Genomic DNA, 72,089 nt, shown 5'->3' on the forward strand with positions numbered 1-72,089 from the left:
TGGCTTGAAGTTCTTTTTTTTCCACATTGAATATGATGATACACACATGTGTAGAGGAAGGGCCTGTTTTCTTTCTTCTGGATTGGACTTTGTTCCACAGTGGATGCTGTTCTTTGGGCCTTTCTTGTTCCATATTTGATGTAGAGGATGGTAGTCCCATTACATTGTCTGGAGGAGGTTCCAAAGGAATAGTATTTTTTTTTGCCAGATCGTCCAGGTCATTGTAGTTTTTATCCCATTACATTGTCTGGAGGAGGTTCCAAAGGGATAGTTAATTTTTTTGCCAGATCGTCCAGGTCATTGTAGTTTTTGTAAACTATGTCAGATCTGTTGTGTGTGACTATCAAGCTGAATGGAAATCACCAGCAGTATCTGATGTTATGTTCTTGCAGCGTCTTAGTGATAAATCAGACCTCCTTTCATCTTTGGACTGTTTGTGGGCTACGATCTTGATATATTTGTATATTGTGACCTTGGAATGAGATAGATTTTCTTGATCTTGCAGCCTGCCATAATTCATCTTTGGTGGTATATTTCAGAAATCTCATAACAACATCTCTTGGGGGAGCGGGTGGCTTGGGAAAAGGTTGTACTGCTCTGTGTGCTCTCTCAATGTCCATGTGTTGTAAAGGAGGTGTTCTCAGGGATAAAGTGTGAAAAACATCCTTTATGTAAGATTTTAATTGATCTTGAGTGACGTCTTCTGGGATACCTCTTATCCAGAGGTTATTTCTTCTCCCTCGATTAACCAAGTGGGGGGGAGGGGAGCGCTCAAGGATGAGCTGTGAGTTGGACTGGAGTTAGTGATGTGAACCAATCTTTGATTGGTATATGTGTATTAATAAATGTAAATGTGTATATTAATAAATGTAATAATATTCTCTAATATGGAAACAGTCTCTAAATTGTAAATTATAAATATGTCGCTCTTATTCTGTGAAAAACTTCAAAAGCGTGATTATAAATATATTGTATTGTGAGACAGGATGAAAATAAAATTTAATTACATTTTAAACAAATAAACAGAATGCGGAGAATTGGAATGTTGTATACATAAAATATTTACTAGAAAATGATGTTGTACAAACATATAATAAAAACACATTAAGAGTATCTAAAAAAGCACTTGCAATCAATTATTGTGCAGATATGAATGATTCAATGTAAACTTCAATTGATCACCAAAATGAATTACAAACTCCAAGTTGCTACATTTAGTACATATTCTCAAAAAAGGCAACACATGTAACTGTTACAGATGACAGAACATATTCAATGAATATCTGTGAGGTTAAATGGAGCGGTGTATCTAAGCAGAGGCTTTAAAATGTATTATCAATACAGAGACGATGATGAATATCACATAAAGGAGGATTGCCTATTTTTACATAAATAGGTGATGGTATGAAGTTTGTTGTACCAAAAGGTGGCAATAGGTGCTTGTGTGATATTAATGTTCCCAATCTCTGATGGGTTATGTATGTACGTTGGTCGTCTGATGATAAGATAAAAGTTAAAAATATGAGTTGTGGCCACAACTGTTATATCCAAGGGTGGTATGTCCCTGTTTAAAAATGCTGATATCAGCTGAGCGGTTTTTCGTTATAAAGTAACTGTTTTTTTAAAAAAGGGGCTCAATGCTGAGCGGTAGATCAAAACGGAGTAAATCGGTGATCCCCCTATCCGTACTACTGATATCCCTTACCTCCTCTCCAATTGCATGGGTGTTTGGAAGGTTGCCTCAAAGGTTCCTGCGACTGGTTGTAAAATCGCTTTGTTTTTCGGCGTCTCGCCGTTTAAGGCTTCCCGGCAATCCCTTCTGGGTAATGGATTCACGTCTGGTCCTCGGAGGTCCAATCAGGTAGTCGGGTCGTGGGGGGAGTGGTTCCTGTACTACTGATATCTCTTACCTCCTCTCCAATTGCACGGCTGTTTGGAAGGTTGCCTCAAAGGTTCCTGCGACTGGTTGTAAAATCGCTTTGTTTTTCGGCGTCTCGCCGTTTAAGGCTTCCCGGCAATCCCTTCTGGGTAATGGATTCACGTCTGGTCCTCGGAGGTCCAATCAGGTAGTCGGGTCGTGGGGGGAGTGGTTCCTGTACTACTGATATCCCTTACCTCCTCTCCAATTGCACGGGTGTTTGGAAGGTTGCCTCAAAGGTTCCTGCGACTGGTTGTAAAATCGCTTTGTTTTTCGGCGTCTCGCCGTTTAAGGCTTCCCGGCAATCCCTCCCCCCACGACCCGACTACCTGATTGGACCTCCGAGGACCAGACGTGAATCCATTACCCAGAAGGGATTGCCGGGAAGCCTTAAACGGCGAGACGCCGAAAAACAAAGCGATTTTACAACCAGTCGCAGGAACCTTTGAGGCAACCTTCCAAACACCCGTGCAATTGGAGAGGAGGTAAGGGATATCAGTAGTACGGATAGGGGGATCACCGATTTACTCCGTTTTGATCTACCGCTCAGCATTGAGCCCCTTTTTTAAAAAAACAGTTACTTTATAACGAAAAACCGCTCAGCTGATATCAGCATTTTTAAACAGGGACATACCACCCTTGGATATAACAGTTGTGGCCACAACTCATATTTTTAACTTTTATCTTATCATCAGACGACCAACGTACATACATAACCCATCAGAGATTGGGAACATTAATATCACACAAGCACCTATTGCCACCTTTTGGTACAACAAACTTCATACCATCACCTATTTATGTAAAAATAGGCAATCCTCCTTTATGTGATATTCATCATCGTCTCTGTATTGATAATACATTTTAAAGCCTCTGCTTAGATACACCGCTCCATTTAACCTCACAGATATTCATTGAATATGTTCTGTCATCTGTAACAGTTACATGTGTTGCCTTTTTTGAGAATATGTACTAAATGTAGCAACTTGGAGTTTGTAATTCATTTTGGTGATCAATTGAAGTTTACATTGAATCATTCATATCTGCACAATAATTGATTGCAAGTGCTTTTTTAGATACTCTTAATGTGTTTTTATTATATGTTTGTACAACATCATTTTCTAGTAAATATTTTATGTATACAACATTCCAATTCTCCGCATTCTGTTTATTTGTTTAAAATGTAATTAAATTTTATTTTCATCCTGTCTCACAATACAATATATTTATAATCACGCTTTTGAAGTTTTTCACAGAATAAGAGCGACATATTTATAATTCACAATTTAGAGACTGTTTCCATATTAGAGAATATTATTACATTTATTAATATACACATTTACATTTATTAATACACATATACCAATCAAAGATTGGTTCACATCACTAACTCCAGTCCAACTCACAGCTCATCCTTGAGCGCTCCCCTCCCCCCCACTTGGTTCATCCTTTCACACATCTGATTTTGGGAGAGATCAGATTCAGGGGTAGCAAACTGAGTCTGACACAGTATCACCACACACCTTTTGCAGTATCTTCTCCCTCGATTGTCAAGGTTCTCTATCTTTTCTTGCATAGATTGTATCATTGAGTCTTGTATAGAAATGTGGTGGGTTTTTGAGCTTACTAAGTTGTTCAGTGAGTCTTGCCCTTCTTCTAGGTAGTCAATTCTGGACCCCATGTCGTTAAGATCTTTTTTGAGGTCCCCTATTTCCTCTTTAATAAAGGATTTCAGATACTCCAAGTCTGATTTAGAAGGTAGTTCTGCGATTTGAGATTGTTTAACAGCTGATTTGAATGAGAGCTTGCTTGTGAGCTTAATGACAGCATCTCCTGAGATTTTGAAGTCTCCTCCACAGAGCTTTATGTTTGGAAGAATGTTGACACTGAAGGAGTTGTTTTTAGAGGTTAATTATGTTTATCCATTTTCAGACCTTTCCTTGCTGCCATTTTTGCTATCTCTTTGGGGTATAAGCCTTAGAGAATAAAAGTGTGAGAATTCTGGTTTAAAGTTGCAGGGAATAAACCAGGTATAAACTGGTTTTGGCTGTGGCAATTCAATATATAGGCTCATATAGGGGCTCTGTTATCTGGTCAATGTTAGCTGGGTTGTTTAGGTCTCTCTGTTAAGATGGCTGGTTGTAATACTAATTAGTTTGTGCTTGTGTTTGAAATTTGCCCCTAGTTTGTTAGCTCTGAGTTATGCTTTTTAAGGCGTATTTGTGTGATTATCCAGTAAGCCTAAGGATGGGCTAGAAATAGGGCCCAGAGCCACCCCTTCCAGAAAAAAAATAGAAGTCAACTTTATTGTTTTTAGCCCTGTGTTATAACTCGATATTCAAGGAGCTCTCTTTAGTTTGTGTTTTAATAGCGAATGATTGTCTATAGAAGGAGGTACTCACTGTTTTTTTAGTTTAATCTTTTCTTTATTTAGATATGTCAAAGGTGTACATAATATAAAAAAACAAATACAAATACAAAAGGTTTCTCCACAGAAAGAGAAATAATATACAAAGAGCAAGGAATATAATCCTGTTCAAGTCCATCAGAGTTACTGCTTCGTATTTCAGTCTTTCTCGTGAATCCCTATATCATTTGAAAACTGTATCAAAGGATCGTATTTTAAAACAGTTAGGGGGTATTATACCTAGATGTTCAAGACAGCGAGGTGCTTTCAAAGCTAATCATTTATGCGGTTAACAACTTAACAATTAAACATACAGACGGTTATTTCTGAAACATTTGTTTGAATTGCAACAATATGCGGTTGGGCCTACTAACTTCAGAAAGGCAGATAAGGTAGGTAAGGGGGGCTGCTGCCTCTGTGCATGTGGACCTCTAGTTCTGTTGTGTTCTAGGGTGATAATATGACTCCCAAAAAAAATCATTTCTGCAAAATAGTCTAGTTTTCTCACTGTGTAATAATAAAACCTCTCTAGTGCTAAATTAATTCTCATCTGTGCTAGCCACATCGATAACGTTGGTTCGGATTCTGATTTCCAAAGTCTAGGGATAACATGTTTTGCACTACATATAGCCAATTGGAAGAGTGATGTGTATTGTTTGAAGGGGAATTTAGGAATAACATGAAATAAATACACCATAGGGTCTAATGGAATATCACAATTCAGCAACTTACATAACTCATCATTGATACTTTTCCAGAAGTTTTCTATTTTAGGTCATTCCCACCATATATGGAAGGGGGTCCCCTTTCCTGTACATTTTCTCCAGCATCTGTCTGATGCCTCAGGGAAGATGAATTTTAACCTATGTGGAGTAAGGTACCAGCGTAGTAAAAATTTATAGTTTGTTTCCAGTAAGGTTGCTGAGTGTGCAGATTTCACTGTATTTTGGAATATTAGTAGCCATTCCTGTTCTGTGAGAGTGTATGGGAGTTCTTTGTGCCATGAGCTAATTGTTGGTGATTGTAAAGTCTCTAGAGGTGTGAGTAAAAGTTGGTATATGGTGGAAATCATATGTGCCTGTGCAAAGTCTTGAGTGCAAAATTTCTCCAGTTTAGTACGGTCTCTTATGATCAAATGTTTGTGTCTGTGAGAGTCAATGAAGTGCTTAAGCTGTAGGTATCCTAATCAGTGTGTAAAATGTGTGGCAGTCAGTTCTTCTAGGTGTTGCTTTGAGACCAGTTTTCCCTCATCAATTAGAGTATATAGTGGAAGTAGACAGTCTAAACCACTCGGTACTTTCGGCGTTAAGGATATCCCTATTGGAAAGTCAGCATTAGACAGTGCAGTTGTCAATGGAGAGGGGATCGTAGATACGTGTTTATGTATGTGGAGCACATATAGCCATACATCGAATGTTTCTTTTATTATTGGGTAATCTTTGGTTAATAATGGTTGGTTTCCCTTAGGTTGCCAGCAGTGCGACCCTAGTTGTACGGATTTAGTGAGATCATGTTCCATTGTAACCCAGAGTCTATTATAATTTGAGGGGAGTGTGCACCAATCTACTATTCTTCTCAGAAATACCGCGTTCCGATATTTAGATAAGTCCGGTACCCCCAGTCCCCCAAATTTTTTCGGTAAGTAAAGGGTAGATCTGGCAACTCTGGGTGGGTGTTTTCTCCAGATATACGAGTTCAGCACTGTCTGAAGCCTAGAAATATATACGCTTCCGGGAGCGGAATAGGGAGGGTCTGGAACAGATAAAGTATCTTTGGGAGAATGGTCATTTTAGTTACTCCAATTCTGCCTAGCCATGATATTTGTTTGTGTAGCCATAAGGATGTGTCTTTGCTGATACTGGCCATTAAAGCTTTATAATTCAGATCAACTAAATTCTGTTTGTCGCTGGTAAGGTGAATACCTAAATATTTTAGTGCGGTCTGTTGCATCTGATAGGGTACTTGGGACTTAAGTTTTTGAATGTCTGTGCTATTTAGGTTAATGGGGAGAATTTCTGACTTATTATGATTGACCAAATAATTGGAGCAGATGCCAAACTCCGCTTGGGAGCTCTGTAACGCAGAGAGAGATGTGAATGGGCGCATTAGAGTTAACAGTAAATCGTCGGCGTAGAGCGCAAGCTTATGGTGGGTAGCATTTATGGTAAATCCGTGGATGTCAGAGTTATTTCGTAGTTTTGTGGCCAGAATTTCCATTGAAAGGACAAATAGCAGGGGGGATAATGGGCAACCTTGTCTGGTGCCGTTCGAAATTGAAAATGAGGTAGACAGGATCCCATTTACTTTAATTTTGGCCATCGGGTTAGAGTAGAGGGCAAATATTCTGGAGATGAAACTGTCAGGGAAGCCGAAAGTTTTTAAAGTCAAAATCAGAAAAGTCCAGTCCAGTTTGTCAAAAGCCTTTTCTGGGTCAGTTGAGAGTAGAATGGAAGGTATATCATGATTTGTAGCGTATTGCATTAATCGGAGTACCTTTACGGTATTGTCCTTTGCCTCTCTCTGCGGCACAAAGCCCACCTGGTCTGGATGGATAAGCAGGGGTAGGAGTTTATTGATTCTGGTGGCTAGGATCTTCGCGTAGATCTTCACATCTACGTTTAGAAGTTAGATCGGACGGTAGTTTGAGGGGATTGTGGGATCTTTACCTGGTACCTTTACCTATAGCTTCAAGCATGGAAGGCGGAAGTATAGGCTCCTGGTCAATCTGATTAAAGACAGAGAGTAGATGTGGTATTAACAGGTGTTTAAACTTTTTGTAATAGGCGTTTGTGAGTCCATCAGGACCTTGACTCTTCCCCGCCTTTAAGGAATGTATTGCTGCACTAATCTCCTCTGGTGTGATTGGGGAGGTGAGGGATTCTAGGTCGTCAGGTGGAATAGTAGGTATGGTTACCCGGTCTAGGTACTCGAGACAGTGTGTCCTATGGTTCTCCTTATTTCTATTGGGGACCAAATTATAAAGGGCCGCATAATAGCCTCTAAATATCTCAGCCATTTTGTAAGAGTCTACCGTGGTGTCCCTGTTCTCGTCTTGTAGTGTGGCGATAAAGTGTGTGGCTTGCCTAGCTTTAAGCGCTCTCCCCAGAAATTTGCCAGGCTTATTGCCTTCAACAATTTCTGTCTTAATTTTAAAGCTTGTGTGTGTGCTGTGTGTTCTAAGAATGTTGTAAGGTTGTTTTTAGCTTGATCCCTTTGGGATTTCAATGATTCATCTTGGGGGTTCAGTGTATGGGACCTATCAAGTTGTTGAAATTTGTCGGTGAGATCTTGATGGTGTATTCTAAAATGTTTACTTTGTGTGGCCTTAATTTTTATTATCTCGCCCCTTAGAAAGCATTTATTGGCCTCCCACAGAGTATTTGGGGCAATATCCAGTGTGTTGTTTGAAAAATATTCAGTCAATGCGGCATCTATTTGTTGTAAAGTGGAGGTGTCATTGAGTAAAGCGTCATCAAAACACCATTGGAAGGGTTTAAAAGGAAGGAATGCCCATTGTGTGGTACAGATGACTGCTGAGTGGTCTGACCAAGTGGTGGGGGAGATATCGGTGTATGTGACTGAAGATATAGTTAGGTGGTCTATGAGTATATAGTCAATACGTGAGTGGGAGCGCTTAGATGCTGAATAAAAAGGGAAACTTTTACTAGTAGGGTTTTGAATACGCCATGGATCGTGTACTCCTAGCAACATTAGGTCATCTTTAATGGATTTAAGCGTTCTTTTCGATAATTGAGATTGAGCGGTTGAACTATCTAATAGTGGGTTTAATGGTATATTAAAATCACCCCCTATGATTAATGAGCCTTTGTGAAAAGCTAAAATTTTGTTAAAAATCTTGCGGAGAAAAGTTGCCTGGCGGGTGTTGGGGGCGTAGACATTGACTAACGTGATTGGTTTGCCATATAGCAGGCCCAGTAGGGCCACATATCTCCCTTCGTTGTCCCTTTCCACTTGCTGTATATGAAATGGTAACGACTTGTGAATTACGATACTAACCGCTGAGATTTTTTTGTCTGGATGACTACTATGATAATGGATGGGATACAAGGTTAAGAAGAACTTGGGTTCCTGTTCTTTCAAATAATGCGTTTCTTGTAAAAATAGAATATCAATTTGCTTATGTGTGATGTCAGCAAAAGCAACCCGTCTCTTGTGGGGATTATTAAACCCTCTAACATTCTGTGACATGAATCTAACCTGCTTTCTGCCTGTCATTGCTCAACTAAAACCCGGGGCTGACGTATGGGAAGATGTAGTAGGGAACAATATAATTCTAGTCCTATCATATATATAAGGAGATGCTCTCGGCAATGTGATAGTGTGGACAAACCTCATGTTGAACAGTATAGCATATTTCTGTGGTCTGTGAAAAGAAACAACAAACAAACAACAAAATTACAATATAAACATAAACAAAACAAGTAAATTGACATAAAGTGTCATTCAATAGGGAAAGAATAGCCTATCCCATTTTGTATTAATAAACAGTTAGAGAACTAAACATTCTTATTTGAGTTAGCAGTCAATAAGTGTCTTCCATTCAGATTTTTAACAAGTAAACCATTTTTGGAACCTAAACAGTCCTGTCTAAAATGAAAAGAGAGGGCTAAATGTTCATCTTGGTTGACCCCTGTTTAAAGTATGAAACTATCTCACCCAGTGGTAGAGCTGGATCTTCAGGTGTTGTCAGTACTTAGTTCCTCCTGCGCCTTCCCAGTCTTCTTTGGTCTTTGCTGTTGCCATGGCGGCTTCAGTGGTCTCGTGGTGTTCGCTGGACCATCATATTCAGGATTTCCACTGGCTGCCATAGAGGGTGGAGAGTCCAACCCCATTGCTGCACATATTTCTGGGATTCCTTCTGGCGTTTTGCAAATGTGTTTCACTCCTTTATGGGAAATATTGAGAAAGCAAGGAAATCCCCATTGATACGGAATAGCTTTGGCTCTAAGCAGGGATGTTAGTGGTTGGAATTCCCTGCATCTCTGTAAAGTGCGAGGGGCCAGATCAGCAAATATTTGCTGATGGAAATTTTGAAAAGTTATGTCCTTAATCTGCCTAGCCGCTTTAAGGATTTCTTCCTTCGTTTAATAACTTTTAAGTTTAAGGACCACGTTGCGTGGCGGTGCTTGATCTGCAGGCTTAGGCCTGAGCGCTCTGTGGGCCCTGTCTATATCCATGTCCACCTCAGTTGTGGGACTCAGTAGTGACACAAAAAGGCCTTTCAGGAACTCAGGGATGGTGTTTGGTAGTACAGACTCTGGAATCCCTCAGATACGTAGGTTCTGGCGGCGTTCTCTGTTCTCCAGGTCTTCCAGTTTGTCCTGTAACTGCATAATTAGTAAGTCGTGTGCCTGGGTGGTGGTTTGTAATGTGGATATCTCAGATTGGTTATATTCTACATCTTCCTCCAGTGCCTCTACCCTATTTCCCACTTCTATGATATCTTTTCTCAAGACAGCCATCTCCTCTTTGATACACTCCCTGACTTTTACCACAATATTGTCAAGGTCACTTTTGGAAGGTATGGTGGCCAGGGATGTTTTAGAAAGCTGAACTGGCGTGTCCGTGTCGCTGTCTTCACTACTTGATGCGGACATGGTGGATTTTTGCGGTGGTTCTGCTGTTAGACTAGGTTGCTGGGTGTCTGGCATTTTAAAAAAGGAGCTCACTGAGCTGCGTGCTGCAGCAGGTTTTTTAATGTCTTTGCCTATTTTTATGCTCTCTTTGGTGACATCTTTATACCTCTTTATTAAGTGTCTGTGGATTTAGTAATATTTCAAAAAGTCTGCAGAGGAATTAAGGGTATTTATGTAGGATCCTTTCAATATCTAATACTGGTGGGTGCTATAGAATCTCCCTCACAGTGTGGGCTGTGATCAGGTTAAGAAATGTCAGTTACATCTCTGTAGCTTTTAGTGTAAAATTATCATTGTTGATCACCATACGGCCGTAAGCAAATTGGAGTAATAGAGATTTCTAAATCTTAGCCTCCCGTGTTGTATTACCCCACAGTGTGCTTTTTCAAACAGTCCCCAAACGTATCACTTGTGTTATTTTAAACACCCATCGGCTGTAGCCTCAATTACCTCTGATCAGGTATCCGTCCAGCAAAGTCTGTGATCGGGTCTTATCCCTTACTGCTGCTGTTTTTACTTCATGCGCATCCTAAGATTCACAGGCGCGTGGGGAAAGATGGCTGCTGCCGGTTAGGCCTTACTGCGAAGCGTGATTGAGGTCAGCACATTTATGCCTCTTGGTTCCTCTGTGTCACCCGGACTTGTCCGGTATCTGGTCTACACCGGTTTACGGGTAGCTGTGAGGCTGCTGTTGGTGTTCTGTCCTGTGTCTCATGCAGATATGGGCATCGGCTCCCGGAGCTCACACTAGTGTGCGGCCATTACTCTCGACGGCCGGCTCCGGCCCCCCGTACTCACTGTTTTTTTTTCCTTTTTTGCTGTGCTCTGTGTTAGGCCTCTATGCCAACGTGGCTGTGCCGTAGCTTAGATACTGGCTAAAATGTTAGGCCTCTCCTCTGCCTGGGAGCCTTGCCGGGCCCACTGAGCTTGGTTTTAGGCAGAGGTAAGTCTTCCGTAAAGGCCGAAGTAAGGCTCTTGCTAAGTTAAGAGTGTTCCGGTGGCTCCGTGCCGCTGCATGTGAGACTCCTGTGTCTCCAACTAAAAATGGCGCCAACGATCCCTGGTGTTCTCGGAGCAGGTCCATTATTACCTCGCTAGGACCAATCTTCTTCACATCATTTGTAGAGTAGTGTAAAGCAGGGTATAGAGGTCTGAGGTGGCTAGTTTTAAGGCTCTGTTTGCCCGGTGGCTATGCTTAGAGCTATGACAACAGTGTAGCTCTGCTAAGATGCGGCCATGTTCCAGCACGGCTTGGCTCCACCCCCAAATGTAAGCATTTTTACAATATACTTCCATTAGCAAAAAAGCTTCTTGTAAAAGTTATCACTATATTTCTGCAGCATATGCACATATCCTGTGAGGGCCTGTGCACCAGTATTCAAACACCACACCTTCCCAGAGAGTGAGCAGTGGTGTGCATTGCTTCTGAAGATGTAATTTGTGCCATACAAGCTACTGCTGACTCTCTGAGCAGGAATGGTGTTTGAATACTGGTGCACAGGCCCTCACAGGATATGTGCATATGCTGCAGAAAAACTGTAATAACTTTTACTAGAAGCATTTTTGCTAATGGGAGTATATTGCAAAAAAGGATTTCAAATTGAAATACATCATTGCACAGCTCATTTTTGACCTTTCAATCCTTTAAAAAATCTCTAGTCACTGCTTATTTCAAATGTTTTTCTATGAATTTTGTTATTTATAAAATTAAAAAAAACTTTATTTACTAACTTTACCAGTTAAAAAGTAAGAAATAAGTCTTGTGGTTTGAAAAAGTTACATACTACTAATTAGACGTGTGCATTCATTTCAGAACAAAAGCATTTTTGTTCCAAAACTGGGATATTCTTTTAGAGAAAGAATGCACAGGGAGATTTGCAGAAAACGGATGAATATCACTTACTGGAGGCTGCCAGGCCGAGAGTGCTAAATCTCCAGTTAGCGCGGGCCGGGCTCTAGAGTGAAAACGAGCAGGTTATCGAGCTCTCCAGGATGTGTAAGTATTTTAGGTTCAGGTCATTTTCACCTATTCTTTTTAACATTTACTTTCATTTAACGAAAACAAATGTAAATGTTTAATCAAAATTCGATATTCATTTAATTTTAAACAACACTACAGAATAGGAATATCATTTCTACTCAAAGCATTAAATAGCTCTAGATTTGGTTGTAAGGTATATTTTGATCTGAACCCTCATTACCCTAAAATCTATTTGCTTCTTTAAGTGATTCAAATGTTTGTACTTTGATATATAATATAAGCTAGCTAACCCATTGGTTATTTGACACATTGCTGTAAGTCCATCCCACTATAAAGCTGGTAAAAAATAAGAACAGTAATATCATCTTCTCTAATGTATAAATGTTAGGTAGTCACTGTAATATCATTCTACCAATTAGGTATGGAGACTTAGAAGAGACAAATAAATGATGTTTGCACATTTGGGGCTAGATTACGAGTGGAGCGTTATTTAGCACTCACTCTCACGCATTAGCTTTGCTAGACAGAGGGTTTTTTGCGTGCATCGGGTTGTGCTCATATTACAAGTTGAAAGTAAAAAGTTTGCACGCGAGCATAAACACAATGCGTGCAAACAAATATTGTGACCGCAGTAACTTCTTCTCCCATAGAAGTCAGTGCAGCATGAAAACATGAAAAACAATGACAAAAATTGTCAGGATTTGTCTACTCCAGTACCAAGTGTAGATCAGCTCCTCCAAATACCACAAGTGTTGGAGGAAGGAAGGCCACTGAAAAACAATTGTAGCAAACAAGGTGCGTTATGAACGTTTCCACACTTCAATATCGGTATTGTAATTTATTGCAAGTTTTCAGAAAAAAACAAGGAGTTTTATATCTCTAATGTCCCTGTGAGTTTCTTGTTTGTATTAATTAAACTTGTGTAAGCCCCCTATAGTCTTACAAAGGATTTATTGTAAATGTTTAATTAAAAACACTATGCTTAAATTAGTTGTAATATGTTCTGTTTATAAAATGTATTGTTGAAGGTTATAGGTCATTACTAATGGAATCTCTTGGTTTTTCTGCCTTCAGAAATAATATGTTCAAGACATGAGGTCTTGATCTTTGCTTCATTAGCACCATCTCTATGCTTTTAACATTACAGTAAATGGTATTATCATTAATTCTGTCCCAGATCTATGCTGCATTCAGCTATTTATCTTACTGCTGTAACTATTCTATATACAAAAACTCTTATATATTATTATAGAATACTAATAAAATATCTTCAGAACCTGCTATCACTGTATACACAATTTAACATATGTATAAATATATATATGTGTGTGTGTGTGTTCAGATGTGTTTACGTATTTATGTGTATATATGTATTTACAGACACATATAAACACATAAATACATAGACGTCTATATAAGTGCATTGGATCCCTTTGCTGTCAAGAAGATGAAAACATGTAAAAACATATTTATGTAATATTCATTTTTAATAGTGTCATACTGTGTATTTACTGTAAATATTTCACATCCCAATGCTCTGCGCATAACAGAATATGTTCTAAGTATTTCTAAATAGATATTCCTAAATATATATCTGTATGTATCTCTACCTATATATAATCATATATATATATTTATGTATAATATATATATATATATATATATATATATATATATATTGTACCAAATACCATGAGATATATGTAGAAATATGTATTTATGACTAAATAGAACATATTCTGTTATTTGATGTACATTGGAATGTGAATATTGATATTTTATATTGGGTCACTGCAGTTGAGAATATGCAACAGGGTTTGCATATAAGTAGGGTGTTTTTTTGCGCTATCGACTTCTATGAGGAATACGTTAACGCAATATTCTAAGTACTACTTTTTGCACTTTTCCGATAAGCGTGCAAGAGAAACCATTTTACTTTCAACTTCTAATACGAGCACTACTTGACGCTCAAAAAGCTTACTAGCACGTTAGAGTGTGAGCGGGAGTGTTAAATACCGCTCCACTTGTAATCTGGTTCTTATGTGTTTAGCTAGCTCCCTGTAGTGCATTGATGAAACAATCAGATAAAAGCAGTGAATTCAAAAGCTGTTTAAAATAGTGTTTTCAGTCTGAATCATGAAAAAAAGGGCTTTCCTTTTTAAATCTTCTATTGTATCTTTTTCCTGCAATTTAAATTTAAAAATTGTGGGTTTTCCAGTTCCCAGTAGAAATGGAAGCACATATTCAAACCTTTACAATCCAGTCATTGTCCCAGATTCATTAAAACTAATTTCTGAACATAAAACATTGGTGAAATAAACTTACAGCACTATTGCAACTCAAAAATTGTGTAATTCAAAGAGATTTGTACCCACTGCTTGAAGAACCTTTCTCCCAAAAGAAGTATCAGCCAAGCTAAAAGTATCAAATTTATCAAATTTGGAAAAAGCATGCAAAGAAGACCAAGTTGCAGCCTTGCAAATCTGTTCTACAGAAGCATCAGAAGTCTGAAAACACAAAAAGCTTATGTTCGATGCTGCAAGAGAATGAAGTATATTACATAATAAAAGTAAATTAGAAACTCTATTAAAATTGTATACCCTTTCTATATCAAACAAAATTATTGCTCCACATTTGATGTACTAGTAGATAAAGGGATACAAATGAAAAATGCATTACGATTTATGGATTATGCTACAGATTTGTCTCTCATTACAAAGCAAGGGGACAATATTATTTCTACAAATTTGTTGAATGGTTTTGCCCTGAACTTGCCGCACTAATATATATAGAGATAAAAATCAAATATACAACATAATATAGCTAACTTCCTTTTTATTTTTTTGTGAAAAATCTATGTGCACCATGTTTAAGCCATGTAATACAAATCCCACTCTCCACTTCGCACCAATTTTGACTCAACACTTTTCACACTAATTATGACGCAAACTCCTAAACAACCCACACACTAGTGAATTTTTAAACCACTTTTGATTGGAATATGCATAATTACATGGTTTATGACATCAGCCAATCTGATTCAAATATTCATTTTAAACTATCACTAATGCTCGATACTTGTGTCATTAATCCCTCATCAGAACTTGTAAGTGCCATTTGTTACATTGTGTATTATACTTTGAAAGTATGTATATGTGAATTTAGAATTAAAGATAAACATTGATGCTGACATTAGGACACACAGTGTAATATTTTAGACTAGGATTTTAAAATTCGAATTGATGTTTGATTCAATATAATCTTAAACTGATAGCTCAAAGGGATAGCCCACCTAACATTGAACTGTCATGATTCAGATACAGCAGAAATTAAAATCACCTCTTTACTGTCATGGTATTTTCAGTGTATTTCTTCCATCTCTTGAATTTCTTTTTCAGTAAGAAATGGCATCTTATATGCCAGCCCATTGTATAACACCTGTGAAGGGGTGGTTTTTAAAACTATATTGCAATCAGGATTACATGTTATATTTGCAATTATTCCTGCTCAGAATAATAAAAAAATTACACTATATACATATAGTGGTATAAATAAACACAGAGATATGAAAGACAACATTGTTTAGAAAAAAAAAAAAGGAATTTAAGGACATGTAAATATGTTTGCAAAAGATTTCTGACATGATGGTATAAATAAAGTTGGGAAAAACCCGAATAACTGCAACATCGATGACTGTTAGTTAACACCTGTCCGATGCTCTTCGCATTGTACTTGACGCGCTTGTTTTTGACAGCTTTTTTGATAAATAAGGGTATCGTATTCAGATCCGCGTCAGTGATATCTATGAGCGTCTTGACGCCGGCGAATACACTGAGATTGACGCTTTGATAAATTGACCCCTGGTCTCAATGACCGACTCGGGAAAATCCACGCTTAGATTAAATTAAGCAATCAATCTCCAAGCAGTCAGCTTCAGAGAAATGAGGTTTGGATTAAGAAAATGACCCTGAAGTAGAAGGTCCTTCCTTAGAGGAAGTCTCCATGGAGGTAGAGATGACATTTTCACTAGGTCTGCATACCATATCCTGCGAGGCCACGCAGGAGCTATTAGAATCACTGAAGCTCTCTCCTGCTTGATCCGAGCAATGACTCATGGAAGGAGAGCAAAAGGAGGAAAAAGGTATGCCAACCTGAAGTTCCAAGGAGCTGCCAGAGCATCTATCAGGAAAGCCTGAGGAACCCTCGCCCTCGATATGTACTTTGGAAGCTTGGCGTTCTGGCGAGACGCCATCAGATCCAATTCTGGTAGCCCCCATTTGGTGGTTAACCTGGAGAACACCTCCGGATAGAGTTCCCACTCCCCGGGATGGAAAGTCTGTCTGCTTAGGAAATCTGCTTCCCAATTGTCCACTCCTGGAATGTGGATGGCAGATAGACAGCAATTGTGAGCTTCTGCCCACTGAATGATCCGAGCCACCTGCTTCATGGCTAAGGAACTCTGAGTTCCCCCCCTGGTGGGCCACTGAGGTTATGTTGTCTGACTGGAACCTGATAAACCAGGCTAAGGCCAGCTGAGGCCAAGCCATCAAGGCATTGAATATAGCTCTCAACTCCAGAATGTTTATGGGGAGAGCAGATTCCTCCTGAGACCACAGTCCCTGTGCCTTCAAAGAGTCCCAAACCACTCCCCAGCCCATCAGACTGGTGTCCGTGGTCACAATCACCCATGAGCACATTCCCTGAGACAGATGTTCTTGAGAAAGTCACCATGGAAGAGAGTCTTTTGCCGCTTGATCTAGAACTATCATCTGAGATAGGTCTGAATATTTCCCGTTCCATTGTCTGAGCATACATAACTGTAGAGCTCTCAAATGGAATCAAGCAAAGGGAACTATGTCCATGGAAGCCACCATCAGACCAATTACTTCCATACATAGGCCACTGAAGGTTGTACAGCCGACTGAAGAGAAAGGCAAGAAGACAGAATCTTGGCTCTTCTGACATCCGTCAGAAAAATTTTCATCGATAGGGAATCTATAATGGTTCCTAAGAAGACCACCCTGGTAGCCTGAACCAGGGAATTTTTTTCTAAATTCACCTTACATCCGTCGGAACGAAAAAAAATACAACAAGATCTCTGTGTGAGACTTTGCTAGTTGAAAAGATGGCACCTTAACCAAGGTATCGTCAAGGTAAGGTGCCACTGCAATTCCCTGAGACTGAGTTACTGCCAGCAAAGCTCCCAGAACCTTTGAGGAAATCCCGGGAGCTGTGCCAAGGCCAAATGGAAGTGCCACAAACTGAAAATGTTTGTCCAGATAGGCGAATCTCAGAAAACTGTAATGATACCTCTGAATGGGAACATGGAGGTACACAACCTTCAGATCTATGGTCGTCATGAACTGACCCTCTTGCACTAGAGGAAGAATGGAACAGATAGTCTCAATTTTGAAGGACGGCACTCTGAGAATCTTGTTGAGGAATTTTAGGTCTAAAATTTGCCTGAAAGTTCCCTCTTTTTTGTGAACCACAAATAGGTTGGAGTAGAACCCTAGACCCTGCTCCTGTACTGGGACTGGAGCTATCACTCACAGGAGGGAAAGGTCCTGTACACATTTTAAGAACACCTCTCTTTTGTCTGGGCTACAGATAATCTTTAAAGGTGGAATCTGGGAGGAAAGGTCTTGAATTCTAATTTGTAACCCTGGGATACTATGTCCACAGCCCAAGGATCTGGGACATCTCGTATCCAAGCTTGAGAGAACTGAGAGAGTCTGCCCCCCACTAGATCCGATCCAGGATCGGGGGCAAACCCTTCATGCTGACTTGAAGTCAGCTGCAAAAGCCACGCTTAGATTAAATCCAGGCTTAGATTAAATTAAGCCTTTTTCAAATGCTTCCCCTTGTTCAAAGACTGACTGGGTTTCCAAGAAGGCTTGACCTGATCTTGTTTGGCAGAAGTCAGGAAGACTTTCCTCAGAAATTACTTTGTGAAATTACGAAAGGAACGAAAATTACTTTGACAACCTTTCAATCTATTCTTTCTATCCTGAGGTAGAAAAGACCCTTTTCCACCCGTAATATCAGAAATAATTTCTGCTAACCCTGGACCAAACAATGTCTTACCCTTATAAGGAAGAGCCAAAAGCTTGACCTTAGAGGAGACATCTGCTGACCAAGATTTCAGCCACAAGGGTCTGCTACCTAACACTATGAAACCAGATGACTTGGCACTCAGCCTAATCACCTGCAAGATAGCATCCAAAATAAAGGAATTAGCCAACTTAAGAGCTTTAATTCTGTCTTGAATCTCATCTAAAGGAGTTTCTACCTGAAGAGAATCAGACAAAGCATTAAACCAGTAAGATGCAGCACTTGTCACGGTGGCAATGCAAACTGCAGGTTGCCATAAAAGACCAAGATGAACGTAAATTCTTTTTAAGTAAACCTCCATCTTTTTATCCATAGGATCTTTGAAAGAACAATTATCCTCAATAGGAATAGTTGCCCTCTTGGCTTGAGTAGAAATAGCCCCTTCTACTTTAGGAACAGAGTGCCATGTTTCCGTAATGGAGTCCGCAACTGTAAACATTTTTTTCAAAATAGGAGACAGTAAAAAAGATACCCCCAGCTTCTCCCACTCCTGGGTAATAATATTTGAAGCTACAGGTATTTGGCGCTGACATAAAATACATAAGAAATCTTACTATGAAGAGATATTTTATAAAAAGTGCACGTAAGGTGAATCCCCCCTCCCCCACTAAGCTCGATCATTTGGACTATCAGGGAGTACTCAATAACCTAGATAATCATTTGGATAGTTCAGCTACACCCACATCCGACCAACAAAGGATGGAAGACTTGTTAAACTTAAGTATTCATGATTATGAAGAATCTATCAGACATAGCAATTTTAAAAGCATATCCAGCTTTTATCCCTATTCAGCCCAGGGAGAATTCATTACCACGTTTAACAAACTTGTTTGTGGAGATCTAACCAAACTCTGGGAAAAAGAGATAAAGGCTGGATCAATAAATACAATGACAATCTCACCTTTGAAGAAAGGAGAACACTTAAAACGCTACAAAATAATCAAAACATTATCATCAGGGCAGCCAATAAGGGGGGAGGGATAGTTATACAAAATAGAAATGACTATCTAAAAGAGGCTCTTAACATTCTGAATGATCATAATACATATAAAAAAATAAACTTTGACCCCATCCTTAAGTACAAAAAAGAACTTAATATAATTCTAAAGGAGGCCAAAAATAATAATATTCTCAACAATGATGAGTTTAATTTTCTAACTGAGAACCATCCTACTATTCCAACTTTTTATCACTTACCAAAAGTGCATAAAACTCTCATTTCACCACCCGGTAGGCCCATTATTTCGGGTATAGGTTCCCTAACTAAAAACCTCTCTATTTACATAGATAATTATTTGCAGCTTGTGGTACAGTCCACCAAGGCATACCTCAGGGACACTATACACACCATCAATATATTAGAAGGTGTGGACTGGGAAGATGATTACATGTGGATTACATGTGATGTATCACCTTTATACACATGTATTCCACATGAATCAGGGATCCAAGCAATAGAAGAAATACTCAGTAAAGATCTTATATCTAAATCCCATTTAGAATTAATTCTAGCAGGTATTAGATTTATTTTATCACATAATGATATAATTTTTGACAAACAATTTTACAAACAGACACAAGGAACGGCGATGGGGACCACATTTGCCCCATCATACGCTAACCTTTATATGCACAGTTTCGAGGAAAAGTTTGGTGTAACAATCCATACATCAATAATCTTGTTTGTTACTACAGATATATAGATTATGTAATAATCATCTGGAAAGGTACAGAAATCATTAGTAGAGAGTTTATCAATCATATTAACTTAAATAACCTCAATCTCAAATTTGTGTCCAAAGTGGACAACAAACAAGTTGAATTCCTTGACCTGGTGCTTTTTGTCGATGATAACAAAAAAGGGGCTGTTAAGAACTATCGGAAACCTACAGATAAAAATGGTTTCCTGAACGCCAAAAGTGGTCACTTGTCTAGGTGGAAAACTAATATTCCCCTAGGACAATACCAAAGAATTGCACCAGTGAAATTGATTTCATCAGTGAAGTAGCCATTTTGGATGCCAGATTTCTAGAAAAAGGTTATGTTGAATCTATTATTAAATCTGCTAAGGACAGGGTCCAGAATATGAATAGAAAAACACTTCTTGTACCCCAAAAAATGAGAAAACCCATTACTATTAATACTGGTAATAATAACATTAGATTCACAACAACTTACAATCAGGGTTCAAAAGAGATTCAAAATATCCTAAAGAGACATTGGGGAGTACTAAAAGCGGATCCCATTCTAGGAAGCACTCTACCTGACAAACCACTAGTGACATTTAGGAAGAATAGAGATTTCAAAAACATATTATCACCCACTAAGCTACGGGATCCACTACAACAACAAAAAGTAACCACAGCCACTCACTGGCTGGAACAAAAGCCAGGCACATATAAATGTGGAGTATCAAGATGTGGAATGTGTAAATATGTAGACAGGAATAATACCTTTATAAACTCTGGGGGGACAAAAACTTTCAACATGAAATTCAAATGCAACTGTGGCACTACATATGTAGTATATCTCTTAAGTTGCAGTTGCAGAATGATCTATGTAGGTAGAACTAAAAGGAATATCCACACTAGACTAAACGAACATGTAAATAATATGAAGATGGGTTTAAAAACACACAGTGTCCCTGAACATTTTAGATTTCATAATTCAGACCCCAAAAGTATGAAAATTAAAGTTATACGGCTAGATTTAGAGTTCTGCGGCCAAAGAAGTGCGTTAGCTATTCGTGCTTTTTTTCTCCCGCACCTTTTAAATACCGCTGGTATTTAGAGTTCACAGAAGGGCTGCGTTAGGCTCCAAAAAAGGGAGCGTAGAGCATATTTACCGCCACTTCAACTCTCGATACCAGCGGTGCTTACGGACGCGGCCAGCTTCAAAAACGTGCTTGTGCACGATTCCCCCATAGGAAACAATGGGGCTGTTTGAGCTGAAAAAAAACCTAACACCTGCAAAAAAGCAGCGTTAAGCTCCTAACGCAGCCCCATTGTTTCCTATGGGGAAACACTTCCTAAGTCTGCACCTAACACCCTAACATGTACCCCGAGTCTAAACACCCCTAGCCTTACACTTATTAACCCCTAATCTGCTGCCCCCGCTATCGCTGACCCCTGCATATTATTATTAACCCCTAATCTGCCACTCCGTACACTGCCGCAACCTACATTATACCTATGTACACCTAATCTGCTGCCCCTAACACCGCCATTTATTAGAGTAGCGGTGAGATCCGGTCGGCAGATTAGGGGTTAATTATTGTAGGTAGGTGGAGGCGACGTTGGGGTGGCATATTAGGGGTTAATAAATATAATATAGCGGTCGGCGGTGTTAGGGGCAGCAGATTAGGGGTACATAGGGATAACGTAGGTTGCGGCGGTGTACGGAGCGGCAGATTAGGGGTTAATAATAATATGCAGGGGCCAGCGATAGCGGGGGCGGCAGATTAGGGGTTAATTAATATAATATAGGGGTCGGCGGTATTAGGGGCAGCAGATTAGGGGTACATAGGGATAACGTAAGTGGCGGCGGTGTGCGGTCGGCAGATTAGGGGTTAAAAAATTTTAATAGAGTGGCGGCGATGTGGGGGGACCTCGGTTTAGGGGTACATAGGTAGTTTATGGGTGTTAGTGTACTTTAGAGCACAGTAGTTAAGAGCTTTATAAACCGGCGTTAACCCAGAAAGCTCTTAACTACTGACTTTTTTCTGCGGCTGGAGTTTTGTCATTAGATTTCTAAAGCTCACTTCAGCCAAGACTCTAAATACCAGCGTTAGAAAGATCCCATTGAAAAGATAGGATACGCAAATGGCGTAGGGAAATCTGCGGTATGGAAAAGTTGCGGCTGGAAAGTGAGCGTTAGACCCTTTCCTGACTGACTCTAAATACCAGCGGTAGCCCAAAACCAGCGTTAGGAGCCTCTAACGCTGGTTTTGACGGCTACCGCCAAACTCTAAATCTACCCAATAGATTGGATACCTCCCAACAAATATCCAAATAGATTATTAACTTTAAGGCGCAGGGAGTCCTTTTGGATCTACCAACTGGACTCAATGCATCCTTTAGGTTTAAATATGGAATTGGACCTATAAGCTTTTATGTGAATCCAGTAGGAAATTCCAATACTTGTAGTATGAGACCTTAGGCACAATAGGTATGTTTCCATCTATATACACATACAAAAACACATGCTGACAATCACAATAAGATGTGAATATCTTGGGTATTGTTTGTTTGTATATAAAGCCTGCATATCAACACTAACACTGTTTTTATTGTTAATAAGCGTCACTTATGTTGGATGCATATGCACATTTGTTAGGTTGTCATACTTAGATTATCCTCTTGTACTACATTTATGTAAAGCATGTATTTTCATTTTGATACTGTTTTTATTATTTTCTAAATGCAGACTTCTATATGTTACAAATGTAACATGTGTTAGATGTATACACACATTTGATTGGTTATACTAACATCAACTTCCCATTGGCTCTTTAAAAAGCCGGTTAGAGCCACTTATGAATTCACTCTTGAAAAAGTCTGAGCGTTCTCAGACGAAACGCGTAGAGACTCTTACACTCGGCAGTTTATTGCAAATAATCAGAAGGAATCTCCAGCACTCCTTTCAACACTTGGTTTCTACAACGGCTGAGGTAGATCTGACATGTAGGATTCATCCTTTTTGAATTGGAACAGATGCCGATTTTAAACCGCATTGGGTTTTAACCTTTTTTAATGCTTGCTTTGTTTTATTATCTTGTAAGTAGCCATTTGTACTTTGCGCACTTACGCCACATTAAATTTTATTTCACTTGAGTCGGGCTGCACCTGTTCTGTCCTCTTTTCCAATAATATTCGAAGCCCAGTCAGGAACCGGAAAAACCTCCTTATAAGAAGGAATTTCAAAGTAATTATTGAGTTTACTAGATTTCTTAGGCTGGACAGTGTCAGGAGTATCCGAGCTGTCCAAGGTAGCCAACACCTTTTTAAAACAAAACACAAAGATGTTCAAGCTTAAATCTTAAAGAACTTCCATCCGTTTCAGACGACGGACTTACACTATCCAAATCTGAGATCTCACCCTCAGAAAGCTCTGATGCATCTTCCTCATCAGACTTAAGAGGAAGGGCCATCTGAAACAAACCACTGGAATCAGACACCTTGTCGTCTGAATTCCTTTTTCTCTTACGCTTTCCATTCAACATAGGAGAAGCAGCCAATGCTGCAGATACGACTAAGGAAACATGAGCGGCTATTTCTGCTTTCAAATATACTCCGCTGGGAGCTATAGAGGAACTGCAGGGCACTGCGTGTGATGCCATTGCGGCATGGGATGTTCCAGGAGAAGGCTGTGGTATTACCTGAACAGCATTATCCTGAGAGAAATTAGGCTCATTAATCACTGTAAAATCTTTTTAACACATGAGGAACAGAACTGCATTGGTGAAGCAATATAAGCTTCTAAACACAATAGACATGCATTTAACTGAATTTGATCCTGATCTATATCAGACATGATCGTCTAAATAAGTCACTGTGCAATTGATAAATAAAAAGTGTTTGTCCTCTTCCTTAAAATATACTAATGGCACACTGTATTGAGGGTATTAACAAATAAGAATTTCCAGAAAAAAAAATGTAATTAATTAGCGCCTTCAGCGCCGCTCTGAATCTGAGACCGAAGAGTGTAACGTGATTGGCTGCAAAACAACTGCGCCACAGAGAGGCGTGAAACAAAAAATGAGCTACTTCCTGGTTACGTAATGCAAAGTAACCGTCTGACTCAAATCCACTATACGGACAAGTTAGTAATAATCCGATAATTAGTGTAAAAGTGCCACTGCACACAGGACTTTCTCCTTAATCCCCAGATTCCTCTGAGATCCGTAATAACAAGTGACCCTTACTCACTTAACCAGAAAAAAAGTTTAACCATTTAACCATTTCTGAAAGGATAAAGCCTCAGTCACAATGCCCTGCACGATGCCCAACTTATCCTTATATAAGGATTAGCCTGTCCCCTGTCAGAAATGCATAGAATATTGTAAGTGCTTAGAGATTCTCCCTACCTGGAAGAAAAATGGGCGCTTACCTGCCAAATCCGCTGTCCGGCATGTAGACAGCTTCCCAGGTATGTAAGGACACAGTTCCTCACAGAGACCTGTAAAAAAGAAAGAGTCACCTACTCTGTTTTTCTATACTAGGGCAGCACAATATTAGGAAAACACAGCAAGTATTACCCCAAATAATTGTGTGTTGATGTGGAAGGGATTTCATTGACAGAGGCTTCATAAATAAAGAAGTATTTTAGTTCAAGGGATACTAAAGTCAAAAATAAACTTTCATGATTCAGATAGAACAGGCAATTTTAAGAGACTTTCCAATTTACTTTCATTATGAAATTGTGCACAGCATTTGTATATACAAAGAGTTCACAGTCTATGAGGCCCATTTATCAAGCTCCGTATGGAGCTTGTGGGCCTGTGTTTCTGGCGAGTCTTCAGACTCGCCAGAAACAGCAGTAATGAAGCAGCGGTCAAAAGGCCGCTGCTCCATAACCCTGTACACCTGCTCTGAGCAGGCGGACAGACATCGCCACAATTCAACCCGATCGAGTACGATCGGGTTGATTGACACCTTGGCCGCAAGTCTGCAGGGGGCGGCGTTGCACCAGCAGCTCTTGTGAGCTGCTGGTGCAATGCTGAATACGGAGAGCGTATTGCTCTCCGCATTCAGCGAGGTCTTGCGGACCTGATCTGCACTGTCGGATCAGGTCCACAAGACCTTTGATACATAGGCCTCTGAATCTGTGATTGGCTAATGGCTGTCATATGATACAGAGGGCAGTAAATTGATGTAAATTTTGAAATTTGACAGAAAAAATCTAATGCTCATTTAAAATTCAGGGTAAGTTCTATTGCATTGTCTCTATTACATGCAGTTTTTCCATATTTATCGGTCCTTTCAATATTATATTGCTGCATGTATATGATATTATTATATATAACATATATTTATTGTTAGATGTACAGCATATGAACTTGCTGCCTATTGGTGGCTGCACATATATGCCTCTTGTCATTGGCTTACCGATGTGTACAGCTAGCTCCCAATAGTGCATTGCTGCTCCTTCATTAAAGAATAGCAAGAGATGGAAGCAAAATTGATCATAAAAGTTAATCGGAAAGATTTTTTAAAAATGTATGCGCTGTCTGAATCATCTGTATGCTCAGAGCAGGCGGACAGGTTATGGAGCAGCAGTCTTTAGACTGCTGCTTCATAACTGGTGTTTCTGGCGAGCCTTCAGGCTCACCAGACACAAGGGCCCTCAGTGTCTGTGTGTGAGACAATGTGTGTGTGTGTGTGAGTATGAGTGTTACAGGGTGTGTGTCTGTAAGCGTTTAAGTGCATTGGTGCACTAGAATGTGTGTGAGTGCGTGTTAGTGTGTGAGTGTGTGAGTTAGTGTGCAAGAGTGTGTGAGTTAGTGTGCGAGAGTGTGTGATTATGTATGTGCGAGAATGTGAATATACTTAAGTGAGTTTGTGTTTATGTGCTATTATATATAGGGGCCGATTTATGTAAGTGCGAGCGGACATGATACGATGCAGCGTATCATGTCCGCCGCACATCGATTAATGCCGACATCATACGCTGTCGGCATTTATCATTGCACAAGTAGTTCTTGTGAACTGCTTGTGCAATGCCGCCCACTGCAGATTTGCGGCCAATCCGCCGCTAGCAGGGGGTGTCAATCAGCCCAATCGTATAGTATCGGGCAGATTGAAGACTGCAGCCTCAGAGCACGCGGACCAGTTATGGAGCAGCTAAAGAACTAAAGCTAAAGATAAAGACCACTGCTTCATAACTGATGTTTCCAGTGAGCCTAAAGCCTCGTGCGGAAACAGGGGCATCAAGCTCCATTCAGAGCTTGATCATTCGGCCCTATAGTGTGTTTTATGATCACTTCTTACATGATATAAATATTTTTTTCTAATTACAATTGAAATAAAAATTCTTATGAAATGAATAGACCAGATGACAAAACTGCATGACAATATAATAGTACAGAGTCATTGAGTTTGAATTATGTTTAGAATTTATTCAAATACCATTCTTAGTATTGTGTGTTGTTTAGAATTTGTTGAATGTGTTGTTTAGCAGAAAACAATAATATCCTTTGTGATGCATGAAACGTCAATAGTAATGTATAAGGAAATGTTCTTCTCTGGCACTATCTTAGCAGTGTGATCTCTCCGCAAAACACAGAGGGGGATGTTTGTAATATTTGTTTATGATCTAAGTGTTTATGTCTTGCAGCATATTAACACTTAAAGCAATTAAAAGTTCACAATTTGTTTAGGAGAGCCAGAGCCAATTCCCTCAAAATTCCAGGTAATATTTAAATTTGTGTTAGACATCCAGTTAATGTGATGTATATGCCTGTGCAGCATTTTAGTAACTGTGATTTACTTTTAGTTAAGTTTGCCACCTTTAGTTCAGGGCAAATTCGAACACTCTTTGTTTTCATGTTATCCTTTGTTAAAAAGCAGAGATGTAAGCTCAGGAGTGTGAACGTGTCTGCAGAACTATAGGGCAGCAGTTTTGCAATAATGTTCTAAATTAGCAAGAGCAATAGATGGCAGCTCTAATTCCTGTTATGTTGTGTTTCAGGCATGTGCACGCTACCTACCTAGGTATCTCTTCAAAAAAGAATAACATGACAGCTAAGCAAATTTGATAATAAAAGTAAATTGAAAACTGTTTTAAAATTGTATTCTCTGTCTGAATAATGAAATACATTTTTGGGTTTCATGTCCCTTTAAGTGTATGGGGATTTTGGTGGATAAAACAAAGTTTTTCTAAAGTATCAAGATCAACCACTAAATTTCTAATTAAGCTTAAAATGTACCTGTCAGTGGCATAAATTTAAGAGGGGCATTCTATAAATAATGTGAACATTTTTGTTTACTACTAAGCAGGGTTTAGTTTAGCAAACCTATAAGCATGAGATCTTTATCTATACAAATTGTCGATCTGTCACAACACAATTATTATACTAATAAAAAGCCTGGGTGCTGCAATAGATTACTAATCTCTGTTATCAATTGATTGTACATGAAAACACATTTTAATTTATAAGATAAAAATATTTTTTGGATACTACTGCTTGGGAGCTAGGGGAGAGGTTTCAGCTTGGGGACATCACTCACAAACCCACATAAATATTTACGTTACATCACCTGCTGTAATTGTGATTAATGTGTTAATTTTGCACACTCACAGCATAGAAACTGTAGCATTGGACAGAAATGAAGATCTGCAATGCAATTGCAGCTTTAACTATACGAACACTACAAGTTATGTCCAGCTCCTCAAGGATTAAGTAGGAACCATATCCTCACTTGCAATAGCCACTCTTTATCCCTCTAGAAGAGGATTGGGACTGGATCATCTTAAACTAGACGAAGAAGACTTTCACTTTATGTTCTCTAGATTTTCTTTTTACTTAGTTTAATTCTTACTGTATTTTCTCCATATGTGTAAGGGGCTAGATTTGGTATGGGTTATTTGTGATGAGGAAGAGATCATATAGGGTGAAGTTTACTAACTGGGAAATCATGTAGGGGGTCATATAGGGGCTATTTGCCAAGAGAGGATTGAGTTGGGGGGTTATTGATGACAGTAACATGTAGGGGGCGTGTTTAGACTTAAGGCGTTTGTGATTGGGGACCAATCGGATTAGAAGCAGTAGGAATTAGGTTAGCAATTAGGGTTACTTGATTAGGGCTGTGGGTGGAGTTCATTGGTAGAGGCAATTGCAAATTTGTGAAATTATAGTTGGGATTAATTGTAGTTGGTAGCATTGGGATAGCATTTTAGGGTTATTTGTGGATGGGGCAGATTACAACTCAGGTGGCATCAGGACAACATGGTTGTGATGAGGAAGTCACAATTGGGTTAAATAAGACAGTGGAGTCAATATGCTATAAGACTGCTACCTATACAATATTGCTGATGGAGCTGCTATGAGAAATCTGTTCTCACTATTTTTATGTTGGCCCCATTATAGCTGGTCACATAAGATCAAGGCTCTATTTTACAGTATTCTTATTCTTACTTCCTCTTGGAAGTCTACATCTGTGTAACCTTTCCTCCTAATGTTCTATGAACTTAGTTGTTCCTCCAACCCCACCAAATGCATTGTTGCCATGGGACATTGCAAAGATGTTCCATTTGGCTTTTATTCCAAAGTCCTTCTCATGGTAAAACAGATTGGCACATTTCTTCTTACTTGTATATTGGCTTGCAGGTCCATAAGAAAATAAAATAATCTTTTCGGTCTTGGAAAGGATCCCCTGTACCTTTACTAGTGTTAGGCTTAGTTTCACTATTCGTTCTGAGACATTTAATTCCTTGCTGATATTGTTCTGGGACCATGAGCTTTGTAATTGACTGAATATTTTAACTTGGTCTTCTTTGTTTGCTACGGTACACATTTCTTTAACCTTTTCGCTGCTAAGCCTTTTTTCAACCCAGTTAAGAGCAAATTTTGAAATTCAAATTTCAGTGAGTGACCTACACAAATTTTTTATTGTTTTTTTCCAGCAGATTCACAATATACCATTATTACATTTATAATTCATGGCATATGGGATAGCTGTGGCAAATACAGTAAAAAAAAAAATAGTATACTTTATTCTTAATGTTATGTAAATAATACTGAAAATGACCAAGTGACCACTGCTGTTACTTTGATCACCTTACTAAACCTTATCATGTAAAATAGGGCCCACACAGGATTTTTGGGGTTATAATATAGATTAGAGATGCCCCGTTGTTTAGTACAGAAATAAAAGCAGAAATTAAAGACACAATTCATATCTTGTTTTGAGAGAGGGACTTGTCTATAAAAAAAATAAACTTTATTAGGGGTCTCTACACATACCAGGTTTTTCTTTGCGCATATAATGACCCGGCCATCCCCCTGCATGACAAAAAAGGATCGTCATGAGCACACAGGCCGCAACGGGTACAAAGATTATAGTTAGCCATGAGCATCAAAAGGGATAAGAACTTCAATTAATCTGTCATATTCTTCTGGTGACAGAGTTTTGACACTGTTATACTTTGCTGGAATCCTCTCATAAAACAATTCAGATTTCTTTTCAAAGTTGCAGAGATCCTTCCTACTTTAGCTCTCAGAGCACTTTCACCTAGATTACGAGTTTTGCGTTGCGATTCGTATCGCTGAAAATATGGCATTTTCAGCATTTAAACAGCACCGCAGCCATTACAAGTCTTGTCGGTATAGGTGTACCGCACACCTTTTAGCCTGTAACGCAACGTCAGTACCACACTCGTAAAAATGACGTTTTTTCATGGGACTCCCATAGTGCTGGTATTACGAGTTTTGCAAGGCTAAAAAGTGAGCATTACACTCTATAACGACAAGATCCGTACCGCCATTTAAAGTCAGCAGTTATGAGTTTTACGCTACAAAGCTGTAGCATAAAACTCATAACTAAAGTGTTAAAAAGTACACAAAACATCCATAAACTAACTATTAACCCCTAAACTGAGGCCCTCCCGCATTGCAAACACTATAATAAACCCATTAACCTCTAATCTGCCGCTCCCGACATCGCCGCCACTAATAAAATGTATTAACCCCTATTCCGCCACTCCCCGACATAGTCGACACTATAATAAACCTATTAACCCCTAAACTGCCGCCCTCCCGCATTGCAAACACTGTTTAAATATTATTAACCCCTAATCTGCCTTCGGCCCACACCACCACTATAATAACCCTATTAACCTCTAAACCGCAAGCCCCCCACAATGAAATAAACTAAAATAAACTATTTACCCCTAAACCTAATGACCCCCTAACTTTATATCAAAATTACAATTTCCCTATCTTAAATTAAATTAAAACTTACCTGTCAAATTTTTAAAAAAATATTTTAAATATAAATATAAATAACCTAAGCTAACCATTGCCCTGAAAAGGGTATTTGTATGTGCATTTAGCTCTTTTACATTGCCCAAACCCCAATCTAAAAAAAAAAACCACCCAAAAAACCCTTAAAAAACCCTAACCCCCGACGATCCACTTACAGTTGTTGAAGTCCTGCTTGAAGGATCCAGCCAGCCAGCGAAGTCTTCATCCATGCGGCAAGAAGTCTTCTTCCAGACGGAAAAAGACATCCAGCGCAGAGCATCCTCTTCATACGGTCGCCGTTGTATACTGATTCTTCAATGCAAGTGACGCAATCCAAGATAGCGTCCCTTGCATTCCTAATGGCTGAAAGATTTCAATCAGCCAATAGGAATTAGAGCTGCTAAAATCCTATTGGCTGTTCAAATCAGCCAGTAGGATTGACCTCTCATTCTATTGGCTGTTCCAATCAGTCAATAGGATTGACCTCTCATTCTATTGGCTGTTCCAATCAGCCAATAGGATTGAGCTCTCATTCTATTGGCTGTTCCAATCAGCCAATAGAATGAGAGCTCAATCCTATTTTTTTTTTACTATGGAATTATACCAACAACAGACTAAGGAGATGCTGGCACTGTTATGCCAGGAGCGTGATATCCCATCCTGTGGAAAGAACAAAGATGGACTAATACAAGCTCTTTTTGAATATGATAACAGCCAAGCCACCCCAGTTGAAGCCCCAGGAGAGGTGTCTGCAGCTGTGGTCAGTGATTCATCAGTATCTGGGGATCCATTGGACTGTAATTTGCAAACTGTTCTGATACATATGGGCTCAGCGGATGCCAGTTTGCGCATGGAGCTGATTGCAAAATTTTATGAGAGACAGGCTGCTGTGGCTGAGAGACAGGTGGCTGTGGAAGCAGCTGAGAGACAGGCGGCTGTGGAAGCAGCTGAGAGACAGGCAGCTAGGGAAGCTGAGAGACAGGCTGCTGAATGACAGGCTGAGAGAGAGTATCAGCTACAGCTTGTATGGCTGGAGAGAGGGATGGTCTCACCTGTTGCTATTGAACCTAGGGACCCACCTGTTCCCAGAGTGCGTGCAGAGAATTTTCCCACTCTGGAGAAAGATGGCGATGTGGATGTATTCCTGCGTAGCTTTGAGAAAGTTTGCAGACAGTTCAAGCTGCCAAGGGAGCAGTGGGCCAAGTATCTTACCCCTGGCCTGAAAGATCCTGCCCTGGAGGCTTTTGCTGAATTACCCCCAGAGTTTGATCAGGACTATGATGCCATTAAAGCTGCACTGCAGAGGAGGTATAATCTTTCTCCTGATGTGTACAGGAAGAAATTCCATTCTCTGCAGAAAGGTACATCAGAGAGCTATACTGGAAACCTGATGACAGCCTTTAAACAGTGGATCAGAGGGATAAAGATTGCCACTATAGAAGCGCTAGAAGATCTGATGGTGAAAGAGCAATTTATGCAGCTGTGCCCAGCAGAAGTTCAAGAATGGGTTTTGGATCATAAACCCATAACAGCATTGGAAGCTGGTGAGCTGGCTGATTTTTACATAGCCAACTGGTCACCAGGGAATGGGAGAAAATCCTTTGCTAAGGGGGGATCCACCTGGAAAGGAGCTGCTGCATGACCCCCCTTCACAAAACCTGCTGCGCCTTTGTCTAGTGTGTCTGCTCCCTCTGGGAAAGGAGGGGCAGGTGCTGCACTTGGGCAGGGAGATACCCGCAAGTGATTTTCATTGTCAAAAAATGGGTCACATCAGCACTAACTGCCCAGAGAGGAAGAAACCTTCAGCATCAGCAGGAGGAGGCTGCTCCTCAGGATTACCATCTTCTGTTTTGTTTGTAACCCGGCCCGAGGAAAGTAACAATGAGAACTTACAACCTGTGACTGTTGGAGATAAGGTAACATTGGGGCTTTGAGACATGGGTGCAGAAGTGACTATTGTGCGTCCAGAGCTAGTGAGCTCTGAGAACATTATCCCTGGAAAGGCTCTAGCAGTAAAAAGGATTGGGGGAGTACAGCCTGCAGTGCCTATGGCACAAGTATATCTAGATTGGGGAACAGGAAGAGGTTTAAGAGATGTGGGAGTGTCAGATAATATTCTTACAAATGTATTGCTTGGCACTGACTTGGGTAGATTATTGTCACAGTATATACCTGATCATGATACCTGTGGCCTAGGTAAACAAGATAGGGGTCCTAATGTACAAGAGAACACGTGTAACTATGCCCAGATATGTGCTGAAGGGGAGGGGGGCCGGGTGTGTGTGTGACGCAGCCTTTACCTGAACCAGACATGTCTGTAGTGCCCTGTGAAAATGTGGAAGTAGTGCCAGAAGGGGAGGGCCCCTCTGTATCAGTGGTGACCTGACAGCAGTCTGCCCAAATTAGGGAGCAGGGGGTTCTTCAGCCCGAGGACCCAGGGGAGAACACTAATAAGGAATGTGGGGGGCCTCACACAGCACAGCAACTAATAATTGGTCAGAGTCAGGATTTTCAGCAGGCCCAGGGGACCGATCCCACACTAGAGAAGATCAGGGATCTAGCTATGCAGCTGCCTGCTGACTCTGATATAGACAGAGTGTACTGGGATAAAGGGAGGTTGTACCGGGAGTCCATTCCAGTGGAGGGACAGGATCCCTGGCTAGCTGAGAGACAGTTAGTGGTACCTAAACAGTTTGGAGCGCAACTGTTGGGAGTGGCCCATGAAATTCCTATGGCAGGACATCTAGGGGTACAGAGAACCAAAGCCCGCTTGTCCCATCACTTTTTTGGCCGGGGATGGGTACTGAGATTGTTAATTATTGTTTCTCCTGTCCTGCATGTCAAAAAGTGGGGAAACCTGGAGAGGTGGGTCGTGCCCCTTTAATTCCCCTTCCCATAGTGATTGAGCCCTTTGAGAGGGTGGCTGTGGATATAGTAGGGCCCCTAGCTATCCCAAGCAGTTCAGGGAAAAGATTCATTCTGACGGTAGTGGATTATGCGACTCACTACCCAGAGGAGGTGACCCTGTCATCTAACTGATCAGGGCACCCAATTTATGTCTAGCCTGATGCAGAGTCTATGTAAAAAAGTGTAGGTAGAACACCTAGTGACTAGCCCATACCACCCCCAGACCAATGACTTGTGTGAAAGGTTTAATGGGACCCTGAAGCAGATGCTCAAAACTTTTGTGGAGTCACAGGGGAAGGACTGGGAGCGTTACCTGCCTCACCTCCTATTTGCTTATAGAGAGGTGCCTCAGGAATTTACTGGTTTCTCCCCCTTTGAACTCATATATGGACGCAGAGTGCGTGGCCCCCTTGATCTGATCAGGGAGGAGTGGGAAGGAAAATTGGGTGCTCAAGAGACCTCGGTAGTAGACTATGTAATAACGTTCAGGGACAGAATGCATAGCCTAATGGGGGAGGTACAGGAAAACCTAAAGGCTGCCCAGTCTAAGCAGAAGCAATGGTATGACCGGAATGCCAGAGAGAGAGAGTGTATGATGTGGGACAGAAAGTGCTTGTTTTAATACCCATGAGACAGAACAAACTACAGGCTGCCTGGGAGGGTCCGTTCACTATCCTAAAGAGAATGAATGATGTGAACTATGTGGTGTCTCTGGATGAGGAGGGTAAAAGGCAATAAATCTATCATGTAAATATGATAAAGGCCTATTATGACAGATAACCCACTGTGTTAACTGTGTGTAGTTTGCCTGGGGAAGTGCATGAGACTGACCCCCTTGTTGATTTACTGGCCCCTACCAGAAAAAACAACACCCTAGAAGCCACCCAGATTAGTGCCCACTTAACTGGGGATCAGCGGCATCAGTTGTCTGAGGTGCTTAGGCCTTACTACATCGTGTTCACAGGGAAGCCTGGCAGGTCACACTTAATCACACATCATGTAGATACTGGGAAGCACCATCCCCTCAGACAAACCACTTACAGGGTATCCTTGCAGGTCAGTGCTGACATAAAAAGGGAGCTAGAGGAGATGATAGAGCTGGGAGTGATTTGCAGGTCCCACAGCCCTTGGGCCTCCCCAGTAGTACTAGTCCCCAAAAAGGACAAAGCCACTAGGTTCTGTGTAGATTACAGAGAGCTAAATTTAGTGACTGAATTTGATGCCTATCCTATGCCTCACATAGATGAACTACTGGACAGGCTAGCAGGGGCCACGTTTCTTAGTATCTTGGATCTTAGCAGGGGATACTGGCAGATCCCTATGACCCCAGAAGCACAAGAGAGGTCTGCCTTTATCACTCCTTTTGGGTTGTATGAACTCCAAGTGATGCCCTTTGGGATGAAAAATGCCCCTGCCACATTCCAACGGCTAGTTAACCACTTGTTGGAGGGTCTAGAGGGGCAAGCTGTTGCATACCTTTATGATATTGCAGTGTTCAGTGATACCTGGGAGGTACACCTCACACATTTAACCAGTGTATTGTACCGAATAGCCACTGCTGGGCTAACTATAAAACCAGACAAGTGTCAGCTGGGCATGGGGGAGGTCCAGTACTTGGGTCACCTGGTGGGAGGAAGGGTACTGTGCCCCGAGCCAAGTAAAACTGACACCATAATGGACTGGCCCACCCCTAAGACAAAGAAACAGGTTATGTCCTTCCTGGGTACCGCAGGGTACTATAGAAAGTTTGTGCCACACTATAGTAGCATAGCCAAACCCCTAACAGACCTTACAAAAAAAGCCTACCTCAAACAGTCAAATGGACTCCTGAGTGTAACAGGGCTTTTAATTCATTGAAAATTGCCCTTACTGACTCCCCTGTACTACAGGCCCCTAATTTCAACAGGAGATTCATAGTGCAAATGGATACATCTAACTATGAGCTAGGGGCTGTGCTGAGTCAGGTGGATAAGAAAGGTGAGGAGCACCCCATTGTGTATCTCAGCAGGAAAATACTTCCACAAGAAGTGGCATATGCTACTGTGGAAAAAGAGTGCCTTGCTATAGTTTGGGCCTTGCAAAAGCTACAGCCTTATCTGTATGGATGCCAGTTTACAGTGATAACTGACCACAATCCTTCACACTGGTTACATAGGGTAGCTGGCTCAAATGGTAAACTCCTCAGGTGGAGTCTAGCTCTACAACAACATGAGTTTACCATACAACATAAAAAGGGCAGTATGCATGGTAACGCTGATGGTCTTTCATGCCAGGAGGAGTGTTCTCTTTGATATGCAGCTGGAGTGGCTTGTGGCCACCCCCTTTGCGTCTCTTATTGGGGGGAGGTGTCACGAATACCTCATGATTTAGCTGCTAAGGGGTTAATTCTCTTTAGCCTGTGAGCTAAAAAAGATTTGTTTTTCAAGAAGAATTGTGTCCTGTGTTTGTCTGTGTTTTCTTTGAAGTGCCAGGAGCCTCATAAATACCCTGTAGTATACACAGAAAAGGCCTTTATGGCTCAAACTGTCAACAGAGGGCATGACCCAAAACAGTGCTTCTTTCCCATATCCTGATGAGGTCAATAAAAGGACATTGGTACAATGTAGATATGTGTTCAAAACATTGTATGACATTAAATTAAGGGAAATATGGAAACCATGTCATATTTGGTATCAAATTGATTCTCACAATGTAAATAAGAGATTGCCTTTTGGTCTATATGAAAATGGATGTATCTAGCAGAAATTATAAAGGGTTCTATAATTTCAGGCAAAGACTTAGAGTTTATTGTAGGTCATAAAAAATAGGGGGGTTTCTTAGCCCTGCCAGGAGGGTGTAGTCAGGCAACTTGATCCCTGGAAAATATGTATAAGAATCTTGTGTTTTAAGAATTAAATTGTCATTCTTACAAGGGAGGCTATGACAACACAGAATAAGGACCCAATTGCTTCATGCCATCTCTCTGGTAACAGATTCCAAAGACTAGTACAGTGTAAGGTTTCTAATTTTCTTCTTTTTATTTTAAAAAACTGTGTGCTGTGTGTAATTTTATTTGTAACAACTTTTATTAATAATGCATTGTGCATAATATTTTTGGCATAATAAATCATTCCTTTATTAAGCTTTGGACTTTGTCTAACAATCGAACCACGTTACTGAAATGACTGGAGTATTAGAACTGTATATTTTAGGTTATTTTCTGCTAAATTGTATTCTGAGAGTTAATGTGTAAGTCTGGGGTTTTCCTTAGGATTTTCCCTTTAATAAATCATAAGTGGTGGCAGCTTAGATATTATAGTTAGTTTAGTGTGGGTGGCATTAAAGGGGAGTTTTGGGCATTTCTTTTAAGTCTAGTACAGACTAGAGAGTGTTGTTAACCCTTGCACCCACTGAACTAAATCACAAGCTTGCCTGGTGTGGCTAGATTGTGATATATTAGTGACAGTAGAAGGGGTCTGATAACCCTTTTTGTGCCAAACAAGTGACTGGCGCAGGGTTGGTTAACCTTGGTCGTCACAGGGGGGTGGGGGTTTGTATAGTGTTAGGGGGTGTTTGTATTGTTTTGGAGCAAAAGAGCTGTTTATTTCAGGGCAATGCCCTAAAAAGGCCATTTTAAGGGCCCTTGGCAGTTTGGGGGTTTGTATAGTGTTAGGGGGTGTTTGTATTTTTTGGAGCCCTTGGTAGTTTTTTCTAGATTAGGCTTTTTTTATTTTGGGGTGTTTTTTTTTTGTGTTTTTTTTAAGGGTATTAGAATAGGAATAATCTTTATTTTTTTGGATAATTTTTTTTGTAATGGTAAGTTTTTTATTTTTTGTAATGGTAGTTTTTTTTATTTTTTGTAATGTTAGGTGTAAGGCAGGTTAGGTTTTATTTCACAGGTAAGTTTGTATTTATTTTAGCTAGGTAGTTAGTAAATTGTTAATAACTATTTACTAACTAGTCTACCTAGTTAAAATAAATACAAACTTACTTGTGAAATTAAAATAAAACCTAAGCTAGCTACAATATAAGTATTAGTTATATTGTAGCTAGCTTAGGTTTTATTTCACAGCTAAGTATTTAGTTTTAACTAGGTATTATTTAGTTAATAATTGTAAATTTAATTTAGATCTATTTTAATTATTTTAAAGTCATGGGGTGTTAGAGTTAGGGTTAGGATTAGGTTTAGGGTTTAATAGTTTAATTTAGGTTGTTGCGATGTAGGGGGCTGTCGGTTTAGGGGTTAATAGGTTTTTTTAGTTAATAATTGTAAGTTTAATTTAGATCTAGTTTAATTATGTTAAAGTTAGGGGGTGTTGGGGTTAGGGTTACGTTAGGGTTAGGGTTATATTCGGTTTAGAAGTTAATAGTTTAATTTAGGTTGTTGCAATGTGGGGGCTGGCAGTTTAGGGATTAATAGGTTTATTTAGTGATACTGATGTGGGAGGCCAGAGGTTTAGGGGTTCATTGCTTTATTTAGGTGGTGGCGATATTGGGAGCGGTGGAGTAGGGGTTAATAACTTTATCATAGTTGTGGCGATGTTGGGGTGTGGCGGAATAGGGTTAATAACTTTAGTATAGTGGCGGCAATATTGGGAGCGGCAGATTAGGGGTTAATATTTTTATTTAGGTGGCGGCTGCAGATTAGGGGTTAATAACTGTAGACAGGCGTCTGCGATGTTGGGGGCAGCAGATTAGGGGTGTTTAGACTCTGGGTTTATGTTAGGGTGTTAGGTTTAAACTGTAGTTTCTTTTTCCCCATAGACATCAATGGGGCTGCATTACGGAGCTTTGGTTAACGCGATCGCAGGTGTTAGACTTTTTTTTGCCGGCTCTCCCCATTGATGTCTATGGGGGCACGTCAAAACACTGCTGCTTTTGTGTGCGGTATGGAGCTCAACGCAGCCATATCGCCCGCACAAGCCGTGTTTTTTTAAACTTGTAATGGCAACGCTACAGGGAGTCTTCAAGTAATACCTTGTCCTCTCTATACTCCATACATGTTTCTTTTTCAATTGCAAACATTTTTTTGTTGGAGGTGGGACACAGTCTCCTACCAGGGAAAAGTTTTAAAGATAGCTCTTTTCCTTTGATATGTGCTCTAATCTACTTTCTCTTAGTCCTTTTGGAATAAGATTTTTACGATATTCTAAGGATAACAACAACAGTTACCAAATAGGTGATGATAATTCAATAGAAATTTGTTTTTATGGTACTTACAAATATCACATCCTACCCTTGAACACAGTAACTCATTTTCTTCTGAGCTGTAGTCATTTACTGCTTTTATCACAGGAGAAACAACACAATGGGGGTCGATTTATTAAATGTCGGACGGACATGATCCGCTGTAGCAATCATATCTGCCCGACATCGCTAAATGCTGACAGCATATGCTGTTGGCATTTAACATTGCACAAGCATTTCTAGTGAAATGCTTGTACAATGCTGCCCCCTGCACATTCGTGGCCAATCGGCTGCTAGCAGGGCTGCTTCTTAACTTAAGTTTCAGGTGGACCTGAAACTTCAGGGGCAGATTGCAGCATCCGCTGATTAATAAATGTACCCCCATAGCTCTATTTATTACACTGTTCATTTGTAAAACACTCAGTTGAACACTAAACACCAAAACACCAAAAAAGTAAGCTGCGCTTTTCTTACCTATATATGAAATTTAGAAGATCCTAATAGTAGTGACACAAAATGTAAAGAAACTGATACAAAGAAGTTTGCACATGTCATATTAGAAAGTCCACATATCATATTAAAAAGTCTGCAAATACTAAAACATTGGACATATAAAATATGTTGCTATAGTCCACACAAAATGTATATTACGAACTAGAATAAGAAGATAAAATGGTATAGTGTAAAACCTTAGCCACACCAAAAAGTTAGTATGGCTGACGATAATCCATTTCCATAGGATAATAGAATAGAGGATGTCTGCCGCTCTGAAAAGACTGGGAAGGATGTGATCTGAATTCCAAAGAACTGTGGAGATGGAAACAAAAAAGGGAACAGAGCGCAAACCACTCTAAGGGTAAAACTGTATTTTAATATGGCATGCAAATGCGCAAATAAAAATACATGTACAATGTGCAAATTAAAATTTTAATCATCACTTAGAATCAACTAATCACGTGGTCATAATATTTCGACCTATCAGAGACACAGGAGTTCTTTAAAGCCCGGATGTTCTAAACTGATTATAGATTGCTCAAATAAACATCTCTTGAGAAAGTCAGGTCAGATCCCGATGAAACGTGTAGAGAAGAAAGCAAGTCTCCACAACACTTCCTCAGACGCCGGGTTGTTTCTTGAGCAGCCTCTATTCTCTGAAGTTTCCGCAGCAGTCCGGTAACGCTTGGGACTATCGAAGGAATCGGTTGAAGCATAACACTTTCTCAAGCACCTACGGAAGGAGTTGGATGAGGTGATTTATGTGAATCATGTCATGCCTATTTTAATTTGCACATTGTACGTGTATTTTTATTTGCACATTTGCGTGCCATATTAAAATACAGTTTTACCTTTAGAGTGGATTGCGCTCTGTTCCCTTTTTTGTTTCCAACTCAGTTGAACACTGTATTTCCATATTTGGAAAAAACTTATTCCTGCATCACTTAAAACTAACACATCTAAGCTCCTTGAATCTAACTCACAAGAATGCAGCCAACACACTTACAAGCTGTGTTTATATACTTGCAGATTTGGACATGCTCAGACATTTCTTCTTGCACTAATGTTATGTTTGCCTGTAACAACATAATAGATCGTGCTTCACCGTTCTCAATAACACATTTTAGAGCTCATTGACAAGCAAAAGCTATCATATGTCAATCATCAACATAATTAGGGTAAAATATTGTTCATTTTTATTATTTATTATGCTTATTATTTCTCAAAATGCATGAATAAAGTTGGCTTTTATGCATATTTCTACTAGCCCTAGCAATATAACCAGGTGGAATCTCAAACTCTTTTTTTACAGCTACCATAGTAGACTTATATCTGTGAAAATGTAATCTTCCTCTCTGGTCCCCCACCACAGATAATCAATCTGAAATTGAGGGAAATGCTAAAAATTGCACTTTCTCACCCCCATAAAAAAAATGAATTGTTCTGCATGCACACTATATTTACCTATGTACCCGCTTAAAAAAAAAATTAGGACTGAGTCTCGAACCCTTCCCATTATGAATTGACCATAAATGTGGAACTTTCAGTGATTTTCATCATTACATTATGATATAAGTTATAAGTCTAAGGACCAAGAATGTGTAAAATGTTTATATATGTACATGTACCTTGTAATGTGCTCTAGAGATCAGTTTTTGCTCCATGGAGCTAGGACTTGAGCTGAGATATTGAGGTTTCCGAAAACATCTGTATAACCAAACTTTGTGACACAAAGATGACAGCCATGGTTAAGCCAAGTAAAATAGAAAATAAAAAAATTGGTGGGTTTGCAATACCAAAACATAGAAACAAAAATTAGGAAAATTAAAAATGGTCATGCAACCTATGTTGGGCCACTTGAGATATATTAACCTATATATATGGGTTTTATTTATATAAAAGTAAGATCAGCTCAGTGGATTAACTGTTTTGTGAAGGTTAACATTTAGCTCCTCTTCTTACTTTTATATGCATTATTATAAGAAACAAATAACATGATCAGTGATGAGTTCACAATTTGCTTTGCTGATATCTTGTGGGATTTTATCATAATCTCACAGGAGTTTACCATGGTGTTGAAATATTTTGGAGTAGACATCCTTGAATTGATGAAGCTCCCTTACTAGTCCTGAGATATTTATTCATACTGGATGCCCCTTTAAAGTCCTTCTATAATGGAATGTTGTTACTTTGAGGTAAGTTATCCTTTTTAAATAGAGAAAGTTGTGTGATATTTTCTAGTTATCTTTTTTTAAATATATGAGTGTATCTTTAATTATTACTTATAATGTATGAAATGCATATTGGTTTATAAATGTATTGTACTTATTTCTTTATTAACATATTATACTGCATGATGACAAAACTGCTGAATATACGAGCGGAAATATTTAGGTTGAGAAACAAGAGAGTTGCGCAAAATGTCGATAGTTTATCTAAAAATCTGTAGATAAGTTCCTTTTGCAGTTTGCTTGCAGAGATATCATGTTGCTGCTTTGCACAGCTTCTGAGCCATGACCTTCCGTCCTTGAAATTGTTTCTGCTGTGAGTGAGTCTCCCCTTTTCTGCTTTATAAGCATCTTGTGCATTCTCGCTCTTGTTTTTTTGCTTTGGTAATTCTTGTTATTGCAATTGGTTATAGGTACTAATAATATCGTCTTCTTTAAAATATTTTTTTTTACTGGGTATATCCCAGGCTTCTGCACAGAAAAATGTTGCCAGCTGGTGGCATCATAAATGTTACTTAAAGGGATAGACAGTCTACTCCAGAATTTGTATTGTTTAAAAAGATAATTTCTTTATTACCCACTCCCCAGTTTTGTACAACCAACAGTTATATTAATGCACTTTTTACCTGTGTGATTACCTTGTATGTATCTAAGCCTCTGCAGACTGCCCCCTTATTTCAGTTCTTTTGACAGACTTGCCTTTTAGCCAATCAGTGCTTACTTATAGGTAACTCCTCGAGTGTGAACACAATGTTATCTATATCGCACACATGAACTAATGTCCTCTAGTTGTGGAAAAAAAATCAAAATGCATTCAGATAAGAGTTGGCCTTCAAGGGATAAGAAATGATCATATGAACCTACCTAGGTTTAGTTTTCAACTAAGAATACCAATAGAGCAAAGCAAAATTGATGATAAAAGTAAATTGGAAAGTTGTTTAAAATGACATGCCCTATCTGAATCATGAAAGTTTTTTTTTTTTACTAGACTGTCCCTTTAAGCTATCCAGCGCACATATTCATTGCATAATGTAACATCAATTGTTTTAACTATAATTTAGCGTACATTTTGCATACATTTTAGCTGGGTGGTCAGTAAAATCAGCAGGCACTTTTCAGTGTCTTTTTTTTCTAACACCTCACTCCCACCAACTTTAAAGCCCCAAGTGCATTTTTTTTATATTTTAAAAAAATACTAGATTTTTTTTAATGAAAAACTACTATGCCCTCTATTTTGAGAGCATTTGGGGCACTTCTGGAATTTTTTTTATTTCAAAGTTTTTATTAAGACAATAGTAGAGCAAATAAATCACAAATATAAACAAACATAACATTGTACATGAAATTATGGGCAGCATTTATGAATATTTGAAGAATTTGGAGAAGATTCAGTACAGTTCTGGTTGGTATAGATAATTGCATTATGATATCTGTATCTACATTCCCATTCATGTAGATCCATTACACAAGTGTTGATATTGAAAATGATGTCTTATTTTTCCATAAGGAGAAATAGATAGAATGTGATTGCATTAATATTTACACCATCGTGCCCAGAAAATATCAGGGTGTCATTTAGGAGAAGTTGTCTAAAATACATTTAAGCTAAGTAGGTAATACCCAAACATGTCTACCGCGCCTGCCCAAGGGTGGGAGGAAGGTCAGAGTGGGGCGACGGAATTGGAGTTGAGATTTGGGTGGGGAAGGTTATTTTGTTAGGAGGGTGCATACAGGGATCATCCTAGTCTGGGTGGATTGTTAGCCAGGGAGCCCATATGTCATTATAGTGGTCTGCTTTATCTAGAACTCTATGGGAGTATTGTTCCATCAGCCTAACATATCTAATGATAGCCAGAACTTGCGTGAGGGAAGGAGGTTTCTTCTTTTTCCATTCTCTAGCAATCGCTAACTTCACTGCCATGAAAACATAGATTATCAACGCCTCAGCTGTTTTATTGAGATTAGGGGATTGTATATGGAGTAGGGTGATTTCTGGAAGAAAAGGAGGGTTGATATTTAGGGAGTGAAGAGTGCTAAAAAGTTCTCTCCATAGTGGTTGAATTTTGGGACAGGACCACCATATGTGTAAGGGAGTGCCCGTCTGTCCACACATCCTCCAACACATAGGGGAGTGTGAGCTGTAAATTTTATGTAATGTGGATGGGACCAAGTGCCATCTCACTAGGAGCTTATAATACAGTTCCCATAAAGTGGCACAGTGCAATAGTTTTTTAGTTATCTGAATTCTTTTGTGCCAATTGGTAATGTCCACTATGAAGCCTATCTCTCTCTCCCAAGCCAAAATCTGAGGGATCTTTTGTTGTGCTTTAGTGTTGGTTAGTAAGTTGTAGTGGAAGGATAGGGGGTGTTTAATAAGGTGGGCCTTATTCCAAGCTTGTTCCCAAATAGAGGGGGGTCTAAGATCTTTCTTGGGGTAACCCCAAGAGCGCAACAAAGAACTGAGTCGGAAGGCCTCAAATTGCAGTCTTAGAGGTATCAGGAATTTAGCACAGAGTTGGTGGTGTGAAATCCATGTGCCTGAGTCGTAGAAGTCTGTCACATGAGTGATCTGCAAGCACTGTCAGAGCTCTGGATGTGCATCTGGTAGACACTTTTGGAAATTTAACCAGATATCTAATCTCTGGATAATTTTCAGAGCACGAATTGCTACCATGGTAGCAATAACCAGCCACTTGTAATGGCTGCTTAATTATTGCGCTCCTGCAAATGGGCAAATTTGCAGAAGTGCAATAATTTAGGGCTCCCCTTGTAATCTGTGCAGCTAATTTACCAAACCTTACTCTATACTATCACATCAGCTTATTTGTTTCCACTATTATCAGCTTGGTTATATTTAAAAAGTGTAACCTGACTGTATCATTTGGTGGGGGCAGCACTGGAGTGGGCACATAACGTGCTTTTTAGGCTCTTTTTCAAGATAAAAACGTTACTGATTAAAAGGGCAAGAAACTTTGCTTTAGCTAGAGTGTACAATTAAAATATATACAAATGTATATCTGGTATCAAACGTACCTCTTTCTCTTAGTATCCTTTACCGAAACTTGCTTCTTCTTCTAACAGTATACTGAAGTATGCTCAGGGGTGTGCACATGACTTGAGAAACTATACGTCAGCTGTGACTGCAGCATTTGTAATTTGAGTCAGACAGAGCATGCAGTTTTATACAACTTTACCATTTACTTCTGTTATAAAATTTGCTTAATTCTCTTGCTATCCTTGTTAAAGTGTAGACTTAGAAGGCCGATAGGAGTTTAAGAGCGTGCAGGTGCCTATAGCAGTCTACGGCAGCAGTGTTTGCATCTATACATAACATTGCTATAAACATTATTACAAACACTGTTGCCAGATGGCTAAACACACATGTATGCTCCTGATCTCACCTAGGGTTACTCTTTAACAAAGGCTACCAAGATATTTAAGCAAAATTGATAATAGAAGTAAACTGGAAAGTTGTTTAAAATATCATGCTCTGTCTAATCCAGTTAAAGGGACAGTCTACTCCAAAATGTTTATTGTTTAAGAAGATAGATAATCCTTTTATTACCAGCTTTGCACAACCAACACTGCTATAATAATATACTTTTTACCTCTGTGATTACCTTGTATCTAAGCCTCTGCAGACTGCCCCTTATTTCAGTTCTTTTGACAGACTTGCATTTTAGATCATCAGTGCTGACTCATAAATAAGTAAGCACAGTGTTATTAATATGGCGCACATGAACTAGCACTGTCTAATTGTAAAAAATGTCAGCCTTAAATGCCTTAAAATCAGCATATAAGCCTACCTAGGTTTAGCTTTCAACAAAAAATACCAAGAGAACAAAGCACATTTGATGATAAAAGTAATTTGGAAAGTTGTTTGAAATTGCATGCCCTATCTGACTCATGAAAGTTTTATTTTTAATAGACTGTCCCTTTAAGTTTAATTTTGACTTTACTGTCCCTTTATTGCATTCTCGTGAGTACCCCATTATGCTCTTGAGGAAAGGACCTAAGTTTCAACTAAAGATACCAAGAGAAAATAAGTACATTTGATTATTATTTTTTATTGTACACTTTTTTTAATCATAAAAATCTAATCGTATTTTACGTCCATGTCCAAAACAAGGCATATTAGTCAAAATAAATTGATTCAGTAATATGTGTTTACCACTATGCTCCTGTAGTGCAGAAATATATATATAAAAAGTATAAGCATAGAGACAAGACCTGGTGTTGATCCCTGTAGTCCCACGCCACAAAAGCCAGCACACGAGATTTAAGCAACACACCTTCCTTTAATACAAAGCATAACGTTTCAGCTCCCACTGGAGCCTTGATCACATGCAGTAATTCATCAAAATAGATCAGGCATATTACAACATACACAAGAAAAACCCTTAAATACCCCCACCCACCAATCAGAAAACCACATAAAAAACCGCCAAATACAAAGCTAATCAATACAGCTGTGTGTCAAGCGTGTCAAACCTGGACCGCAAGCCAAAATGCGTGTCCATAGTAACCTGCTAGTGTGTATAATGCTACTGCGCATGCGCGCTTAAAGGAATAACGCGTGCGTACGCAGTGACGACATGGCATCAGAACTGGTTGTCATGGTGACCCCAAACAACATATGCGAGATCAGAGGAACAACACGCTACTACAAGAAATAATATATACACACGTCAACGCATTAATGTATGGGCACCAGGGCAACACAGCGCATTACACACCTCAGTAAGCTAAAGATCTAATATTGATCTATGCCATAAACATATGTTAATAGATATGTGCCTAGTAAATGACAAGAGCAGATCAGAATAACTGTTGGTTACACAAAAAAACAATGTGAATTGCACCTGATTGGACAGTGAAATTAACTATTTATATCTATTTTAAAACATGTTGTTTTACTAATTGCTAGCCACTCATATGGTTATGAGTATCAGATCTATTATTTAAATGGGCTAAATCATGCCACTAGTATATTCCAATTAGGAATTAAAGGTAATCTAGATCATTTATATATTTATCAAAAGCATATCGTGACTTACAAGAGAAAAACTAAAATATATATACAAAATTTTGCAGCGTGTATCTAGGGTATGGTAGAAACATCCATAATGAGATGAGAAAAGACCCACAGTCATTTATAGAAGCAACTATAATCAATGGACATATTTAAGCCACGAGGTGCTATAGTGTCAAGTCGGTAGATCCACCGTGATTCCATTTTTAGTAGAGCCTTGGCTCGATCTCCCCCACGTCTATTTTTCAGTACGTGGTCAATTAGAATGGTCCTCAATGAAGAGATAGAATGTCCAGCTTGTGCACAGTGGCGTGCCACCGGTTGGTCAGAGGTGCCTTTTTCCAAAGCCAATCGAATGGCTGTCTTATGGTTGGCCAACCTCTCTCTAAATGATGTAGTTGTTTTGCCCACATAGTACAGCGAACAAGGGCAAATGATCACATAGATAACATGATCCGAAGTGCAAGTGAGCCGATGACGTATCTGGAAGGTTTGATTCGTGTGTGGATGATGAAACTTATTTCCAATGATCATTCCATTACAAGTGATGCAATTTCCACATCTATAACATCCCTTCTTCTTAGGGGGTAACCAAGTTTGACTTTGGTAACTAGTAATGGGATCAGTCTTCATCAGTATATCACGAAGATTGCGCGCCCTCTTATACACCAATCTTGGCGGCGGTGTTACTCCAAATGGTAATGTGGTGTCAGTTGACACAATCGGCCAGTGTTGCTTAATTATGTCTTGTACTTTGCATGAAGCTGGGGTGTACGTAGTAATGAAATTCATCCGTTGTTCGACCGGCTTGAGTGGTTTTGTTAGCAGTGATTGTTGGCTGAGTGCTAATGCTTTGTCACCTTGTTCTTTAATCAGCGATTCAGGATAGCCTCTGTCGATAAATTTTTGTGCCATTGCTTCTAGTTGAGCCTTCTTGTGGGTCTCCTCGGTGTTATTGCGTACGACACGCAGGAGTTGAGATGAACTTACCCCCTTTTTTTGAAAGGATGGATGAAAACTATTATAATGTAGAATTGAATTTTTGTCTGTAGGTTTATTGAACGGGAGCATATATTTTTTGCTGAGTGGGGCCCCATCAGGTTCTTCAAGCGCTACATCGATGATGTTTTTATGATATGGAGGGGTGACAAAGAGTCTTTAACCTCTTGGTTTAACAATCTTAATAGTCTTGATTCTACTGTACGGTTCAAGATGGACTGTAATGACAATTGTATCCATTTTTTGGATCTTGAGATCTATAAGAAGGATACACCATCTGGCATTAGACTCTTTACAACACTATACAATAAACCTACAGACAAAAATTCAATTCTACGTTATAATAGTTTTCATCCATCCTTTCAAAAAAAGGGGGTAAGTTCATCTCAACTCCTGCGTTTCGTACGCAATAACACAGAGGAGACCCACAAGAAGGCTCAACTAGAAGCAATGGCACAAAAATGTATTGACAGAGGCTATCCTGAATCGCTGATTAAAGAACAAGGTGACAAAGCATTAGCACTCAGCCAACAATCACTGCTAACAAAACCACTCAAGCCGGTCTAACAACGGATGAATTTCATTACTTCGTACACCCCAGCTTCATGCAAAGTACAAGACATAATTAACCCCTTAACGACTGAGGACGTGCAGGGTACGTCCTCAAAAAAAAGGCAGTTAACGCCTGAGGACGTACCCTGCACGTCCTCAGTGTGGAAAGCAGCTGGAAGCGATCCTGCTCGCTTCCAGCTGCTTTCCGGTTATTGCAGTGATGCCTCGATATGGAGGCATCCTGCAATAACCTTTTTAAGCCATCCGGTGCAGAGAGAGCCACTCTGTGGCCCTCTCTGCACCGGAAATCGGTGGCTTACTGCGTTGGTGGGTGGGAGCCGGACCGGGAGGCGGGTGGCGGCCATCGATGGCCCTGGTTATGTGAAGGGGGCGGGATCGTGGGCGGGGGTGGCTGGGGGCGCGCATGGGCGCGCGTGCGTGCACGGGAGGGTGGGGGCGGGCGCGTGCACGGGGAGGGAGCGGGTGGGAACAGCTACACTACAGAAAATGATGTAATAAAAAATGTTAAAAAAATATCTAAAATGTTAAAAAAAATGATCAGCAAGTTGGTGGGGGTTTGTCTGTGTGTGGGGGGGGGGAAACTACGCTACAGAAAAAACAAAAAACAAAAAAAAGCACTTTTTTATTGCAAACTGGGTACTGGCAGACAGCTGCCAGTACCCAAGATGGCCCCCAATAAGGCAGAGGGGAGGGTTAGAGAGCGGTTTTGGGGGGGATCAGGGAGGTTGGGGGCTAAGGGGGGGATCCTACACAGTAGCATATGTAAATATGCTAAAAAAAATATTATTTTTTTTTAAAACCCTTTTATTTTAGTACTGGAAGACTTTCTGCCAGTACTTAAGATGGCGGGGACAATTGTGGGGTGGGGGAGGGAAGGGAGCTGTTTGGGAGGGATCAGGGGGTGGGATGTGTCAGATGGGAGGCTGATCTCTACACTAAAGCTAAAATTAACCCTGCAAGCTCCCTACAAACTCCCTAATTAACCCCTTCACTGCTAGCTATAATACACGTGTGAGGCGCAGCAGGATTTAACGGCCTTCTAATTACCAGAAAGCAACGCCAAAGTCATATATGTCTGCTATTTCTGAACAAAGGGGATCCCAGAGAAGCATTTACAACCATTTGTGCCATAATTGCACAAGCTGTTTGTAAATGATTTCAGTGAGAAACCTAAAATTGTGAAAAATTTAACGATTTTTTTAATTTGATCGCATTTGGGGGTGAAATGGTGGCATGAAATATACCAAAATGTGCCTAGATCAATACTTGGGGTTGTTTACTACACTACACTAAAGCTAAAATTAACCCTACAAGCTCCCTAAAAGCTCCCTAATTAACCCCTTAACTGCTGGGCATAATACACTTGTGGTGCGCAGTGGCATTTAGCGGCCTTCTAATTTCCAAAAAGCAACGCCAAAGCCATATATGTCTGCTATTTCTGAACAAAGGGGATCCCAGAGAAGAATTTACAACCATTTATGCCATAATTGCACAAGTTGTTTGTAAATAATTTCAGTGAGAAACCGAAAGTTTGTGAAAAATTTGTGAAAAAGTGAACGATTTTTTGTATTTGATCGCATTTGGCGGTGAAATGGTGGTATGAAATATACCAAAATTGGCCTAGATCAATACTTTGGGATGTTTACTAAAAAAAAATATATACATGTCATGGGATATTTAGGGATTCCTGAAAGATATTAGTGTTCTAATGTAACTAGCGCTAATTTTGGAAAAAAATGGTTTGGAAACAGCAAAGTGCTACTTGTATTTATGGCCCTATAACTTGCAAAAAAAGCAAAGAACATGTAAACATTGGGTATTTCTAAACTCAGGACAAAATTTAGAAACTATTTAGCATGGGTGTTTTTTGGTGGTTTTAGATATGTAACAGATTTTGGGGGTCAAAGTTAGAAAAAGTGTGTTTTTTTCCATTTTTCCTCATATTTTATAATTTTTTTTATAGTAAATTATAAGATATGATGAAAATAATGGTATCTTTAGAAAGTCCATTTAATGGCGAGAAAAACGGTATATAATATGTGTGGGTACAGTAAATGAGTAAGAAGAAAATTACAGCTAAACACAAACACCGCAAAAATGTAAAAATAGCCTTGGTCCCAAACGGACAGAAAATGGAAAAGTGCTGTGGTCATTAAGGGGTTAAGCAACACTGGCCGATTGTGTCAACTGACACCACATTACCATTTGGAGTAACACCGCCGCCAAGATTGTTGTATAAGAGGGCGCGCAATTTTCGTGATATACTGATGAAGACTGATCCCATTACTAGTTACCAAAGTCAAACTTGGTTACCCCCTAAGAAGAAGGGATGTTATAGATGTGGAAATTGCATCACTTGTAATGGAATGATCATTGGAAATAAGTTTCATCATGCACACACGAATCAAACCTTCCAGATACGTCATCGGCTCACTTGCACTTCGGATCATGTTATCTATGTGATCATTTGCCCTTGTTCGCTGTACTATGTGGGCAAAACAACTACATCATTTAGAGAGAGGTTGGCCAACCATAAGACAGTCATTCGATTGGCTTTGGAAAAAGGCACCTCTGACCAACCGGTGGCACGCCACTGTGCACAAGCTGGACATTCTATCTCTTCATTGAGGACCATTCTAATTGACCACGTACCGAAAAATAGACGTGGGGGAGATCGAGCCAAGGCTCTACTAAAAATGGAATCACGGTGGATCTACCGACTTGACACTATAGCACCTCGTGGCTTAAATATGTCCATTGATTATAGTTGCTTCTATAAATGACTGTGGGTCTTTTCTCATTTCATTATGGATGTTTCTACCATACCCTAGATACACGCTGCAAAATTTTGTATATATATTTTAGTTTTTCTCTTGTAAGTCATGATATGCTTTTGATAAATATATAAATGATCTAGATTACCTTTAATTCCTAATTGGAATATACTAGTGGCATGATTTAGCCCATTTAAATAATAGATCTGATACTCATAACCATATGAGTGGCTAGCAATTAGTAAAACAACATGTTTTAAAATAGATATAAATAGTTAATTTCACTGTCCAATCAGGTGCAATTCACATTGTTTTTTTGTGTAACCAACAGTTATTCTGATCTGCTCTTGTCATTTACTAGGCACATATCTATTAACATATGTTTATGGCATAGATCAATATTAGATCTTTAGCTTACTGAGGTGTGTAATGCGCTGTGTTGCCCTGGTGCCCATACATTAATGCGTTGATGCGTGTATATATTATTTCTTGTAGTAGAGTGTTGTTCCGCTGTTCTCGCATACGTTGTTTGGGGTCACCATGACAACCAGTTCTGATGCCATGTCGTCATTGCGTACGCGCGCGTTATTCCTTTAAGCGCGCATGCGCAGTAGCATTATACACACTAGCAGGTTACTATGGACACGCATTTTGGCTTGCGGTCCAGGTTTGACACACTTGACACACAGCTGTATTGATTAGCTTTGTATTTGGCGGTTTTTTTATGTGGTTTTCTGATTGGTGGGTGGGGGTATTTAAGGGTTTTTCTTGTGTATGTTGTAATATGCCTGATCTATTTTGATGAATTACTGCATGTGATCAAGGCTCCAGTGGGAGCTGAAACGTTATGCTTTGTATTAAAGGAAGGTGTGTTGCTTAAATCTCATGTGCTGGCTTTTGTTCAACACCAGGTCTTGTCTCTATGCTTATACTTTTGTCTACATCTAATTTGGCCGTGCATTCGAGTGGTTGTTACATTGGTGAGTGCTGATCTTGTTTGTAAATATTGTTATCTATTTGGATCTTGCACCCAATTGGGTCTATCTGGCCTTTTAAGTGGGATCTTTCAAGATTCCTGGATGTGACTTGTGGATATTATTTTGGGCATTCATTATAACAGTCCAGTAAAGCCCTATCTACGGTACTCTATTGGGGATTGGCTGTTACTTTATTCTGCAGTGTGCTATAAATAGGGATATGAATACAGAGACTGCCACCACGATGTTATCCCAAGAGGATCCCTATGAGGCAATAGAAGACTTTGCATATACAGATGATGATGCACTCCGCATCAGGTGCGAGGCGGACATGCAGGAGTTGGATGAGACGAAAGGTGAGACCCCACTTAATATTTATCATAAATTATTACATCTAGAAAAGAAAGAGGTTGATTACTACCTTCATGCAGTATATCTTTCAAAATACCATAAAGGAAAGTTCATACCAAGAGGTTTCAGAGTTAAAAATATTCCAACCTTAGGTAGGATTAATATGGATTTCTGCAGGCGCTGGTGCGGAATCCTAAACAAATGCTCACATGACCTAATGCTTTTAGTAATTGAAGAAGTATCTAGATTAAAAGTGATAGTGAGAAATGACATTACACTCATTAAAGACAAACTCCTACATATATTAAGCAATGACTCAGAGACTGACTGGTTGAATAAATTGGCAACCCAGGTTTCCAAATACAAACAGCAATTACTGACATTTAAAAATAAAAAATATAATACGGTCGAGAATGACTACAGAGACAGAAAGGTTTACAGATGGTTGTATGGGAAAAATGAGACTACTTACAACAAAAAGGGCAGGTTTTCTAGGAACAAACGTGTTAATTTTGACACTATTGATAGCAGTGGGGGTGACTCCTCAGGTAGTGAAATTACTAGCACTTCACAAAAAACAGATAGTGGCAGTGGAGTATCCACAAGATCTGCACAGAGGCCTCCTTTACCCACAGCCACAGATCCAGACACTATAGGAGGGGGGGGGGAGGAAACACCAAAAAAGTTGTAAATCGAAAAAAGAAACAATAGTGTACAATTTGAGTTCACGGAATTTGTCTGATGTTGAGCTTTCACTTCTTAACAAGGGTTTATCTTTTATCCCTACTCCAAAAACTGATTTACTTGATATACGTGTTGATTTGCACCGTTTTCAACGGCAATTAAAACTCAAAGAGTTCTTTAAAAATAGTGTTGAGTATGAACCTAAACCATTTAAAGTTAAGAGTTCTTTTGAACCTTCTATTAATCACCCAACGATTAAAACATTCACACGTATGGTCAACACGGATATCAGTGCGAGTCAATCTCATTTGAACAATACATATGATAATCTCACCACAATGGAAAGAAGTGTTTTAAAAACTCTAACTGATGACAGCACCATTGTGATTAGACAAGCCGACAAGGGCGGTGCCATTGTGGTGTTAGATTACCATATGTATAGATGTGAAGCACTCAGACAATTAGAAGAGGGTATAACCTACCGAAAGTTGACATTTAATCCTACCACCAAATTTAAAGAACAGGTTGACAAACTCTTGTGTATGTCTTTGGATGCAGGGTTTATTGATGAGGACACCTTTGGTTATCTAACGGTTGAGAACCCTATTAGTCCTATTTTGTATTTATTGCCCAAAATACACAAGAGTATGGTTAACCCACCAGGTCGTCCAATAGTATCAGCGAGGGGCTCGCTTCTCCAGCCTCTCGCTGAATACATTGATCACTTCCTGCAACCTGTTGTCCAATCGACTGATTCTTACCTGAGGGATTCTTCTGAATTCATACATCTTCTATCCCAGATGAATGACATACAGGTGGGTGACATTTTAGTCACATTGGATGTTGTTAATTTATATACCATTATCCCTCATGCACATGGGATGGAGATGGTCAGGAGAATCCTATCGGGTAATTCTCATTACTGTGGCCCACCAGTGGAGTTCTTGTTGGAACTTTTGGAGCTCTGCTTAGCTAAAAACTACTTCCGTTTTGAGAACACATTTTATTTGCAAATACTTGGAACAGCTATGGGGTCTAATATGGCCCCTTCCTATGCAAATATATATATGTCGATGTATGAACGGGAGCATATCTTTTTTGCTGAGCGGGGCCCCATCAGGTTCTTCAAGCGCTACATCGATGATGTTTTTATGATATGGAGGGGTGACAAAGAGTCTTTAACCTCTTGGTTTAACAATCTTAATAGTCTTGATTCTACTGTACGGTTCAAGATGGACTGTAATGACAATTGTATCCATTTTTTGGATCTTGAGATCTATAAGAAGGATACACCATCTGGCATTAGACTCTTTACAACACTATATAATAAACCTACAGACAAAAATTCAATTCTACATTATAATAGTTTTCATCCACCCTTTCAAAAAAAGGGGGTAAGTTCATCTCAACTCCTGCGTGTCGTACGCAATAACACCGAGGAGACCCACAAGAAGGCTCAACTAGAAGCAATGGCACAAAAATTTATCAACAGAGGCTATCCTGAATCGCTGATTAAAGAACAAGGTGACAAAGCATTAGCACTCAGCCAACAATCACTGCTAACAAAACCACTCAAGCCGGTCGAACAACGGATGAATTTCATTACTATGTACACCCCAGCTTCATGCAAAGTACAAGACGTAATTAAGCAACACTGGCCGATTGTGTCAACTGACACCACATTACCATTTGGAGTAACACCGCCGCCAAGATTGGTGTATAAGAGGGCGCGCAATCTTCGTGATATACTGATGAAGACTGATCCCATTACTAGTTACCAAAGTCAAACTTGGTTACCCCCTAAGAAGAAGGGATGTTATAGATGTGGAAATTGCATCACTTGTAATGGAATGATCATTGGAAATAAGTTTCATCATCCACACACGAATCAAACCTTCCAGATACGTCATCGGCTCACTTGCACTTCGGATCATGTTATCTATGTGATCATTTGCCCTTGTTCGCTGTACTATGTGGGCAAAACAACTACATCATTTAGAGAGAGGTTGGCCAACCATAAGACAGCCATTCGATTGGCTTTGGAAAAAGGCACCTCTGACCAACCGGTGGTACGCCACTGTGCACAAGCTGGACATTCTATCTCTTCATTGAGGACCATTCTAATTGACCACGTACTGAAAAATAGACGTGGGGGAGATCGAGCCAAGGCTCTACTAAAAATGGAATCACGGTGGATCTACCGACTTGACACTATAGCACCTCGTGGCTTAAATATGTCCATTGATTATAGTTGCTTCTATAAATGACTGTGGGTCTTTTCTCATCTCATTATGGATGTTTCTACCATACCCTAGATACACGCTGCAAAATGTTGTATATATATATATTTTAGTTTTTCTCTTGTAAGTCACGATATGCTTTTGATAAATATATAAATGATCTAGATTACCTTTAATTCCTAATTGGAATATACTAGTGGCATGATTTAGCCCATTTAAATAATAGATCTGATACTCATAACCATATGAGTGGCTAGCAATTAGTAAAACAACATGTTTTAAAATAGATATAAATAGTTAATTTCACTGTCCAATCAGGTGCAATTCACATTGTTTTTTGTGTAACCAACTGTTATTCTGATCTGCTCTTGTCATTTACTAGGCACATATCTATTAACATATGTTTATGGCATAGATCAATATTAGATCTTTAGCTTACTGAGGTGTGTAATGCGCTGTGTTGCCCTGGTGCCCATACATTAATGCGTTGACGTGTGTATATATTATTTCTTGTAGTAGCGTGTTGTTCCGCTGTTCTCGCATATGTTGTTTGGGGTCACCATGACAACCAGTTCTGATGCCATGTCGTCACTGCGTACGCGCGCGTTATTCCTTTAAGCGCGCATGCGCAGTAGCATTATACACACTAGCAGGTTACTATGGACACGCATTTTGGCTTGCGGTCCAGGTTTGACACGCTTGACACACAGCTGTATTGATTAGCTTTGTATTTGGCGTTTTTTTATGTGGTTTTTTGATTGGTGGGTGGGGGTATTTAAGGGTTTTTCTTGTGTATGTTGTAATATGCCTGATCTATTTTGATGAATTACTGCATGTGATCAAGGCTCCAGTGGGAGCTGAAACGTTATGCTTTGTATTAAAGGAAGGTGTGTTGCTTAAATCTTGTGTGCTGGCTTTTGTGGCGTGGGACTACAGGGATCAACACCAGGTCTTGTCTCTATGCTTATACTTTTGTCTACATCTAATTTGGCTGTGCATTCGAGTGGTTGTTACATTGGTGAGTGCTGATCTTGTTTGTAAATATATATATATATATATATATATATATATATATAGAATCATGTAATGCATATGTCTCATATGTGCACGTGTAACTACACTATCAAAGTTTCACAATTCTCATAGGAAATGGTTGCTTCATGGTCAGCAGCTTGTGCAGACATTTAGAGCATTTGTAGACATAATACTCATTTCCAATGAATTATTCAACCTATACTATTGGATTTTACAATATAACATCTCAGTTCTTTATTCTAGCAGCTAGTGGATTGATCCTGATGTAAGTACATTTGTTTAATGTTATATTACGTCTACAATTTCAAAGAAGTTTTTCAATGGCAACACCCTCTAAAAAAGACAGGTACTTATGGCAATAAATGAGGTGTGCTCAGCTCAGAAACTGCATACAGGAATAGACAGAGTATGACGCATTGTGCTGTAATGAATGTGAATGTGTGCAAGCACAGACCTGACCTCTGTGTGAATGTGATGAGGTCATGCTTGCATTTTGAAGAAGATCAGGATTAGATTAAATCTGCAGTTGTCAGTCAAAGAAAAAGTCCACAAATCAACTGAAAAAAAATATGTGCCTATAACTTATAACTTATAACATATGGAACTCATTTTATTTTGACCCACTGTCCCACTGTCTGCAACACATTTTCTTTCATTTAAATTTTTATTTTGCTAAATGTTTGTGTGTGTGTTTATATTTAAGGTTTAATGGTTATATGAGTAATAAGGTAGCATTATTATAGAACATTTAGAACATGCAATACAGATCTACTGTTTGGAGAAAGGGGATTTCCACTCCATTGAAGCTTACATAAAATAGTTCCTTGTAGTTATAACTCTGATGTAAATGTTTTGTTCACTGCTGTGCCACAAGAAGTCATATTTTTCTTTTTAATGTTCTTTATTATGTGTCTCTCATGGTTTAAAATCATAGCTTTTTATTAGAGATGAAGGGGCCGATTTGTCAAGACCCGTATGCATCTTTTTCCGCGCGAGCCTTCAGGCTCGCTGAAAACAGGAGTTAAGAAGCAGCTGCTCCTTAACCCATACGCCACCTCTGAGGCGGCGGACAGCAATCAGCCTGATCGGATACAATTGGGTTGATTGACACCCCCTGCTAGCGGCCGATTGGCAGCAAATGTACAGGGGCGGCATTGCACAAGCATTTTAACGAGAAATGCTTGTAAAATGATAAATGCTGACACTATGATAAATCGTCCCCGAAGGTTGTTTTTTTTCCAACTGTTTTTGAGAACTAGCATTATCAATAACAGCATGAGAAATGCATGAGAAAAGCTTATGCTGTCTGCATTTATCGATGTCCACTCGACTATGATAAATCTGCCCCAAAGGTTTTTTTTCCCCCAACTGTTATTGAGAACTATTTTATAGTGTTATATATCAAAGAAAACCACTCTGTGCTGTTTATTAACCCTTTTAGTGCTGAGACATTTCACATATCTGTGCTGAATCAGATTGTATCTATTGTTTTTGTTTTGTGGCCATTATAGAACATGCAATGTGATCTTTTGTGTGTCGTTTCATGAAATCACAAACTTTATGGTTCCATCAAAAAACTGTAAGATTTTTTTACCTATGTTTGTTTTAAAGTAATTGAAAATTAGAAGATAAAATCTATTATTTTTTACTAATTTTCCTCCATCTTGCTAAAATGTGTACAGAAAATTAGTATAAATAACATATCTAACCATAAAACTATAAGGTCAATTTCCCCTTAACTGAACTTCTGATTTCACAGAATGGCTAATTTTGACAATGTATGCATTATCTCAGGGTTCTTAAAAAAAAAATCCCAAGACCCAGTGCCATGATGCCACATACCATTGTGACCCTATTTTTATGCTTGGGGGCCAATTTATCAATGTCTGACAGACATGATCCACTATAGCGGATCATGTCCGCCAGACATTGCTAAATGCCGACAGCATACGCTGTCGGAATTTAACATTGCACAAGCAGTTCACCAGAACTGCTTGTGCAATGCCACCCCCTGCAGAATTGTCCGCTAGCAGGGTGTGTCAATCAACCCGATCGTGTGCGATCGGGCTGATTGCAGACCGCAGCCCCAGAAGAGGCGTATGAGTTAAGGAGCAGCGGTCTTAAGACCGCTGCTTCTTAACTCCTGTTTCCGGCGAGCCTGAAGGCTCGTGCGGAAACAGATGCATTGGGGCCAATTGACACTTTGATAAATCGGACCCTTGGTCTGCAAATTTCAGCAGTAATATACATGTGCCTCGATCCGATATGCAGCGTCGCCCGCAAAAGCTGGCGACGCCAAATTTTGCGCTGGTTTGGTATCACATATACGGCGTAACATAGAAGTTATATATTTCTGCCTTCGGCCGTAGTTTTTTGGCCCATAGACAAGTATACCAAACCAGCGCAGTTTGGTATCCAATATACCCACCATTTTCACCTTGCCACAAATTGCAGGCGTAGTAAGCCTTACGCTGTGTATTGGAGCCCCGTAACTCCCTAAACTACCTGCAAAATAAAACCTAACACCTAACGCATGCGCAATGTCTATCTACCTGTCAACCGCGAACTGCAAAATAAAACCTAACACCTAACGCATGCGCAATGTCTATCTACCTGAAAACCGCAATCCCCTGCCGCAATCCCTAATAAAGTATTTAACCCCTAAACCACCGCTCCCGGACCCCGCCGCCACCTACATTAACTACCCCCTAATGTGAGCCCCTTACTCCGCCGCCACCTACATTACCTACCCCCTAATGTGAGCCCCTTAAACCGCCACCACCTACATTACCTACCCCCTTATGTGAGCCCCTTACACCACCGCCACCTACATTACCTACCCCCTAATGTGAGCCCCTTACACCGCCGCCACCTATATTAACTACCCCCTAATGTGAGCCCCTTACTCCGCCGCCACCTACATTACCTACCCCCTAATGTGAGCTCCTACCCCGCCGCCAGCTATATTAAAATTATTAACCCCTAGTCTAATCCCCCTACCCCGCCGCAAGCTATATTAAAATTATTAACCCCTAATTTAATCCCCCTACACCGCCGCCAGCTATATTAAATTAATTAACCCCTAAAATACTAAAATATCCCTACCACTAAACCTAAGTCTAACCCTACAAATAGCCCTGAAAAGGGCTTTTTGCGTGGCATTACCCCAAAGTAAACAGCTCTATTGCCAGCCCTTATAAGGGCCTTTTGCGGGCCATTGCCCCAAAGTAATCAGCTCTTTTACCAGCCCTTAAAAGGGTTTTTTTGCGGGGCATTGTCACAAAATAATCAGCTCTTTTGCCTGTAATCTAAATCCCCCTAGCCAGCTGCAAAAAGCCCTTTTAAGGGCTGGTAAAAGAGCTGGTTACTTTTTAATTTAGAATAGGGTAGGGCATTTTTTTATTTTGGGGGGCTTTATTATTTTATTAGGGGGCTTAGATTAGGTGTAAGTAGCTTAAAATTCTTGTAATCTTTTTTTATTTTTTGTAATTTAGTGTTTGTTTTAGTAATTTAGTTTAGTGTATTTAATTGTATTTTAGTTTAGATATTTGTAGTTTATTTAATTTATTGATAGTGTAGGTGTATTTGTAACTTAGGTTAGGATTTATTTTACAGGTAAATTGGTCACTATTTTAACTAGGTAGCTATTAAATAGTTATTAACTATTTAATAGCTATTGTACCTAGTTAAAATAAATACCAAGTTACCAGTAAAATAAGTATAAACCATAAAATAGCTACAATGCAATTATTAATTATATTGTAGCTATCTTAGGGTTTATTTTATAGGTAAGTATTTAGATTTAAATAGGAATAATTTAGTTAATATTATTAATATTATTTAGATTTATTTTAATAATAATTACGTTAGGGTGTTAGAGTTAGATAGGGTTAATACAGTTAATATATATATAATATATTAACTATATTAACTATATTAACCCTAATATAATTAGGATTAATATAGTTAATATATATAATATAATAACTATATTAACTATATTAACCCTAATATAATTAGGGTTAATATAGTTAATATAGGTGGCGGCGGTGTAGGGGGATTAGATTAGGGGTTAATAATTTTAATATAGGTGGCGGCGGTGTAGGGGGATTAGTTTAGGGGGTAATACATTTATTATAGGTGGCGGCGGTGTAGGGGGATTTAGATTACAGGCAAAAGAGCAGATTACTTTATGACAATGCCCCGCAAAAAGCCCTTTTAAGGGCTGGTAAAAGAGCTGATTACTTTGGGGCAATGGCCCGCAAAAGGCCTTTTTAAGGGCTGGTAAAAGAGCTGTTTACTTTGGGGTAATGCCACGCAAAAAGCCCTTTTCAGGGCTATTTGTAGGGTTAGACTTAGGTTTAGTGGTAGGGATATTTTAGTATTTTAGGGGTTAATTAATTTAATATAGCTGGCGGCGGTGTAGGGGGATTAAATTAGGGGTTGATAATTTTAATATAGCTGGCAGCGGGGTAGGGGGATTAGATTAGGGGTTAAAAAAATTAATATAGCTGGCGGCAGGGTAGGAGCTCACATTAGGGGGTAGTTAATATAGGTGGAGTATTTAGTCAGTCACCAATTGTGCAAGTTCTCCCACTTAAGAAGATGAGAGAGGCCTGTAATTTTCATCATAGGTATACCTCAATTATGAAAGACAAAATGTGGAAACAAATTCAGACAATCACATTGTCTGATTTGGAAAGAATTTATTTGCATATTATGGTGGGAAAAAAAGTATTTGGTCACCTACAAACAAGCATGATTTCTGGCTCTCACAGACCTGTATCTTCTTCTTTAAGAGGCTCCTCTGTCCTCCACTCATTACCTGTATTAATGGCACTTGTTTGAACTTGCTATCAGTATAAAAGACACCTGTCCACAACCTCAAACAGTCACACTCCAAACTCCACTATGGTGAAGACCAAAGAGCTGTCGAAGGACACCAGAAACAAAATTGTAGACCTGCATCAGGCTGGGAAGACTGAATCTGCAATAGGCAAGCCGCTTGGTGTGAAGAAATCAACTGTGGGAGCAATAATTAGAAAATGGAAGACATACAAGACCACTGATAATCTCCCTCGATCTGGGGCTCCACGCAAGATCTCACCCTGTGGGGTCAAAATGATCACAAGAACGGTGAGCAAACATCCCAGAACCACGCGGGGGGGGGGGGCCTAGTGAATGACCTGCAGAGAGCTGTGACCAACGTAACAAAGGCTACCATCAGTAACACACTACACCGCCAGGGACTCAGATCCTGCAGTGCCAGACGTGTCCCCCTGCTTAAGCCAGTACATGTCCGGGCCCATCTGAAGTATGCTAGAGAGCATTTGGATGATCCAGAAGCGGATTGGGAGAATGTCATATGGTCAGATGAAACCAAAGTAGAACTGTTTGGTAGAAACACAACTTGTCGTGTTTGGAGGAGAGAGAATGCTGAGTAGCAACCAAAGAACACCATACCTACTGTGAAGCATGGGGGGGGGGCAACATCATGCTTTGGGGCTGTTTCTCTGCAAAGGGAACAGGACGACTGATCCGTGTACATGAAAGAATGAATGGGGCCATGTATCGTGAGATTTTGAGTGCAAACCTCCTTCCATCAGCAAGGGCATTGAAGATAAAACGTGGCTGGGTCTTTCAGCATGACAATGATCCCAAACAAACCGCCCGGGCAACGAAGGAGTGGCTTCGTAAGAAGCATTTCAAGGTCCTGGAGTGGTCTAGCCAGTCTTCAGATCTCAACCCCATAGAAAACCTTTGGAGGGAGTTGAAAGTCCGTGTTGCCCAGCAACAGCCCCAAAACATCACTGCTCTAGAGGAGATCTGCATGCAGGAATAGGCCAACATACCAGCAACAGTGTGTGGCAACCTTGTGAAGACTTACAGAAAACGTTTGACCTCTGTCATTGCCAACAAAGGATATATAACAAAGTATTGAGATGAACTTTTGATATTGACCAAATACTTATTTTCCACCATAATTTGCAAATACGTTTTTTCCAAATCAGACAATGTGATTGTCTGGATTTGTTTCCACATTTTGTCTCTCATAGTTGAGGTATACCTATGATGAAAATTACAGGCCTCTCTCATCTTCTTAAGTGGGAGAATTTGCACAATTGGTGGCTGACTAAATACTATTTTGCCCCACTGTAGGTGGCGGCGGAGTAAGGGGCTCACATTAGGGGTAGTTAATATAGGTGGCGGCGGTGTAAGGGGCTCACATTAGGGGGTAGGTAATGTAGGTGGCTGCGGAGTAAGGGGCTCACATTAGGGAGTAGTTAATGTAGGTGGCGGCGGGGTCCGGGAGCGGCGGTTTTGGGGTTAATAACTTTATTAGGTGCGGCGGGGTCCGGGAGCGGCGGTTTAGGGGTTAATGCATTTATTATTAGGAGAGTGAGGGGGATAGCGGATAGGGGGGTATACGTGTCAGGCTATGTTTGGGAGGCATGTTAGACAGTATGGGAGATGTAATACTTTAGTCAGTTTTTGTAGGCGCCGGCAGTTTCTAAAGTGCCGTAAGTCACTGGTGACTCCAGAAATTTGTACTTACGCAGATTTCTAGACATCGCTAGTTTGTCAGACTTACGGCACTTTAGCATCTGATAGCTCGAGTTGCGAGCTGAAACTACGGGCGGCGCAGGTTTCACGCTTGTGCCGAAACCTGCGCCGTATATCGGATCGCTCACCCAATAGCTGCTATTTTTTGGCAAAGTGACTAAAATATGTGCAAACTTTATTCCTGATTGTAGTCAAACTTGAAAGTGTTGTAAAAGGTAATAACACACATATTCTCATAAAACACAGACACATCACACACATTTAAAAAAAACACACACCACATGCACTTTCATATAACACACACACCACACACACTCTCATATAAGCACACACACCACACACACTCTCATACAACACACACACACACCCTCATACCACACACACACACACTCTCCTACAACACACACCACACACACACTTTCCTACAACACACACACCACACACACACACACACTCTTCTACAACACACACACTCTCCTACAACACACACACTCTCATACAACACACACACCACACACACTCTCATACAACACACACACACACACATACACCCTCCTAGCACACACACACACACACTCTCCTACAACACACACACCACACACACTCTCATAAAACACACATACCACACACACTCTCCTACAACACACCACACACACTCTCATATAACACACACTCTCATACAACACACACACACACACACACACCCTCCTACCACACTCACACACTCTCCTACAACACACACACCACACTCTCTCCTACAACACAAACACTCTCCTACAACACACACACAAGTCGCAACCCAATAAACATGATGTTGTGACCCAGTAATTGGTACAGACCCATGGTTTGAATAACCCTGCATTATCTGATACCTATGTTCACTTACCACAGGACAATAAGTAAAAGAAACAACAAACATAAAATACTTGCACCAAAATCATTCTAAGTAGGTTACCTCAAAACACCATCTATTTTTACACTCATCCAGTTTTCTCATTTATTTGTATACCTGTAAATTGTTTTTTTTTATTAGTTCAGTGAAACAAGAATCCATGGGGCAAGATTACATATGCGGCGTCACCCACAAAAGCTGGCGGCGGCGTTTTTTACGTTGTTTTGGTATCACATATATGGGGTAGCATACAAGTTACAAGCGTATATTTTTGCAGTCGCATTTTTTACTCCCATAAACTAACATAGAACTGGTGTCGCCATTCAGTATCCAATATTCAGTGCAAGGACTTACGTGCAGAATTGAGAAAATCTACTCCATTTTCATCTCACCAAACATAGGCATGCGCAGCGATCCTTGCACTGACTAAAAACCCCATGGAAGCCTTAACAAACACATACATTTAAGCAGCATCTCAAATAGTTAAAGGGACAGTATACTATAAAATTGGTTTTCTCTTTCCAATTACTTCTTTTACTAGCTGCAGAGTATAAATTTGTTTTTTTTAAGGTTTGTGTATTTGAAATAGCTGATTTTGTGTTTTGAAGTCACAACCTTATAAAATGGGTTGAGCTTGTAGGTATAATCAGATCTCATTACTTTATCACATTGTGTACATTTACTTGCTTCTTTATTTATATCTGTTCATAAACCAATCACCAATACTTGGAGAGAACAATGGAAAATTATTATTTTATTACCTTATCTCTTCTAGAACCCACTAGGAGTTTAATTTATTCTACTGGCTGTGTTAGCACAGCTTGGCATTGAGGCCAAAATATTTAAAGGGACAGTCAAGTAAAAAAAAAAAACTTTCATGTTTCAAATAGGGCATATAATTTTAAACAACTTTCCAATTTCCTTTTATCACCAATTCTTTGTTCTCTTAGTATTCTTAGTTGAAAGCTAAACCTAGGAAGGCTCATATGATAATTTCTAAGCCCTTGAAGGCCGCCTCTTATCGAATGCTTTTTCATTTGCTTTTCACAACAGGGGAGAGCTAGTTCATGTAAACCATATAGATAACATTGTGATCACGCCAGTGGATTGTGACAGACACTGCACTAATGGGCTAAAATGAAATTCAAGAAAATTAATAAAATGTCATGTGATCAGGGGGCTGTCAGAAGATGCTTAAATACAAGTTAATCTCAGAGGTAAAAAGTATATTAATAGTATATTAATATAACAGTGTTGGTTATGCAAAACTGGGGAATGTGTAATAAAGGGATTATCTATATTTTTAAACAACAACAATTCTGGTGTTGACTGTCTCTTTAAGGATGGGTGGGGATACCACAGGCTAGATAAAATATTTCAAATGCAATTATAAGGGTAAAGGAAATACTTGTAAACAATTTAATACACTCCAGCAGGTAAAGTGGATCATTGGGAACAAATTAAAGGGAAGAACATTTTTGAGTAAACTTTCTGTCATGAATACCAGATGATTAAGATGCTAATTTTCTGTAGTTGTGTGCTAAAAAACTTTTTTTTTTTCAAGAAGAACTGTGTTGCTTTGTTTATGGTTTTTACTTTGATCAACCAGACCCCTCATAAATAGCATGTAAGATGATGCCCAAGAAGAGAACTTTATTGTCTAAATAGTAATTTTATTACCCCAACCTTTCAGATGGGGCATGATGAAACACAGAGACTCAATCCAGGAACTACACTGGGTCATTGATAGGACAGCCAGCCCTGTAAAGTAGTGCTTTTATAAGAAATAATGCTTCAGACACATAAAGAATGCAATATATATGGTGTTTGGTATCAAAATACTCCTCACAATATCACTAAGAGGTTGCCTTTCTGTGTATATGAAATAGATGTACCTAGCAGAAATTATAATGTGTTCTATAATTTCAGGCAAAGACTTAGGACTTTATTGACTGTCATAAAAGAGAGGGGTTTCCTTGCCCCTGGAAAGAGGGTGGGTCAAGCAACATGATCTCCTGGAAACATGTATAAAATGTTGTGTTTTAACATTTTCAAGTGTTCATTCTTTCATGGGAGGCTGTATACCAACAGAGTGAGGGACCATCTTTTCCTGCCAACCTCCCTGGCACAGATACCAATACTAGTAAAGTATAAGGGTTTTATTTTATAAATGTTTGCTTGTGTATAATTTTGCTTAACATCTTTTTTTAGTAAAAATGCACTGTGCATAATTTTTCTTGGCATAATAAATATTAAATTTAAGTTTCTGCCTTTGTCTAATATTTGAACCACATTACTGAAAGAGACTGGTAGTATTAAGACCGTGATTTTAGATAATTTTTTTGCTAAATTGAATTCTGAGAGTTAATGTGTAAGTCTGGGTTTTTCCTTAGGATTTCCATTTTAATAAATCTTGATTGGTGGCAGCTTATTTAGTTTGGGTGGCAGTAAAGGGGAGTTTGGGGCATTTTATCTAAGTCTAGTACAGACTAGAGAATGTTGTTAACCCTTGCACCCACTGAACTAAGTCACAGGGTTGCCTGGGGTGGCTAGACTGTGACAGATTAGTGAAAGTAGAAAGGGTAGGTTAACCCTTTCTGTGCCATACAAGCCACTGGCGCAGGAATGGTTAACCCTGGTTGTCACACTGTCCCTTTAAACCTTCCTGCCCACTTAATTATTAAAATCAATATTCCTTCTCTGCAATTGTGTCAAACCAATCTCAAACAGCACAACCTCTCACCTGCAGCCTTAAAACACCTGACAATGCACACCCTATCAATAACATCAGTATTATATATACCCATGTGTCAATTTATATTGGATGTGGATACATTGATTTACATCTTAAGTGAATATTACTATATGTACCCTTCATACACAACGTGGCTGTGAGTTATAGTACAAGAATATGTCATAAACATGATAATATTACCTGTTTTTTATTGCCATCCCAACACAGGTCATATTATATATTTTAACAATATTAGTGTAATAAAACACATCTCACATGAATGTATATGACAATTACATGGTAAATAACAGAGGACAAGGTTTATGGTGAACTATAATAATATTTATTTATTTTATGGCTTCTTGGATGAGGGAGCTGAGGTGCCTGTAGTGGATTGCCTTGTTCTCTTTGTTCTAGCAGATTCTGGTGTTTCTGCTGGAGTGCTGGCCACAGATGATAGGCTGGAGGCAGTGTCCTGCTGGTGTGTAAAGTGCTCAACCAACACACCCAAAAGTTGATTTTGTTCTCTCCATCTATTGTTCATCTGCATCTGCATATCAGACAGAATTTGCATCATTTGATTTGAACACTTGCACTTAACAATGCTGCGATGTCCCTCTTCAACTCTATGCTACATCTGTGTAACCTCTCTTGGTCTCTAAAGTACCTCTCTTGGCCTCTTTGTAAGCTCTCAGTGCTTCTGATGAGCCTCCTCTGGAGTGAAATGTATTCCTCACCCAGGGGAGAATATAATGCATCCACAGACTGTTGACCAACAGGGATGGTAGTTTTTTGATGGACACGATGTTGGAGAAGAGGTGAACGAAAACAATTGTATGTAAGTGCACCAGATGGAGTACCAACGGCGCACTGTAACAAACTAGGGGGCGCCCACCAATATTCAGTGATGGGTGGCAGTATGTGAGAAAAACACAAGGAAACTAGTATATCTAAATAAATATGCACATGTACATACCTAAAAATATATGTGCATATGTGAATATATGTGGCTAAAATGGTGTGAAAAAAACGATTATATAACACTACAAGAAGTGTTAATATAAAGTACTACAATGTAAGATGCAACAATAAAAGGTGCAACAGGTAGTGAATGTGATGTAACTGTAACAATATCCAATCTAGGTAATATAGATTAGATAAAATGTGACAAAAACAATAACAAATAAAATATATAAAAAAAATAATAGCAATAAGGTAGTGTATAATTAATCACTACAACATCAGAAAGTATAAAAATAAAAACACAATTGGGCACAGTTAAAGAGAGTCCACAAGTGTATGATCAGGGAATGACATAAAATATGTCCTTATATGAATGAAATGTGCAATGTAATGTTCCTTTAATCAGATGGTGATCCACAAACCAAAACCCATTGGATATACAGGCTTCAGAGTGGATTAGTGACCCAGCGATTTGGCTCTCCAATGGTAGGGATCCTGAGTCCCAAACGATACTAGAGATATATGAGAAAGGAGAAATGGAGGCACTTCATAGGGTGAGTATGTTAGGACAATTGAAATGCTGCAAGAAACAGACAAATGACAACTCACATGTTTGCAGGCACCACCAGTGGTGCGTGAGAGGCGAGCTGGGGCATACCGGTCCCCCCAGCGAGACAAACCCTGGTTATTTCAGGAAGCTTGAGTGGAAACAGATCCCCAACACAGCATCAACACAGTTCTGTAGAAAGGATTCCTGCAGGGTGTCAGCTCAGTTAGCTGAATGTGCAAACAATTTAGCCAGATAGGCTGGAAGGCAGTGCAAAAGATCACTCAGGTTGCCAATTAGGCAATAAAAGGTGATACAAAGTGCTGCTGAGATTGTATATAAAGTATACAATAAAATGATAGTTCCAGTTAAAAGGGGTTTATTTGAAAGCAACGTGTTTCTCGGTGGATATACCACTGTTTCATCAGGAAGAGGTGATGCTGGTGTATGTTCTTCTGGTGCTTGATGTGGAGGTGTAGCTGTTTCTTCTGGTGCTTGAGGGGCAGGTGCAGCTGTATCTTCTGGTTCTTGAGGGGCAGGTGCAGCTGTATCTTCTGGTGCTTGAGGTGGATGTGTAGCTGTATCTTCTAGTGCTTAAGGGGCAGGTGCAGCTGTATCTTCTGCTGCTTGAGGGGCAGGTGCAGCTGTAGCTTCTGCTGCTTGAGGGGCAGGTGCAGCTGTAGCTTCTGCTGCTTGAGGGGCAGCTGTAGTTTCTGCTGTATTTCTATCTGCAGATGGTAGAGCTCATCCCAGGGAAGAGGATGGTGGAGCTCATCCCAGGGAAGAGGATGGTGGAGCTCGTCCCAGGGAAGACGATGGTGGAGCTCGTCCATGTGAATAGATGGTGGAGCTCTCATAGATGATTGGTGTTCCCACTGATGACCAGTGTGTGACCACTCAGCCTCTACAATAGGCACATCCTGTGACATAGTCTGCGGGTAATATCCATGACTGACATGAGATTGTGTTGTGTGGATTGTAAATACATGGACCCTTTGTGCCTGTCTTGGCTCCCCCTCAAAACCAAAGGGAGGATATTCCTCTGGCCAAGAATGTTGCCAGGGGTCATATGGCAATGTCAGTGGCATCACTCCTCGGTCCTCAACTGAAGCCATCCAACCATGCTCATGTCTGGGAGCACACTGTTCGTGTGGTTGCCTGAAGACTGGTGGTGGTGGTTGTGGTGGTGGCATGGCTGTTTGTATCCTTGTGACAGGAGGTTCTGTGGAGTAGTTAAAGGATGAGAGGGAATAGTACAGTCAGATATATGTCCATGTGGGCATACAATGTACATTGATACATGCTTGGGCCTATACTGATTCACATGTCAAACTCTATAACATGCATGTGCACATTGTGAGTTGGTCTATGAGGGATTTGAATATGAGGAGTATACATGGATGTGTTTCATACAATAGTTATGTGTACATGTCAATGATAAAATAATGTGTTTTTTAAGTGACACTATGGTCACACAATTTACTTTAGCTTGATCTAGTCACAGAACTTGCTTTATTGATCTAAATGTATTGGGATGGCTATAGTGTCTATTTAATGAAAACTCTACATGTGGCTTGTGGCCTGTGTTACTCTGAGACATGTTAGTATTGCACTATTCTACCTCACATCATGAATTGCATTGTGTTATGTAGCAGTAATGTCAAGTATAATTGTAGATGTTTTTGTTAGTACTCCAAATACCATGCTCCTCATCATGTACATGAATGTGTGATATTAAAGGATGTTGTATTGCAATAACATATAATACATGTGTGTTACTCACCAGCAAGATGTGCTGTGGTTGCAACCCCTGAGTCAAGAGTCCCTGTAAGTCCACGGACTGCTGTGATACTCAGGGACCTGCGTATCATCTCCTTCCAGGTGTTGTACTCCATTTCCAGGGCTGTATCACTGCCTGTTCCCTTCTGGTGGACAGCTTCCTGCCATATCTTCTCTTTGACCCACCTCTTACAGTCATTCCACCTCTTTTTTAGGCCCTCTACAGTCCTCCTTTGTGGGGCCACACTGTTAACGGCATCCTCTACTGCCATCCATGCAGTCCTTTTTTTGGCACTGCCTTTGCCCTTCTCCTGCCCGAAGCGGTCACTGTAGTTGTCCATGATGACCTGGACTAGGGCAACATTTTCATCAAATGAGAAGTTGGGACATCTCAGCCTCTCATCCTCCATGGCCATTTGGCTTTCTCCCTGTGATGTCCCTGGCATTGTGGGCTCCTCCCTATCCTCTCCCTTCTGTCCCCTTCTGTCCCCATGTGCAGCCTCTGTCCCTCTCCTGGATGTGCCCGGTATCTGGGGCTCTCGGACATCTCTCCTCCCATCATCACTTCTGGCTTTCCCTCTCCCCACTCCACTTACTCCCTGTCGGGGAGCCCACTGATTCTCCTGCCCTCTCCTATCCTCCTCTCCCTGCCACTCCTCTCCCCTTCTCCCCTCCTCCCCTCATCCCTACCTCTCCTTGCCATCCTCACACTAATCACACTACACACACTCCCACTCACTCTTAGTTAAACACAATCACAACCAAACACTCTGCCTATCACACTGTAAAAATAAAATATGTGAGGTGTTAGAAAAAAAAGTGTGGTGTATTTGTATATGTATGTATGCAATATGTCAGAATATCTAAGTAAGTGTAAAAGTTTACTCAATCCACCAATGCGACCTAACTAACTATTTATTCTGTGTGTGTCTCTCTCCACTCTCATTAATCCTCCAGTCCTGGGCTGTGTGTTGCAGCTCAACGAACAATCCAAACACATGCAAGAAAATGGCGGCTGCGCAGGGATTTATATATGGAATTTGAATAGCTTAATTACTTGTCGCATTTTTAGTTTAATTCCGGTTTCGTTTTTACGCGTGTTATCCTCATTTGCATAACACTACTCTTTATTGACACTTTATGCGGACATAATACTGGCGTAAGTTACTTGCGACGACAGAAATGTGTATTTGCGCACATTTCTGAAGATCGCCAGTTTGTCCTACTTATGCCAGTTTGCATCTGACGGCCGTATATGTAATACCCCGATGTGCAAGGTGAAATTATGGGTGGCGCGGGTTTCAGAAGTTACACTGAAGCCTGCTCCGTATATGTAATCTCGCCCTATGTGTCCTGGCATCAACAACATAAAATATAAGAGTAGATTCTTCTTCCCCTTATGAGTCCTGTTATCAACAACATAAAATATAAGAGTAGATTCTTCTTCCCCTTATGAGTCCTGGTATCAACAACATAAAATATAACAGTAGATTCTTCTTCCAGGTCATTGTTATTACTATGACAATCACTTGATTGATAAGGACATAAAACCCCTTTTAATTAAATAATGTGACCCTACTATTTCTGTGGTGGAGGTGACAAGGCCTTCTGTAGAGTTGCTGCTCCCGCCCCCCCCCCCCCCCCCCTCCAAAGAAAAATATAGCACTTATGCTATGGAGTATCTGACAACCACCAAGAAACAGGGCAGACACAAGACCACTCATTTAAAAAAAGAATTGCTATTTTCAAAATAGGGGTCTCATGTGCCTCTATATATTATTAGGCCAAAGAGAGGGTTACCCCATACATTATGATGTTCCATATAGAAAATTTCCCTGGTGTCCAGTGGGTAAGTTAACCACCTTTATTACATTTACCTGTGTTATAGGGAGATAAGTGACCTTTAAAAATGAGGCATAACGTGTCCCTCTAATACAAACAAAGAGGAAATTAGGGGCTCTATAAAATATCACATATCACTTAAACAAAATTCAAGTCTAACTGCTACTGCAGGTGATCACTATTTTTACAGCAATAAACTGCATTTTCGGGGGATGGGGGGGCATGTGATTTTAAATGAGTGGACTTATGTGCCTCTATTTGATGTGGGCTTGCAACAGGTACAGCAGAAGCAATACCAGCATTGAATCCCCTACCTCCCAAAATTTATGGCTGAGTATGAGGAACACAGGAGGTTGGGAGGTCATTGCCCCAACACACTCAGGGTTACTGGGAAAGACACAGAACCAGAAACAATAAAAAAGTACCTCTGTGCAGGAAGATCCTGTGTCAACCTCAGCCCAAGACAGGGAACACTGTTGAGGATATTTATTGATGTTTAAATAAATATTTTCAAATAATCAAAGATTGAGCAAACAATATGCCATATTTTGCCTTGCATTGTGCCAGTTATTTGTTAATTGATCTCTTGTATTGTACAAACCTGTTTTAGAGTTTTTCCTTATTTAAGTCATACTTTTATGTTTTTAACCAAAACCACTTTCTTCTTGCATCTATTTCCCATAATTCCCAAATTTGTATTCACAATTTTCATTTATTGTTGCTATCAATTCTCAGTGAGGGGAGTTAAAAGAATCATATAAAAAATGTCACCTTGTTAACAGTTGCTTTAATTATCAAGCTTAAGTGTTAATGCAATTTCTCCCTCTCATGGGAAACTCTTGTTTCAATGGTTTCCTTTGGGTACCTGCTGATGTGCGTAATGTGGAATTGATGGCTCAATTTCCATGCATGGGTTAATGAGTCTGACGCAGGTTTAGCACTTAATATTTCATTCACATACTACCGTCATGTACAAGATGTATACAGTTTCCACTTGTGAACATTTTATACCGTGGTATGAAATTAATGCTAATTGGATCTTTGTTTTAAAAGAGGTGAACATCTAATTATCCCTCTGCTTGTCACACAAATTTACTCCAGAAGGGATTTAAATGACCCAATTTAAATATTCTGGGGGATAAAATTGAAGTGTGAATCCTGTCACATGGCATTTTCCATAAGGAATAAAGAGTGTTTATTAAAGGGACACTGAATCCAATTTTTTTTTATTTTGTAATTCAGATAGAGCATGCAATTTTAAGCAACTT

The sequence above is a fragment of the Bombina bombina genome, chromosome 5, assembly GCF_027579735.1.
Source record: "Bombina bombina isolate aBomBom1 chromosome 5, aBomBom1.pri, whole genome shotgun sequence".
NCBI classification, from domain to species: Eukaryota; Metazoa; Chordata; class Amphibia; order Anura; family Bombinatoridae; genus Bombina; species Bombina bombina.